At 48.3% G+C, this 72,089-nt stretch overlaps 1 protein-coding gene and 2 pseudogenes across 1 annotated transcript; all 3 read right to left on the bottom strand.

Annotated features, from left to right (window-relative positions):
• Positions 1 to 15,521: 15,521 nt before the first annotated feature.
• Positions 15,522 to 17,133, bottom strand: LOC147958653 (UDP-glycosyltransferase 73C6 pseudogene; annotated as a pseudogene).
• Positions 17,134 to 20,112: 2,979 nt separating this feature from the next.
• Positions 20,113 to 21,822, bottom strand: LOC147958652 (UDP-glycosyltransferase 73D1 pseudogene; annotated as a pseudogene).
• Positions 21,823 to 33,933: 12,111 nt separating this feature from the next.
• Positions 33,934 to 36,948, bottom strand: LOC125525583 (triacylglycerol lipase OBL1). The gene is made up of 3 exons (XM_048690591.2): positions 36,526 to 36,948; positions 35,024 to 35,251; positions 33,934 to 34,924 (listed from the first exon to the last, which is right to left on the bottom strand). The coding sequence occupies exons 1-3, from the start codon at positions 36,839 to 36,841 to the stop codon at positions 34,041 to 34,043; spliced, it is 1,428 nt and encodes a 475-aa protein (XP_048546548.2). The 5' UTR covers positions 36,842 to 36,948; the 3' UTR covers positions 33,934 to 34,040.
• Positions 36,949 to 72,089: the final 35,141 nt, after the last annotated feature.

Here is a 72,089-nt window from a genome sequence, read left to right as displayed (position 1 = left end):
GATCATATGGTGCATGTTCCGGGTTAGATCTGCCATCCTTCCGGGTTTCGGCCTGCTTAGACTCATTGCCTAACGCCTTAGTGGGTCGTCCTTCTGGTCGTGGCTTATTGGGTGCATCTGCATAGATCCAGTCTCCAAACTTGAGCGACTTCTCATCATGGATACCAAGGCCACATTCTTTGTGCTCATGACCAATGAGGCCACAAAACTTACAAAATCTAGCAAGTTTTTCATATTGAACCAGGTATACCTGGCGCCCCTTAGCCCTAATAATACTGACGTACTTTGTGAGGGCTTGTCGGATATCATGTTTCACCCTGACCCTAACATAGTCACCTCGGGTGTTCCCGTTCAAAAGCATCTCCATAATCTCTCCTGCATCTTTCAACAGCTTCTCCACAATTTTTTTGCTTGTAGTATGGGTCTGGTAGCTTGTGAATCTGCAGCCAAATTGGAATATGAAAGAACTCCACCTCCTCAGCCTTACTGAAGTCGTCGTACGGGCACAAAAGCACAGCCATGTTGCGGAACAGCCAAGGTCCCTGCATCATGATGCGTTCGCAATCCCCCAGGCAAGATGCTTGGGCGGCAAACGATTAGGGCCAACCGGCCGAAATCTCATGTTCTACGCGGGGTTCCATGCAGCCCTCATATCCTTGTAGAAGGCAGACGGGCTGAAGTTCCTGCTTGTATGGACCCTGGCTAGGGCAAGCCAGCGAACGCTTTCTAGAATCGCAGGGTCATCCTCATCTATTGTAACATCCCAAATTTTCAATTTGGAAATCATCATTGTATATCATATTTTATTGCATTTTGGTTTGATCCTTGAAATTCTACGCAACTCAAGGACCCACGGAGAGAGTTGGGGATTTCATTATTTTCATATTCGAGTTTTTCTCGAATTTTGAAAAAAGGGATTGTTTGATTTTAATTATTTTCTCTTGAATATTTCTTTTATAAAATAAAATAGAGAGGATAAAATGACTTCCTAAAAAATAAAGAAATATCAGAGATTTAATGTTAAAATCAAATAAGAATTTTATTCGGAGTTTTATCGCTATTTTATTTGAATTAGAAAAAATATGTGTTTTTCAAAATTGCAATTTAGGCCCAAATAAATGTTCACCTTGTCCGGCCTATTTTTAAAGGACCGGGAAAATTTATTTCGGGATTTTTGGAGTCCGTTTAGTACTCTTTTTCTTTCTTTTTCTGCACGTCGAAATTATTTAAAAAAAAGGGGAAACCGACTCCGGGCCGTACCCGAGCGGGACTCCGCCCGGGGGGGCTTTATAAGCCACGCCACCCAAGCCCCAAGGCCCAGCCCACCGCAGCCGAACCCTAGCCTCTGCCCCGCCTGCCCGCCACCTCTGCCGCGCCTACGCCGCGCGCCGCCGACGCCGACGCCGCCCATTGCCGCTGCTGCTGCGCCGCCCCGCGCCGCCGCATCGGAGCCGCACCACCGCCACCGCTGTCTCGCCGGATTCGCCGGAGGTAGCCGCCGCCACCTCGGTTTTCGCAAGAAAACCGAACGGTTTTTTTAAAAACCCTAGATCTGTTTTTTTAGATCCTCTTCGGTTTATTTTTTCGGTTTAGTTATTTAGCGAACGCCCGTCCGTACGTTTGTTTTAACGAACAGTTTTCACCATCTAGCCGCAGACAGCGAACGTTCGTTCGTTAGCCTGTTCGTCCGTTTTTTCTTTTTCTCGGATTTTCCGTGATTATTTTCGATCGCGAGTTCTGGTCCGATTTTCGTTTTAGTTTATCTTTTCGCTCGTTTATTAGAATTAGGCGATTCAAGCGCCTAGAGTTTCGTCTCGAAGCCCTTTTTCTGTTTAACCAACTTAAACAAGTTTTTGCTAATGTAAAATTTGACTTCAGTACAGTTTAGTAAATGAAGCTTGTTTCTTTCGCCGTTTGAGTTTTGTTGCTTTGTTTGATTTGATTCTTTTTGCGGGGAGTTCTTAAGTTGAACTTTCTTGTTAGATCTCTTATTTGAGTTTTACCCGTGCCCTTGCTTGATTGCTTATTGTATGCTTGTTTGTTTGCGATAGAGTACCCAGAGTGCGAACCTTGCTACTACGAGTCTCTAGGTTTCGCGGATCATCAGCAAGGCAAGTAACACTTTGATCATACCTCTTTACTACCCAGTTTTATTGCATTAGATCACTCCTCAAACAATTGCATGGTTAGGATCAGAATTAAATTGTGGGTTGGGAAGTAGTTGAGGTAGTACCTATTCACCTGTTTATTATCAAACCTTTGGGAGTTACTTCTACGTTGCTTATATTGCTATGCTATGCTCATAGACATGGATTGGGTTTGAGCGTTCTCATGACAGATATGAGTATTGTTAATTAATGGTTAACTTAAGGTGGCAACTTTAATACACATCTGGGTGGATTGAGGCACCTGGGGAAATCCAGTGATTGCCTGTATTTTTGGAAATCCCGGGGTACCATGTGCTTTTTCTATGGACTGCCACCTAGGCTCAAAGGGATCATGAGATTATTCATGATGGAAACTTCCGTGTGCAGCCACAAGCCACTATGGGCTCTGGCATAGTTTATTAAGTCGTGTGAACTCTTACAGTGGTAGACTAGCAGATGTAGGGGATGTAGGTGGTACTGTCTACCCATCGTAAGGTGCTAACGCTTCTGAAAGACTGTGTCTCGGTCATCCGTTTCTCAAACACCCTGTAGTGCGAGAAATCCAACGGAGGAGATCGAGTCTTGTGGGGAAAGTGCGCAAACCTCTGCAGAGTGTATAAACTAATCATGGTTAGCCATGTCTCTGGTTATGGACATCTTGAGTATCTAGTTCGTGGATTATCATGTGGATCTCAACACTCTTAATTATAAAATTTGATTGGGTTGTTAATTACTTTTAGTTGGGATTGAGATGGGGTTTACCATTCTCAATGTTTAACAACCACCATGATAGTTAAATAATAGTTATTCCTTTGTTGTAGGAAAAAATTGGCTTTTCGCAAAACTTATTAACAATACAGCCTCCACCAGCCATATATGCATGTAGTGATAGCATTATTCTATTCATTACTCTCTTGTGTTACATTGCTAGCATATTCCATGTGCTGACCCGTTTTCGGGCTGCAACGTATCATGTTGCAGGCTTTTCAGACAACGAGTAAGGAGCCTTAGGTCGTGGTCTTTCACTCAATGATGCCGTTGGAGTTGATGGACTCACTTTATCTTCCAAGCCTTCCGCTGTTATCATATTAGATGGCCTTAAGCCATATTTATTGTAATAAGTTCTCTTTTGAGACATTCAATGTAATAAGTGTGTGATTGCTACTCTGTTATAAATCCTTCAAGTACTGTGCATGTCAGCATTACCGATCCAGGGATGACACTGATGCACTGAGATCAGACTGTTTGAGGTCTAGTCGCTACAAGATGGTATCAGAGCACAAGCTGACTGTAGGACACGACCAATAAGCTAAAGCCCTAAATCACTACTCTCTTCTCATTTCTAACTCCTCTTCATTTTCTACTCTTTAGGATGGCGGATGCAAGGAACAAGTTTTCACAACCGGATGAAGAAGCACCTTTTGGACGACACTTGAAGGAAGTCACTAAGTACCTGAACATCAGAATACCAAGCTTCACCAATACTTACAACGCCACTTTACCAGAAGAGGAGCGTTGGACAATTCGATTTCAAGTTCCAGGAAGGACATTTACGCCAGTCACTAAGCCCATAGAGTTTTCCTTTGATGCACCAACCTGGAGTCTAGGAAAGAGTATGGCAGCCCACATCACCATGGGACGCATTGGAGAAGTTTACCACAAGGATCTCAAGGATACTATATACCAGATTTGTGGGCGTCGAGATGAGCAATGGGAAATGATCAGCACCATGAGGGATAGATCGATTGCAGCTTTCATCCAGGAGTTAAACCAGCATATTCGCCGCCAGGAGAATTAGATGTGCGCAGGCATGATAGACCTGAAGAATGTAATGACAAGGATCATTGGAGCTGGAGGAAGAACTCAAGGCTACTCGCGAAGATTATGAGGAGGAAATCGTCGTGCTAGTGGAGAAGAATGATGACCTGACAAGGAAGATAGGAGTTTTCATGGGAGACCCCGCGCCAGGAGGAGAAGATGATGAAACCAAGGAGATTCGTTCTGAAGACTACATCATCATCGACGACACCGACTCGGACCCCAATGATAGCGATGATGAATATGTTGATGAAGCTGGAGCAGATATCACGGAGTCTTCGACCGGTCAATATTTCTAGTAGACCACCATATCAGTAGTAGTATTCCACCATGTATATAGTATAGTTTGAGCACTTTTGTAACGATGGTTCTAGACCGATTGTATGCCCTTGCTTGATTGATTGATTGATATGATTGTGTTTGTCTCATGTGCATATGGGTAGTGTTTTCTCACTGGACCTCATTCTATTCTATTCTATTCCCTCTAAACCCTCAGATGCCTCCGAGACGTGACGCCGGATTTACTTTTCCACCGGAGCTCAACCAGTTGATCCAGCAGCAGAATACCTTGATGCAGTTATTAGTTCAGAACCAAATCAACAACAACAACAACCCACCACCACCACCCCCAGTTGACAACTTAGCCCGTTTTCTGAGGTTGCAGCCGCCGGTGTTTTCCAATAGCATCGAGCCAATAGTTGCATATGATTGGCTCCGCAGGATTGGAAGGGAGTTAACCACTGTAGGATGCACAGATGCTGAGAAGGTGCGTTTTTCCGCGCACCAATTGGATGGACCAGCAGCCTCATGGTGGGAGAATTACACTGTCACCTACCCTATAGCCACTGTTACATGGGACCAGTTCCAACAGGCCTTTCGCACTGCCCATGTATCAACAAGAGCTATGGTCATGAAGAAGTGTGAGTTTCGCAACTTACGCCAAGGAGGACGCACAGTTGGCCAGTATGTGGATGACTTTAGTAAGCTAGCACGTTATGCCCCAGATGACGTCGCTACAGATGCAGCTAAGCAGGAGAAGTTCCTAGAAGGACTGGATGATGAGCTGAGCCTGCAGTTGATGGTGGCAAATTTCAATAACTACCAGGAGTTGGTGGATAGAGCTCTCATGATTGAAGGGAAGCAGCAGGAGATTGACAGCCGCAAGAGGAAGTCTGGACAAGGGAAGTATAATTCTGGAGCTCAGCAGAGACCTCGTTTACCCCGAACTTGGGAGGACTTGTCCATAACCATGGAGGCCACACTCATGATGGAGGAAGTTCGCACAACCATAGTGGCTCCAAGAACGGGAATGGTAATGGAGGAAGCAGCAGACAGAACCGTTCCAACCCGGCAACACCCGCCAAGAAAGATCTAAGACACGTTACTTGCTACAAGTGCCAGAAGACCGGACATTACGCCAATGAGTGTCCTGAAGCTAAGAATGGAAATGGCAATGGAAGCTCTGGGAAGAAGCCCAACCCTTTCAACAGGGGACAAGTGAACCACGTTAACGTGGAGGAGGTTGAAGCCCAGCCAGATGCAGTAATATGTAAGTTTTTAGTTAAGTCATTTACTGCAGTCGTACTTTTTGATACCGGTGCATCGCATTCATACATATCAAGGGGATTCGTCCATAAGTTTAAACTGCCAACCCAAGCCCATAGGTTACCCATGTTAGTAACCTCGCCATGAGCAGAGTATATGGCTCACCTATGGTGTGATCGGTTACCATTAAGGATTGGTAACTACCTGTTCCCCTCAGACCTAATCGCATTTAAGTCACAAGGATTGGATGTAATATTAGGCATGGATTTGTTATCGAAGTATGGAGGGAACATTGACTGCGCCAGTAAATTGATTTTGCTCACCACCCCAGAAGGAAGAAGGATAAAGTATGTATCCCGGCATGTGCCGAATAGTTCTGAAGTAAATTCCTTATCAGGAGTTGTACACGAGGAAGTACCAGTGGTGAAGGATTTTCCAGATGTATTTCCAGAAGAGTTGCCAGGCATACCACCAGATAGAGACATTGAGTTTTTGATGGAGCTTTTGCCAGGCACAGGGCCCATATCTAAGAGACCGTACAGAATGCCCGCAATGGATTTGGAGGAAATTAAGGAGCAGATTAAGGAGTTACTGGATAAAGGTTATATCCGCCCAAGTTCGTTACCTTGGGGATCCCCAGTACTTCTAGTGGAGAAGAAGGATGGATCATTAAGGATGGTTGTTGATTATCGAGGATTGAATGAAGTGACAATCAAGAACAAGTACTCACTGCCGATGATCAATGATTTCTTTGACCAGCTGCAAGGAGCTAAGGTGTTTTCCAAGATCGACCTCCGATCAGGGTATCACCAGCTGAAGATTCGAGAGCAGGATATACCTAAGACAGCTTTTACCATGAGGTACGGGCTATATGAGTATACCGTTATGTCATTTGGCCTGACTAACGCACCTGCCTATTTTATGAACATGATGAACAAGGTGTTTATGGAGTTTTTGGATAAGTTCGTCATGGTGTTCATTGATGATATTCTGGTCTACTTGAAGAAAGAAGAAGAACATAAAGAGCATTTGCGTGTAGTACTTGGGAAACTCAGAGAACACCAGCTATACACCAAGTTCAGCAAGTGTGAGTTTTGGTTGAAGGAAGTTGGATTTCTTGGACATGTTATATCCGAAAAAGGAATAGCGGTAGACCCCACCAAAGTTGTCACTGTGACAAGTCACCCACGACAGTTGGAGAGATCCGGAGTTTTCTTGGACTCGCAGGATACTACCAGAGGTTCAGTGAGAATTTCTCAAAGATTGCAAAGCCTATGACGGAGTTGTTAAAGAAGGACACAAAGTTCAAATGGACTAAGGAATGTGAGGCCAGTTTTCAGGAGTTGAAGAAACACTTGGTTACATCACCAGTGTTGATTCTGCCAGATCAACGCAAGGATTATGAAGTGTATTGCGACGCTTCTCATCGAGGACTTGGAGACGTACTTATGCAGGAAGGAAGAGTTGTTTCATATGCCTCACGACAGCTTAAACCCCATGAGTTAAATTATGCCACGCATGATTTGTAGTTAGCAGCCGTAGTACATGCGTTGAAAACTTGGAGACATTTTCTCACCAGAAACCATTGTGAAGTATACACGGATCATAAGAGTTTGAAGTATATCTTCACGCAAAAGGAGTTGAATCTCAGGTAGAGGAGATGGTTGGAGCTCATTAAGGATTATGATATGAGGTTGCAATATCATCTCGGAAAGGCTAACGTAGTAGCCGATGCGTTGAGCTGCAAAAGTCATGTCAATACAATCATGAGCAGAGAATTACCCAAGGAGTTGGTAGATGACCTTCGCGAACTACGTTTGGAGATAGTTCCGACAGGTTATGTAGCAACTTTGGAGATTCAGTCTACCTTGATGGACAAGATCAGAGAAGCTCAGAAGACGGACAAGGAGATTGCCGAAATAAAAGAAAGAATGAGCAAAGGAAAGACTAAAGGATTTTGTGAGGATGAGCACGATACCTTATGGTTTGAGGACCGCGTATATTTGCCAAATGATCAGGAGATCGGGAAGTTAATTCTGCAAGAGGCCCATGATTCTCCATATTCGATTCACTCAGGAAATACCAAGATGTATCTGGATTTGAAGGATAGTTTCTGGTGGACTGGAATGAAGAAGGATATTGCAGAGTATGTAGCAGTTTGTGATGTATGTCAGAGAGTGAAGGCAGAGCATCAGAAGCCAGTAGGATTGCTACAACCATTGCCGATACCCGAATGGAAGTGGGATAAACTAGGCATGGACTTTATCACGGGACTACCCAAGACTCATTCAGGCTATGACTCAATATGGGTTGTAGTCGATCGTTTGACGAAAGTAGCTCATTTCATCCCAGTGAAGACCACTTACACCAGTGCTAAGTTGGCAAAGATATACATGACCAGGATCGTTTGTCTACATGGAGTTCCGAGGACCATTGTATCAGATAGAGGAACCCAGTTTACCTCAAGGTTTTGGAATCAGTTACATGAAACTTTGGGAACCAGGCTGGAGTTCAGTACAGCTTTTCACCCGCAAACAGATGGCCAGACTGAGAGAGTCAATCAGATTCTGAAGGATATGTTGATGGCTTGTGCACTAGATTATGGATCTAGTTGGGACGAAAATTTACCTTATGCAGAGTTCTCATACAACAACAGCTATCAAGACAGTTTGAAAATGGCCCCTTTCGAAGCATTGTACTGAAGGAGGTGCAGAACACCATTGTTGTGGGACGAAGTTGGAGAATGACAGTTGTTTGGACTAGGTTTGATTAAAGAGTCTGAGGAGAAGGTTAAGCTGATTCGCGATAGACTCAAGGTAGCCCAGTCCAGGCAGAAGAGTTATGAGGATTCTAAACGCAAGGAGACAGTTTACGAAGTCGGAGACAGAGTGTATCTTCGTGTATTCCCACTTCGAGGAATGAAGCGCTTTGGAGTTAAGGGAAAATTAGCACCACGTTTTGTGGGACCATACAAAGTTTTGGAACGTATGTGAGAAGTTGCTTACAAGTTGGAATTACTCAAAGGATTCTTAGGAGTTCACGATGTGTTCCACGTTTCTCAGTTGAAGAAGTGCCACGCAGAGATGGCTGATATTCCTCTGAGAGATACAGTGCCACTGGAAGTGATACAGTTGGATAGCGATTTGACCTACAAGGAGAAGCCAGTCAGAATTCTCGAGTTTGCCAGCCGAGTTACACGCAACAAGGTTATAAAATTTTGCAAGGTTCAGTGGAGCCACCATACCATGAAGCCACCTGGGAACGAGAGGAAGACCTATGGAAGGATCACTCTCACCTATTTTCTAGCCAACCCGAATCTCGAGGGCGAGATTCATCTTAAGGGGGGTAGGTTTGTAACATCCCGAATTTTTAATTTGGAATGTTATACATTAGATCATCATTGCATATCATATTTTATTGCATTTTTGTTTGATCCTTGAAATTCTACGCAACTCAAGGACCCACAGAGAGAGTTGGGGATTTCATTATTTTCATATTCGAGTTTTTCTCGAATTTTGAAAAAAAGGATCGTTTAATTTAAATTATTTTCTCTTGAATATTTCTTTTATAAAAATAAAAGAGAGAGGATAAAATGACTTCCTCAAAAATAAAGAAATATCGGAGATTTAATGTTAAAATTAAATAAGAATTTTACTCGGAGTTTTATCGCTATTTTATTTGAATTAGGAAAAATATGCATTTTTCAAAATTGCATTTTAGGCCCAAATAAATATTCACCTTGTCTGGCCTATTTTTAGAGGACGGGGAAAATTTATTTAGGGATTTTTGGAGTCTGTGTAGTACTCTTTTTCTTTCTTTTTTGCACGTCGAAATTATTTTAAAAAAAAGGGGAAACCGACTCTGGGCCGTACCCGAGCGGGACTCCGCCCGAGGGGGCTTTATAAGCCGCACCACCCGAGCCCCAAGGCCCAGCCCACCGCCGCCGAACCCTAGCCGCCGTCGCGCCAGCCTGCCGCGATGCCGCCCGTTGCCGCCGCTGCCGTCTCGCCGGATTAGCCGAGGGTAGCCGCCGCCGCGTCGGTTTTTGTGAGAAAACCGAACGTTTTTTTAACCCTAGATCTGTTTTTTTTAGATCCGGTTTTTTTTTGTTTAGTTATTTAGCAAACGCCCGTTCGTACGTTTGTTTTAAGAAACGGTTTTCACCGTTTAGCCCCAGACAGCGAACGTTCGTTCGTTAGCCTGTTCGTCCGTTTTTTCTTTTTCTCGGATTTTTCGCGATTATTTTCGATCACGATTTCTGATTCGATTTTCATTTTAGTTTATCTTTTCGCTCATTTATCGGAATCAGGCGATTCAAGCGCCTAGAGTTTTGTCTCGAAGCCCTTTTTTTATTTAACCAACTTAAACAAGTTTTTGCTAATGTAAACTTTGACTTTAGTCCAGATTAGTGAACGAAGCTTGTTTCTTTCGCCGTTTGAGTTTTGTTGCTTCGTTTGATTTGATTATTTTTGCAAAACGGAGTTCTTAAGTTGAACTTTCTGGTTAGATCTCTTATTTGAGTTTTACCTGTGCCCTTGCTTGATTGCTTATTGTATGCTTGTTTGTTTGCGATAGAGTACCCGGAGTGTGAAGCGTGCTACTACGAGTCTCTAGGTTTCGCGGATCATCAGCAAGGCAAGTAACACTTTGATCATACCTCTTTACTACCCAGTTTTATTGCATTAGATCACTCCTCAAACAATTGCATTGTTAGGATCAGAATTAAATCGTGGGTTGGGAAGTAGTTGAGGTAGTACCTATTCACTTGTTTATTATCAAACCTTTGGGAGTTACTTCTACGTTGCTTATATTGCTATGCTATGCTCGTAGATGTGGATTGGGTTTGAGCGTTTTCATGACAGATATGAGTATTGTTAATTAATGGTTAACTTAAGATGGCAATTTTAATACACATCTGGGTGGATTGAGGCACCTGGGGGAAATCCAGTGATTGCCTGTATTTTTGGAAATCCCGGGGTACCGTGTGATTTTTCTATGGACTGCCACCCAGGCTCAAAGGGATCATGAGATTATTCATGCTGGAAACTTCCGTGTGCAGCCACAAGCCACTATGGGCTCTGGCATAGTTGATTAATTCGTGTGAACTCTTACAGTGGTAGACTAGCAGATGTAGGGGATGTAGGTGGTAGTGTCTACCCATCGTAAGGTGCTAATGCTTCTGAAAGACTGTGTCTCGGTCATCCGTTTCTCAAACACCTTGTAGTGCGAGAAATCCAACAAAGGAGATCGAGTCTTGTGGGGAAAGTGCGCAAACCTCTACAGAGTGTACAAACTGATCATGGTTAGTCGTGTCTCCGGTTATGGACATCTTGAGTATCTAGTTCGTGGATTATCATGTGGATCTCAACACTCTTAATTATAAATTTTGATTGGGTTATTAATTACTTTTAATTGGGATTGAGATGGGGTTTACCATTCTCAATGTTTAACAACCACCATGATAGTTAAATAATAGTTATTCCTTTTTTGTAGGGAAAAATTGGCTTTTCGCAAAACTTATTAACCATACAGCCTCCACCAGCCATATATGCATGTAGTGATAGCATTATTCTATTCATTACTCTCTTGTGTTACATTGCCAGCATATTCCATGTGCTGGCCCGTTTTTGGGCTGCAATGTATCATGTTGCAGACTTTTGAAACGATGAGTAAGGACCCTTAGGTCGTGGCCTTTCACTCAGTGATGCCGTTGGAGTTGATGGACTCACTTTATCTTCCAAGCCTTCCTTTGTTATCGTATTAGATGGCCTTAAGCCATATTTGTAATAAGTTCTCTTTTGAGACATTCGATGTAATAAGTGTGTGATTGCTAGTTTGTTATAAATCCTTCAAGTACTGTGCGTGTCAGCATTACCGATCCAGGGATGACACTGATGCACAGAGATCAGACTGTTTGAGGTTTGGTTGCTACATCGATCTCCACATCAGCAAAGTCATCATCGTTCAGATCCAGTTGTTCGAGCAAGTCACCCAGATCCGATCGTGCAGCTGCAACGGCGGCACCGCCATCCGTAGCGGAGTGGGCGTCGGAGAGAGTCGCCATCACCAGTTCATGTCTCGTCGCGGGCACAACAGGGACAAGGTCGGCGAGGGCGGATGTATCTCTGAGACGATCGGGGGGAAAGTATGCGGGCAAGACTCAGAGGCGATCGTGATCGCCTAAGAGGAGAGAAACCCTAACCGACAGGCATAGGGGAAAACATGCATTGTGCATGCCATTATTGCGTGCCCATACGTACAAGTCGGACTTGCCGCCGCCTCTTGTCCATCCATTCACATTCCGTGAAGCAAGTGTTGACGTGTCGTTTTTGGTGTGTGTTTTTTATCACTTGTTTTGTTGTTCTTTGCAACAACAAGGTCAATAGACATGCTTCTTGTAAAGTCGTCAAGGGGCCGTCAACAAGCACAGGGTCATGGTGGGGAAGATTCTAATAGGCTGGGAGACGCACAACAAATAAAAAAAATAAAGGGGGATAATGGTACTGTTTGTTTTTGGATGAGGCTGGCAGATGTCATACTTACATGTAACATAAGTATGTTACACCTAGATGTGTCCTAGACAAGATCAGGTTTTAAGAGCTAGTTTTTAGAAGTTAAAACTTTGGGGTTTAATTGGAGATGCTCTAAGCTAAAGAAGAAGAAGAGAAAGTCATCTGCACTGTAGGACATATAGTACAAATACAATCTTTGTATGATCAAAATCATATTGTTTTTTTTTTGAAATTTTTCTCTTTCTAGAAACAAAGATAAAAAAGTACCCAAAAAGGTTTGGTTGTCCAAGTATGTTCTGAAAGTAAGCACTCGGCAGATTCGAAAGAGACTAGCCCCCACCTCCCACGTCACTCCACTTAGGGCGACTCGGGTGGCGATGAACCCTAGTCGCCGACCCTACCCTCCCCCACTCCCCCTCGTGTTGGGAAATGTTGCATGGAAAATAATTTTTTTTCTACGCACACGCAATGATCTATCCATGGAGATGCATAGCAACGATGGGGGAGTGTGTATGCGTACTCTCGTAGACCGTAAGCGGAAGCGTTTCTTAACGCGGTTGATGTAGTCGAACTTCTTAACACTTCAACCGATCAAGTACCGAACGCACGACACCTCCGTGTTCTGCACACGTTCAGCTCGGTGGTGTCCCTCGTCTTCTTGATTCAGTAAGACGTCGAGGTAGTAGATGAGTTTCATCAGCACGACGGCGTGGTGACGGTGATGGTGAAGTGATCCTCACAGGGCTTCGCCTAAGCACTACGAAACTATGACTGTGGGAGTAAGCGGTGAAGGGGGGGCACCGCACACGGCTAACAATTGTCTGGGGTGCTCTATGGGCGCCCCCCACATATATATAGGTGGGAGGGAGAGGGGAGGCAGCCAAGGAGGCGCCCAAGTAGGCCGAATCCTACTTGGGGTCTCCCCATGGTCGGCGCCCCCCCCCCTCCGTATCTGCCGGATGGGGAAGGAAAGAGGAGGGAGGAGGGAAGGAAGGGGGAGGCCGAATCCCTCCCCTTTCCTTCTCCCTTCCCCTCTTTCCTCCTCCTCTGGTTCGGACCATATGGGGGGCGCACCAGCCCCTAGTGGCTGGTGCATTTCCCTCCGGATGGGGAAGGAAAGAGGAGGGAGGAGGGAAGGAAGGGGGAGGCCGAATCCCTCCCCTTTCCTTCTCCCTTCCCCTCTTTCCTCCTCCTCTGGTTCGGACCATATGGGGGGCGCACCAGCCCCTAGTGGCTGGTGCATTTCCCTCTTGGCACATTAGTGACCCGATATGTACCTGGTACCCTCCGGAACACTTCCGGTGTCCGAATACTATCGTCCTATATATCAATCTTTACCTATCAACCATTTCGAGACTCCTCAACATGTCCGTAATCTCATTCGGGACTCCGAACAACATTCGGTCACCAAATCACATAACACATATAATACAATATCGTCATCGAACGTTAAGTGTGCAGACCTTACGGGTTCAAAAACTATGTAGACATGACCGAGACACCTCTCCAGTCAATAACCAATAATGGCACCTGGATGCCCATATTGGCTCCTACATATTCTACGAAGATCTTTATCGGTCGAACCATTATGACAACATACGTTATTCCCTTTGTCTGTCGGTTTGTTACTTGCCCGAGATTTGATCATCGGTATCTTCATACCTAGTTCAATCTCGTTACCGACAAGTCTCTTTACTCGTTCCATAATACATCACCTCGTGACTAATTCCTTAGTCGTTTGCTTGCAAGATTATGATGTGTATTACCGAGAGGGCCTAGAGATACCTCTCCGATACTCGGAGTGACAAATCCTAATCTCGATCTATGCCAACTCAACAAACACCTTCAGATATACCTGTAGAGCATCTTTATAATCACCCAGTTACGTTGTGACGTTTGATAGCACACAAGGAAACCTTAACCATCTTTGATCAACGAGCAAGTAAAGTAGATGCTCACTAGGAACACAGTGTTTGTCTATGTATTCACACATGTATTTAGGTTTCCAATCAATACAATTCTAGCATGAATAATAAACATTTATCAGGAGTTAGGAAATATAAAATAACAACTTTATTATTGCCTTTAGGGAATATTTCATTCACCTCGCCCCCGCCCGAGGAGACCTCTGGCGAAGCCCGCGTGGTCGTCAAGGACATCGGCGGCGAGGATCTGGTTGCGCCCAGGTGGAGGGCTCAGGACACAGAGACAGTGACCTCGGGCGGCACGACGACACTGTCTTCTATACCAAGCTAGCGGCGTGACAGGTTGTGCCCCCCCCACCCTGTTTCCTCGGCCGTGAGGGCAGTGAGGGACGGCGGGAGCTATCACCGGTCACAGCGGGTGTTGCACCCTCCTCGCTCGTATCCGGGTCTGAAGGCGGCCTCCCTCCCCCCACGCAGCACTTTGTCCCGCCGGATCTGGTCGCTGGATCCGTTGTTGGGCTGCGTGGAGTTGCGGATCGAATCGGGAAAAATCCTTGGCTCGTGTTCTTATCCACAATGGCAGCAATACTGGCCAGTGTCATTCCCCTCCTCGGAGGTGTCTATGAGGTTCATGCCCTCTCCCTCCTGCTCCATTCCCAGGAGAAATCCCTTCTCTTGTTGAGACTGGACGGCAACGACGCGTCATGCGTCGCCTCCTTCTTGAAAGTGCCGACTTGGGCAAGGTGGGAGAGTGCAGGGGTGCTGACTGGTGGTGGCTGGGTTTGCTGCTTCATTGGCGAGGGCTTTGGAGCATGGTTCTTTGTTTCTGAATTAGTTTAGGTCCGCATTCCTTTTGAATTGTTCATTTGCCAATCTGTGCTTGCTTGCTCGACGTCTTTGCCTTGGGCAGGGAGGGGATAGGGGTCCTTTCTTTTGTTGGCAACAGCAAGATGCGGTAGCAAGGACACGGAGCTGATTCCCGCGGGCTAATCTGATTCAAGTTATGGATGCTCCATATTTTCTCTTTGTTTGTTTGTTTGTTTGTTTGTTTGTTTGTTTGTTTGTTCAGTGACTGCTCCCTTGTGCAGTTTTTCCTCTTCGTGCTTGTAATCGTGAACTGTTGTGTGGACGTTCTTCTGGTATCATTCGTGCAACGGCGTGTCGAGCTGAGTTTCTCCCTTCGCGCCCGGAACCATGTCGAGCATTTCCATCTTTCGGTGGTCCGGCACCTTTCGATTCAAGGCGAGGGGCAGGGCTCCCCTCCGGATTTGGAGAGGACCAACATGATTACGATGTTCACCTTCCAGGGTAGACGAGGGCATGGTTCATCGATGCTAGGCATTGGCTCCGCCCGAAGTTCCTCTCTGTTTGCTCTACTGGTTTAAGTTCACTCGAAAGACTCCGTCGACTAAAAGCTAGTGCTTATTCTGATTATTTCTATAGGGCGTGTAGTCTTTGATGCTTGTAAGCTGCTTCGGCAATGCCGTGTATCTCCTGTTTGTTTTTCTTTTCTATTCCTACTTGGTTGTAATGGCGGCTTTGTGTAATTCTTAGCTGGTTGATGGCTTTGTTAATTTAAAACCTGGTCTTTCTTGAGCCTTGTTCTTTAAAAAAAGAAACTGAACACTCGGCGCTCTATGGCGCAGTGCTATAGGACTGACGAAATTCATCTTATGCGTCCTTCTGCACGGCCGTGCAACCTCCCACGTCCACCTCAAAATGCTTGATCAGATCCAGCAGGTTGCCAAGCGATGACCCACCCTTCTGCACGGCCGTCCTTGCCTTTTCCGAGAGCGCCAGCGCCTTCCTCCTCCTCTCCACTCCCTCACCTCCACCGTCCATGATGCTCCTGACTGTCACCTCCACCACCTCTCTCCCCACCACGATCTCCTTCTTCGACACCCACATCAACGGCTCCTTGATCCCGACGCTCACACCAATTCCGAGCACCTCCACGGCCAGCTTCTCGTTCAAGAACTGGTCCGAGAAGTGCGGCCATGTCACCACTGGCAGCCCGGCCGTGATCGCCTCCAATGTCGAGTTCCACCCGCAGTGCGTCACGAAGCCGCCCACGGCGGCGTGGTTCAGGATAAGCACCTGTGGCGACCACCCTCTGATCAGCATCCCGCGGCCGGCGACGCGCTCCTCGAGGTCCTGCAGGAACTCGCGCACGTCCTCGCTGTATTGGTCGGGGTTCTTCAGAACCCAGACGAACGGGTGCCCCGACGCCTCGAGTCCGAGCCCGAGCTCGACGACCTGCTTCGGGTCGGCGTGCACGATGCTCCCAAAGCTGACGTAGACGACGGTACTGGGCTCCTTGTCGTCGAGCCACCGGAGAGACTCATCGGCGTCAATGGCGGTGGTGGTGTTCCCTCTCTTTGCTAGTGTCGCGGCGTGCTGGTGGTACAGCGACACCGGCCCGATGGTCCACACCTTCATCTTCCTGGCAGCAGCGTAGCCAGCGACGTACTCCGGCTCCATCTCCAGGAAGGAGTTCATGACGATGCCATCAGACTCTGCTAGCGCCAACTCGAGTTCATCGGCTAGCTTCTCGAACCCGGGCGCCCGTAAGAACCCGGGGGCTTGCGCCCTCGTCACCTCGATTCTCCTCTCCACGCCAGGCACGACCACCGGCTCGTTGTCATCGGCCACGCCGTCGTAGGAGTTGTACCTCTCGACGTTGTGCTGGCACAGGACGCAGAAGGCGCACATGCTGAAGAAGCAGAGCCGCGGGACCTTGAGATTGGCCGCGACCTGCACGGTCCACGCGTGGTAGAAGTCGGACACGATGCACGTCGGGTAGGGCGGGTGCGCGCGGAGGTGGCGCTCCAGCGGCTCCGTGAGAAGCATCAGGGCGCGGAAGTAGTTCACCTCGAGGCCAAGTGGGATCTTGTCGACGTCGTCGGCTCCCTCGGGCAAGCCCTCCGCGGCGCAGTCGAGCGGGAGCTCGATGAGCCGGATCGGCAGGCCGGACTTCCGCGCGAAGTCGACCGTCGGGCGGATGCGCGCGGCGTTGTACGGCGTGGCGACGACGCTGGCGAGCGCGCCGTGGGTGGCCAGCAGCAGCGCGGTGTCCACAGCCGGGATCACGTGCCCCTGGAACATGAGCGGGACGAACACGAAGTGCGCCTTAGCGGCGCTCCCGATGGCATTTCCCCGCCCGTTTGATGCTCCTTGGCAAGCCATCCCCTGCTGCCCGTACGGTGGTAAGAGAGATAGTTCGATACTGATTCGTCTGGCGATGTCTGGGCCTGTCGCAAGTTCTGCTAGTCCCATGTCTTAAAAGAAGGCCCGGTTCTGAATGCGACCAACGCCGGCATGGTGGAGATGCGAGGTGACGAGATTGACCATGTCACTACAAGATTCTCTTTCAGTGTTTGTCCGTTATTATGTTGATGATGATGACGGAGGCGTGAGCATGAGGGCGACGAATGTTTGCTTGTCGAGGCTTGGCTAGCTTAGCTAGCACCGATGGCACCGAGGACACACAAGTGAAGGCAAATTTGTCACTTGTCACTACTACTCCGGTACGTTGGAACAAGTCCAGCATGTCTCCTAGAACTCCCTCGTACCTCCAAAAAGAAAGGGACCCAAATGACACATACCAGACGACAGTTTTTTTTACATTCCGCGTGAACCGTGACTGTCTTCCAATGGCAAGCACATATCTTAGCGCATGGGATAACTTGGCATTTGTGTCCAGGGGCGTGGGCTCCCTGTGTGGTCAAGGGCAATAATGCTAGACCTACAAAGAGTTAAAAACGTTTTACTTAACTTTATAAAGTTTAGGCAACCCTAAAGTTTAATTCTCTCACCCCTGAATTCAAGTGGGGTGAACCCCTTCATCCCCCTATAACCAATCATAATCCCCCACATCAGCGTCTTTGTAAAAAAATTAAGTAACCTTTTGTAGTTGTAGCATTACTCGGATCTATTGGGATGCCATGTTGAAATAAAGAACGTGGACCTATTGGGGTCTTGATTAATGATTATTAGGTTAGGAGTGTGTGTTATTTTGTTCTTCCATTGGAACGCACGAGCTCTTTTACTAGTTAATTCTAATTGGCCAACATGAACGGGTTGGCAGTGTGCATCTTTATTCTTTTGGTTGTGCCTACCAGCCTTACACGCAGTGCGTCGTAGTAGGGATTTTATGCATACACCCTTCAACTCTATGTGTAAAACAACAAACAATTTCTACTTGCCCCTACCCTCATTCTGCCCCGTCCCTCCTGAATAGGGAGATTGTGTAAAATATATATCATTCAAGTTCTTGCAATGAAAAACAACATGTTTGGTTAGGAGAGTTAATGAAATTGAGGTTGAGAATTAGGGACACCATTAAATCAACAAGATAGAAGAATGAGGGCAAACATGCACAAAAGCAGCTGAATTCGAGGGATATGTTGTTTAGAATTGTATTTTTTATATATAGGGTTGTTGGCCGTTAGTGGCTGAGGCAGCAATCTGGCTGGCCAGGCCTCCAGCACAGCTTAATTGTTTTTATTTTCATACTTTTTTGCATGCTGGTGTTGAGGAAAACTATACGCTTGGTGCCACTGTATGCATGGCTGCCTACGTTGGGCTTACCTTAATAAAAAAATCTGCCTCCGTCACTGTTTGCTGTAATTGTTGGTAAACAGTAGATGTTTGTCATATACATGGTGGTAAATGTATGTTGTTGAGTTCTCATTTTAGTGAAAGAAGTTTTGGGCTTTGCTTAGAAAACCTAGGTTTTTAAGGGCTAGGTTTTGAGAGCGGGTTTTTAGGAGTTAACTTTTGGGTTAGATTGGAGATGCTCTGAGCAAAAGAAAAAGAAGACGCCTGCGTTTCGGTACACATAATACAAGTACAATATTTTATATGATCAAAATTATACTATTTTTTGACAAAGCGAGGAAAAAAAGGATCGGGAAAGGTTTTATTGCCCAAGAATCTTCTGAAACTAATCCGTCGGCGCTCTCTGGCATGGTGCACTTTGAGACTATGCTGACGCTCATTCTGCTAGTCGTGCGACCTCCTGCGTCCACCTGCGCAAAGGCCCTCTTCACTCTCGAAGACCCCCAGAAGGCGGGTACACCAGCATCATTTATAGGAGTAATATGGTATGACTTTGACGTACTCTCTCAAAAAAAAGAGTAGCATTTGAGAGTGTGTTTTTAGGAGTTAATTTTAGTTTTTTAAGGTGAACTTTTATGTTTATTTGGAGATGCAAGAAAAAGAATAAAGAAGTCATCTGCGGTGTAGTACATATTATATAGTAGAAAAACAAACTTTCGTTCGATCAAAATTATACTCGTTTTTCTTTTTATAAAGATAGAGTAAGAAAAGGGGCATGCTAGGCATCGGCCGGCAGATCTTTTAAAAAGATCCGCCGCCTCGCGAGCCATCAAATCTGGTATACTCCCGCGTTGATGGTCATTCTTCACTTTTTCCACTTTTGCAACATAGATTCTGTTGCGGAAGTTTTTGCAACAGACGGCATGTTGCAGAAAACATTTGTAACAAAGGTTGTATTACAGATTTTTTTTTGTAACAAAGATAATATTGTAGACTTTTCTCGCAACATAGATTATGTTGCAGAAATTTTTTTATCCGCATCGTCGCACCGCCGTGTTGCCACTGCAACATTCCTCATGTTTCAGAAACATGGGTGAAGTTGCAAAAATCATAAAACATACGGTGGATGAGACTAATCCATATATGGTTGGCTCTCAAGGCAGTGTTGCCACTGCAACATTCCCCATGTTTCAGAAACATGAAGGAAGTTACAAAAATCATAAGATATACGGTGGATGGGACTAATCCATATGTGGTTGGCTCTCAAGGCCATGTCGCCACTGCAACATTCCCCATGTTTCAGAAACATGAAGGATGTTGCAAAATCCTGGTAATAGATACGATAGGTGAGACTAATCCACATGTGGTTGGCTTTCAAGGGCAGTGGACGTGAGGCATAGAATCTGTTCGTACACGTGGTCTGTTGGATCAAAAGTGATCCAACGGCTTCACACACGGCGGACGCGAGAGTGCCATCCGCTGGCTGAAAGGTAACGTTTCCCGTAAAAAAAAGATAAGAAAATGTTTGGTTGTCCAAAAATCTTTTGCAACTGAATACTCGGCGCTATATGACGCAGTGCTCTACAAGACCTTGACGACATTCATTTAGTTAGTCGTGCAACCTCCCACGTCCACCTCAAAATGCTTGATCAGATCCAGCAGGTTGCCAAGCGATGACCCACCCTTCTGCACGGCCGTCCTTGCCTTTTCCGAGAGCGCCAGCGCCTTCCTCCTCCTCTCCACTCCCTCACCTCCACCGTCCATGATGCTCCTGACTGTCACCTCCACCACCTCTCTCCCCACCACGATCTCCTTCTTCGACACCCACATCAACGGCTCCTTGATCCCGACGCTCACACCAATTCCGAGCACCTCCACGGCCAGCTTCTCGTTCAAGAACTGGTCCGAGAAGTGCGGCCATGTCACCACCGGCAGCCCGGCCGCGATCGCCTCCATCGTCGAGTTCCACCCGCAGTGCGTCACGAAGCCGCCCACGGCGGCGTGGTTTAGGATAAGCACCTGCGGCGACCACCCTCTGACCAGCATCCCGCGACCGGCGACGCGCTCCTCGAGGTCCTGCAGGAACTCGCGCACATCCTCGCCGTACTGGGCGGGGTTCTTCAGAACCCAGACGAACGGGTGCCCCGATCCCTCGAGCCCGAGCCCAAGCTCGATGACCTGCTTCGGGTCAGCGTGCACGATGCTCCCGAAGCTGACGTACAAGACGGTATCGGGCTCCTTGCCTTCAAGCCACCGGAGACACTCGTCGGCGTCAATGGCTGTGGTGGTGTTCCCTCTCTTTGCGAGCGTCGCGGCGTGCTGATGGTACAGCGACACCGGCCCGATGGTCCACACCTTCATCTTCCTGGCGGCCGCGTACCCAGTGACGTACTCGGGCTCCATCTCAAGGAAAGAGTTCACGACGGCGCCATCGGCCTCGCCTTGCGCCTGCTCGATTTCGTCAGCTAGCTTCTCGAACCCGGGCGCCCGAAAGAAGCCGGGGGCTTGCGCCCTGGTCACCTCGATTCTCTTCTCCACGCCCGGCACGACCACCGGCTCGTTGTCGTCGGCCACGCCGTCGTAGGAGTTGTACCTCTCGACGTTGTGCTGGCAGAGGAGGGAGAAGGCGCACATGCTGAAGAAGTTGAGGCGCGGGACATTGAGATTGGCCGCGACCTGCACGGTCCACGGGTGGCAGAAGTCGGAGACGATGCACGTCGGGTACGGCGGGTGCGCGCGGAGGTGGCGCTCGAGCGGCTCCGCGAGGAGCGCGAGGGCGCGGAAGTAGTTGGGTGCGAGGCCAGGCGGGATCTTGTCGACGTCGTCGGCTCCCTCGGGCAGGCCCTCGGCGGCGCAGTCGAGCGGGAGCTCCACGAGCCGGATGGGCAGGCCGGACCGCCGCGCGAGGTCGACGGTCGGGCGGATGCGCGCGGCGTTGGACGGCGTGACGACGACGCTGGCGAGCGCGCCGTGGGTGGCCAGCAGCAGCGCGGTGTCCACCGCCGGGATCACGTGGCCCTGGTACATGAGCGGGACGAGCACGAAGTGCGCCTTAACAGCGCTCCCGACGTCGTCAGCGCCGGCCCCGGTGGCGTTTCCCCGGCCATTTGGTGCTCCCTGGCAAGCCATCCCCTGCTTCCCGTACTGTAAGAGAGATGGTTCGATACTGATGCGTTTGGGGATGTCTGTTAGCCCCATGTCTTAAAAGAAGGCCGAGTTTTGAATGCGACGAACGCCTGCAGCCATCCTGGCCGGCGCCGGCATGGTCGAGACGGCGAGGTGACGAGATTGACGAGGTCACTACAAGATTCTCTTTCAGTTAAACCACTATAGTGTTTGTCCGTTATTATGTTGATGATGATGACGGAGGCGTGAGCATGAGGGCGACGAATGTTTGCTTGTCGAGGCTTGGCTAGCACTGATGGTACCGAGGACACACGAGCGACGGCAAATTTGTCACCAGTACGTTGGAGCAACTCCAGCACGTCTCCTAGAACTCCCTCATGCCTCCGAAAGAAAACTAACGATATTAGGCACATGACCACTGCAGCAAATCCTCTAACCCATAGCCTATGTCTATTTTTTTATTTTTTGAAACTTCTCTCTCTGTTTTCTAAGTCGATCTGTTAACCAAACCGTCGATCAAAGAAGAAATAACTACGACTCGGTTAGACGGCGGCAAGAAATCACAAAAGAAATGGAAACTGCGCTAGAACAAGAGGAGATCCGGTTCATGCAGAGGAGCACTAGCAATTGGCTCAAGCATGGTGATAGGAATACAAAGTTCTTCCAGAATTTGGCTCGGGCGCGGAAGAAGAAAAATTGCGTTCTCAAGTTGAAGGACAATGCAGGAGTATGGAGGGAAACTAATGAAGACTTGAAGGAGTTGATCTCATCGTACTTCTCCGGCCTGTTCACTTCTGAGGTGTTGGGTACGGGTGTTAATTTGCTTCATCGGGTTAAGCCTAGAGTAACAGCCGTGATGAATGAGTCTTTGTTGAAGCCATACACAATGGAGGAAATTTAAAAAGCCATGTTCAATATTGGTGATTATAAAGCTCCTGGTACACATGGTCTTCACGAGGTGTTCTACAAAAAATGTTGGGATGTGGTGGGTAATCAAATCACCGATGAGGTGTTGACAGCCCTAAATTCAAGGGTGATCCCTGAGGGATGGAATGATACAGCTATAATTCTAATCCCGAAGGTGGACGGACCGGAAAACATTACTCTGTTCTGGCCGATTAGTCTTTATAACATGGTTTACAAGGTAATTGCTAAAGTTCTTTCTAATAGATTAAAAGGATTACTCCCTGATATTATATCCATGACCCAGAGCGCTTTTGTGCCGGGGAGGCTAATCACTGACAATGTGTTGGTGGCTTATGAGCGTTTCCATGCAATCAAGCATCGTCGTCAAGGCAATAATGGGTTATGCGCTGTAAAGTTTGGTATGCACAAGGCTTATGACCGAGTGGATTGTGGTTTCCTTCGTGATATGATGCTCAAGCTTGGTTTTGATGATTCCTGGGTACAGATGATTATGGCATGTGTAACCAGTGTAAATTACTGGGTATGGTTTAATTCTGAGAAAACAGATATTTACTCCAACAAGGGGTCTACGACAGGGCGACCCCTTGTCCCCTTATCTATTTTTGATATGTGCTGAAGGACTCTCCAGTCTGTTAGCGCATGAGGAGGAGATCGGTGGTATCCAAGGGATTAGAGTGTGTCGGGGGGCACCATCAGTTTCACACCTACTTCTTGCTGATGGTTCTCTAATCTTGATGAGAGCGGATGCGTCAAACGCCACGTCCAGAATGAACTTGACATGTATTGTGCGAGTTCTGGCCAGTTGGTTAGTGATGCAAAATCCAGTATTTTTTTCAATCCAAATACTACTGTCGAGGTTAGGGAAGAAGTTTGTACACAACTAAATATTGTGGTTGAGGCAATGACGGATAAGTATCTTGGATTACCCTCTCATGCGGGGATTGAGCGTAGTGATTGTTTCCAACATTGGTTGATAGAGTCTGGGCTCTAATTGATGGGTGGAATGCGAGGATGCTCTCTGCGGGAGGGAAGGAACTTTTGTCAAAATCTGTTGCGCAGTCCATTCCAGTTTATGCTATGTCAGTTTTCAGTTTGCCAAAGAACATCTGCAAGAGTATATGTGATGCAATTGCTAAGTATTGGTGGGGAGGTTCACAGAACCAAAAGAAATTCCATTGGAAAGCATGGTGGAAGATGTGTATTTCTAAGAAAGAAGGAGGAATGGGTTTCCGAGATTTACACTGTTTTAATCAAGCAATGTTGGCTAAGTAGTCTTGGAGACTACTAAGTGAACCAGAGTCTTTGTGTGCTCGGGTACTTCGTGCGAAATATTATCCGGATGGGGACCTTTTCAATGCGGTTCTTAAAATAGATGCCTCGTTCATATTGCGTAGTATCATGTCCGGATTAAAGACCCTAAACAGAGGTGCTATTTGAAGACCAGGCAATGGGGCAAGTATTAATATTTGGTCTGATCTTTGGATCCCTACCACCCATGATAGGCGTGTGATGACACCACGTGGGCATTGCCTTCTTGAAACGGTACAAGATCTTATTGATCCACATACGGGAGAGTGGGATGTACAATTGGTACGTGACAATTTTTGGCCAATTGACGTTACAAGGATTATGCAAATTCCGCTTCCATCCCAAGAGCAACCAGATTTCATAGCATGGCAATTATGCAAGTCTGGGAGATTTACCGTCCGTTCGGCTTATCGTGCGGAATGGAAAGCGAAGTATCGGACTAGAGCGGGTATTGATACTAGTGTGGGAAGAAGTATGTCACATCCGGTATGGAAATCACTTTGGGATTTGAGTATCCCCCCCCCCCCCCCGTCCCCCCCCCCCCCCAAAGTACATATTTTTATTTGAAGAGCTCTACACCGAATTGTGCCTTGTTATTGTAATTTAGCGAACAGACAAATTAAAACTCCAGTGACTTGTCCGGTGTGCAAGGTAGATCCTGAAGACCTTAAGCACATGTTATTTATGTGTTGCAGAGCTGGAGAGGTATCGGAGGAACTAGGCCTAGGCGCAAACGTGGCCGCAATTGCTGAGCAGCATAGGTCCGGTTCATTGATACTTGATGAGATAATATGCTCCAATTTACCTGGTGGTGCCTCGTTCCAGGGAGAAAATGCAGTGGAATTGGCTATGGTTGTGTGTTGGTATATTTGATAGGAACGACGTCAAGTGTCCCATGATAAAGAGATTGGTACGCCAACATGATCGTCTCTACAAATTAGGGGTATCGTTGCTAACTGGGTAGCAGAAAAGAAGCTAGTTCCTTCACGACAGACTAGATGGTCTAGACCAGTATCAGGCTGTATAAAGCTTAATGTTGATGCTTCATATCATGTTGACTCGGGTGCGGGGGCAAGTGGAGCTATTTTCCGAGATTCGAAAGGAGGTTTTGTTGCAGCGGTCATGGAATATAAACCGAATGCAATGGACGCTCCAACTATGGAGGCGTCTGCGTTATTATTGGGACTACGTACGGCTTGCTGATGAGATGGGCATTTTTTTCTTTGTCCATTGAGTGATTCTAAGGAGATTGTTCAAGCTATCCAAAATCCGGATCACTACCGGGCGTCAGGTGCGGTAATTACTGACGATTGTCGAAGGTTGATGTGTTCTTTTGGCAAGACGACAATAAATCATTATGTGCATGGTGTAAACGAGTGTGCTCATATTATTGCTCGTTTTAGTTTCTTGGGTCAGGAGTTAAGGGTGTGGCTTGATAAACCTCCTGATTTCTTGATTCCGCTTATTGTAAAGGATATGATTATGAATTAAATAAAGTCCCCGAAGTTCAAAAAAACTAATTGATAATCTCTCTTCGTTCTCCTACTTTTTTTTGTTGAGGGGCTCTTCGTTCTTCTACGTTCCGGCAATTATTTGTTTGTGGGTTTGTCCTTTTCTCCCTGGCACGTGAACTAGCCGGTGAGTTTTATGTGTGGGCTTCTTTCAACACAGTACAGATGCAAGCGCTCATATACACGCACATACACTCATCCCTATGAATACACACCCATACACCCTATCCCTATAAAGACTGAGCCGCCATATCATTTTGAAATTTACGAAGTCATCGTAGGCATCTCGTTGTTGACGGGAACGTCTCCTCCCACTAAATGCGCATCGCCGAAAATCCTGAAATAAATTTAGAAATAAATGCAAGCATCAGGACTTGAACCCTGGTGGGCTGGAGATACCACAGTTCCTCTAACCATCCAACCACAGGTTGGGTCGCCATGCTGCTTCTATTTAGCACGTAGGAGGCCAGGGGATAGCGATATAACGCGTAATGTGAGCGCTGCTTTCAACTGGGCCGGCCAATTTGATCATGTATTTAAAAATGTTAATCAAGCATTTAAAAATGTTCAAAAAGTACTTTAAAAATGTTAATCAAGCATTTGGATAATGTTAAATATGTATTGAAAAAATGTTGAGCATGTTTATTAAAATGATCGAACAATTTGATCATGTATATAAAAATATTAATCAAGCAGTTGAAAAAAAGTTGAACAACTATTTAAAAAATGTTAATCAAACATTTGGAAAGATGTTAAAGGTGAATAGAAAATATGGTGAACATATATTAAAAAAATGATGAACTTTTTATATCATGTATATAAAAATGTCAATCAAACATTTGAAAAAAATGTTGAACAAGTAACTGAAAAATGTTAATCAAGCATTTGAAAAATGTTACATGTGTATTGGAAAAATGTTGACCATGTATTCAAAAATGATAAATTTGTATTTGAAAAAAATTTAAATGTGTATAGAAAAAATGTTGACCGTGTGTTTAAAAGAATTTTTAATTTGTATATAAATGGCTATAGAAAAATTGTTAACCATTTATCAAAAAATCTTAAACTTTTATTTAGAAAATATTAATAAAGAATTTTGAAAATTATATGTGTATAGAAAAATGTTGACCATGTGTTCAAAAAATGTTACTAAGATATTTGAAAAATGTTAATCAAGAACTAAAAAATTAAATGTGTGTTAAAATAATGTATTAGATATATACCATACATGTGTATTGAAAACCAGTTAAACCCAAGAGAAAAGAAGAAAAACAAGAAAGAGTCAAACTAAACCGAAGTAAAACAAAGAAAGACGAAAAAAACTACTATTAAAACCGGGAAAGTAATAAAGGAAAACTGAAGAAAAAGAAAGAAAATATAAAACTAAAAAAATGGACAAAGAAATAAACAAGAACCAGTGAAAAACAAATGAAAACAAAAAACAAAAAACCTAAAAAAACAATGGAAAACCGGCTCTCTTCCATATAAGTAGGCCGCACCCTAGTATTCAACACTAGCCCGGCGCTTACCCAATTGCTAGCTTCGCTAAACGTAATCCAGGAGACATGGGATCTCCCTTTTTCTTCTCGAGCTCAACTTTCAACTGGGTCGGCCCATTTCCAGTTTTACTCCCACCGTTTTTTCCTTCTTCTTTTTCTTGGTTTTTTCTGTTTTCCATTTTAGAATCTGTGAATTTTTATACTGATTACATGGATGTGGTTAAGATGATCATGTGCACGGATGAGGCCAGATCGACGCATACGGTGATGGTGAAAGAAAGAAAATTCACTCCTTCGGGAGGGTAGAGAATTATTAGTCAAGCAATTCAGTTAGTCATTATTTACTTTGACAGAATTGAAAAGTGCACTGCGGTGTGGCTCCGTTCAAGACCCGATGAGATTTCTGATCTATGTATGGCAGACTTGGCGGCCACTTGATTAATAAATTGTGTTTCTCCTAGAAAAAAACGCCCTTAATTATGATACACCTGGCCAGGCGCGATTGAACCATGATTGAGTTCCTTTTCTTGGTTGAAAAATAAATAAATAAATCCACTGGCCTATAAAATCAGCTAACACTTATGGTGGCAGTGGCACGAAGAATGCAAGAATCATGGAAACGCTCGAACACAATCAAACATCAACAATGGTTGACATGTGACCCATTTCCATGGATCTCACGCTCGCACTGCGGCTAGACAAACAAAGTTGGATTGGCCGGACCCCCGCATCAGTCCCCGTCTTCACGGTAGGATTTGAATCCTGGTTACAGCAAGTATGACCGGTCGAACCCCCGGATATAGTCCGGCACACCTTTTTCCTGATACAGGGTAAACGGAAAGGTTCCAGTTGGATGTGACTGCTAAGGAGCATACTTGCAAATTCATACCTCTTTGATGAAGGCTCGGCCGTATCTTCGTTTGCCTTCCTCTTAGAAGGCTTGCCTGGTAGGGGGGACGCTCTCTTCGGAGACGCTCCCGGGGTAGCATGGCGCGTCGAACGCTTCCCCTTCGAAGCACAGGACAGTGCGGTGGGTAAGGAGGAATGAGAAAACTCTTTTGGATAAGGTGTCTTTGGATTACTTACACATGAAGCAGGGAGGAGGTCGGGGTAATCGGCGATAATGGGTACATATGTATCGTCGTAGCTCATCTGATAGAATATTCCATCCTCAAGCTCCACGAATATGTCCGGATCTTCCTCATATCCGGGGTCAAGATCCCGGTTGCGATTCTCCGGCTGAGGGGCAAAGTCATGGATCCCCTCGACAACCTTTCACCATTCATGTTATGAGCAGATAAGATGCTGCCTGTCAAGAATGATTCAAGTACAAGAATGGAGGATTATACATGGAAAATCTGTCTCGATATTGGAGACGGGTGAACTCCTTCTCCCCTTTATACAGCTCGGCTAGAATTTTGGCCAGGGCGGCGGGGGTCTTCGGGCCTTTCCGACCATAGCGTGAGGCGTCGTCTTCCCCGTTGTAATGCCACATGGGCAGCCCTCTGTATTGGAGTGGCTGGAACCCCCGCGTTATAGAGATCGCCATTACCTCGGTTATTGACAATCCGGACTGAGCAAGCGCCTTAATCTTGCCCAGTAGCAGGATGACCTCTGCACTATCCTCTTCCTCGAGGCTCCGAGGACACCAGCTATGGCGTTTCTTCAGCGGAGCATTTGAAAACTCGGGGAGGCCCATGCGGACGGGGTTGGGTAGAGCGACATCGTCGATGTAGAACCATTCAGAAGGCCACTCTTCGGGAGCTTTCTTCGGCGTGTCGGACAGGTATCCGGTCCCGGCGATGCGCCACACTTCGGCTCCTCCCACTTCAAAAATTGACTCACCTTGATTGCGAGGGACGAGGCAGAACAATCTTCTCCACAAATCGAAATGGGCCTCGCAACCAAGGAATAGTTCGCATAAGGCGACATAACCCGCAATGTGCAGGACGGGGGCCGGGGTAAAATTATGCAGCTGGAGGCCATAGTACACCAGAAGCCCTTGGAGGAATGGGTGAATTGGAAATCCCACGCCCCTTAGCAGATAGGGGATGAAGCACACTCGTTCTCCCATAGACGGATTGGGGAAATCCTCCGCCTGGGTTTTGCCATTGAAGGAGGCCAATCTTGCTCAAACAGGGACCAGATCTGCAGGAGGGACAAATCCCTGCGTTTGCAGCTTCACCAATTGGCTGTGAGGCATGGAGCACCTCTCCCACTCGCCTCTCTCTAGGTTGGAACGGGAAGAGGAGTGGGAATATTGGCCATGTTGGAATGGTTTCGCCTGGCAGTATCTGAGGATTTTCTCCGCGTGATGCCGAAGGGATCTGAGATCCAATCTCTTTAAATAGACACTCTTTCTTGCAGGGCTAGGGTGTTATTTGCGAAAAATACCCTGACCGTCCACATTCGCCCGACACGGGGAGGACGAAGTCATAAATGCACAGAAGCTGAGGGGTACGACATTGAATTGAAAGCCGAACACATTACCTGGAAGACGTCGGAGGAGGAACCCGCCTTGCAATGCCGAAGACAGTCTGCATGCCGAACACCTCGTCATTGAAGCCTGGTTCGGGGGCTACTGAGGGAGTCCTGGACTAAGGGGTCCTCGAGCGTCCGGCCTGTTAGCCATGGGCCGGACTGATGGGCTGTGAAGATACGAAGATCGAAGACTGCACCCGTGTCCGGATGGGACTCTCCTTGGCGTGGATGGCAAGCTTGGTGACCGGATATGTAGATTCCTTTCTTTGTAACCGACCTTGTGTAACCCTAGATCCTCCCGGTGTCTATATAAACCGGAGGACTTGGTCTGGATAGGAGAGATTCATTATCATAGCCATACAAGCTAGACCTCTAGGGTTTAGCCATTACGATCTCGAGGTAGATCAACTCTTGTAATACTCATATTCATCAATATCAATCAAGTAGGACGTAGGGTATTACCTCCATAGAGAGGGCCCGAACCTTGGTAAACACCGTGTCCCTTGTCTCCTGTTACCATCAACCTTAGACGCACAGTTCGGGACCCCCTACCCGAGATCCGCCGGTTTTTTCACCGACACTAGTGCCCACAAAAATCTTCTATCTGTTCATAGAATTGCCATTGACAACCATGTTTTCCTCGAGTTTCATCCTTATTTCTTTTTTACCAAGGATCAGACAACGAAGAAATTCTCTATCGACGTAGATGTGTTCGAGGGCTCTACCCGTTGATTTCGGAGTTTAGAAGATTCAAGAAACAAGCTTGTGGTGCTATCAAGCTTTCGTCCATGCGATGGCACGATCGTTTAGGACATGCCTCTTTTTCTTTGGTTGAAAAGTTACATAGGAAAAATAAGCTCCCGTTTGTTGGTGAGCGCAATATTGAAACTATTTGTGATCCATGTCAGTGTGCTAAAAGTCATCAATTACCATATGCCATATCTACTAGTATCTCCACTAAGCCTTTGCAATTGATCTTTTCTGATGTGTGGGGCCCTGCTCCATCCTCTGTTGGCAGACACACATACTATGTGAGTTTCATCGATGACTATAACAAATTTTCATGGATCTATCTTCTTAAGAAAAGGTCCGATGTGTTTCAAGTTTTTAAAAACTTTCAAGCACTCGTTGAAAGGAAGTTTGACAGCAAGATTATAGTTGTCCAATCTGATTGGGGGGGGATACGAGAAACTCAATTCCTTCTTCCAAAACATAGGCATATCTCACCATGTATCATGCCCACACGCTCACCAACAAAATGGGTCGGCTGAACGCAAGCATAAGCACATTGTTGAGGTCGGTCTGGCCCTTCTAGCAGGGGCTTCTATGCCTCTCAAGTTTTGGGACGAGGCGTTTTTCATGGCTTTGCACATCATCAACATGTTACCTAGTCGTTGTCATCAATAACGTAACACCTATGGAACGTCTCCTCCATGTCAAACCATACTACACATCTCTCCGTGTCTTTGGCTGTGTTTGTTGGCCAAATCTCCGTCCTTACAATAATCGTAAACTCATGTTTAGATCAAAGCAATGTTCTTTTCTTGGCTATAGTTCTCAACACAAAGGTGTCAAGTGCATTGACATCTCCACCGGCCGGGTCTACATCTCATGCGATGTCGTTTTTGATGAGACCAAGTTTCCTTTCGCAGATCTACATCCTAATGTCGGTGCTCTCCTACGCAAGGAAATCTTACTTTTACCTTCTCATCTCTCTGGCTATGATCAAGGGGGCATTACTAATTGTGATGATCATATGTTGACTAACCCTACTAATAGCCTTCATGACCCTTGTGATGATGCAGAAAACAACAGTGAAAAAATTGCAAAAAATGGTGAAGAAAATAGTGCGGCAGACTCATATTTTATGTGCCCCGGCCTGGGGAGCAAATCCCCCTCGGGATCGGGCCTGGAGCTGCTGCGTAGCGAATTGGCTTCAGGATCAGCGCCCTGCAGCGAATCTGCCCCGACAGGCGCAGGCGGGCGTGCGGCTGTGACAGCGGCAGGTGGGCGCGCAGAGTCACCCACGCCAGCCACGCGGCAGACCCTGGCGGGCTGCGGCGCCTCTCTTCGTGCGCGCCAATCGCCGCCTAGCATTTGGCAGGTCGGCGCTAGCCCGGGCCGCACGCAGCTTGAGGCCCAACCGCTCGTGTACAAGCGGCGGATGGTGACTCGTCCGACAGGAGAGGGGAAAGATCCTGTCGATGCAGGGCCCAGGCAATCACGAGGCAATGATGACGCCTCTCGGCCCAGATCCTCTATGGCTGATTGGTCACGAGCACCGCAGCCGGCAACCGCAGAAGATCCGGACCCGACATCCACTGGTGACAACGCCGGTTCTAGAGCTGCTCATGGATTCTCCTCAGGATCCGGGGAGGATCAGTTTGATCCAGGCGTGGGATCCTCTGCGCCGAATCTCTCTGTGGCGCCTCCTGCTGTTACTCCACGTCGCACACGACTACATCAAGGGGTAACTAAACCTATTGATTATAAACATATTATAAAATATGGGATGATATGCTCGACAGGTGAACCAGGAAAACCCAACACTCTCGAAGAGGCTCTTGGTGATGAAAATTGGAGAAAGGCAATGCATGATGAAATTGTGGCACTCAAGAAAAACAGAACATGGCACCTGGTTCCTCCACCACAAGGTAAAAATCTTATTGACTGTAAGTGGATCTTCAGGATAAAAAGGAAAGCTGATGGAACTATTGATCGTTACAAAGCTAGATTAGTTGCCAAGGGTTTTAAACAAAGGTATGGTATTGACTATGAGGACACGTTTAGTCCAGTCGTGAAAGCTGCTACCATACGTCTTGTTTTGTCCATTGCTGTGTCTAGGGGATGGAGTCTACGACAGTTAGACGTTCAGAACACGTTTCTCCATGGTGTTCTGGAAGAAGAGGTTTACATGAAACAACCTCCTGGGTTTGTGAATGCACATGCACCACTTCATGTGTGCAAACTTGACAAGGCCCTGTATGGACTGAAACAGGCCCCAAGAGCATGGTATTCTCGCCTCAGTAAAAAAATGCAAGCACTTGGTTTTGTTCCTTCGAAGTCTGACACTTCATTGTTCATCTATAACAAGTCAAGTATATCCATATTTGTGCTCATTTATGTTGATGATATAATTGTGACAAGTTCATCTGATGAAGCAATAACAGTACTGTTAAAGGATTTAAGTGCAGAATTTGCTCTCAAGGATCTAGGAGATCTACACTATTTCCTTGGTATTGAGGTCAAGCAACACAAAGAAGGTCTTCACCTCTCTCAAGAAAAGTATGGAACAGACTTGGTAAAGAAGGCTGGTTTGCAAAGTTGTAAGGCTGCACCCACTCCTTTATCTAGCACAGAAAAATTATTTCTTGCCAAAGGAGAGCTTTTGGATCCAGAAAACAGTACAAAATACAGAAGTCTGGTAGGTGCTCTTCAGTACTTAACACTGACCAGACCAGATATTTCTTTTGCTGTTAATAAAGTATGTCAGTTTCTACATGCACCTACTACAGTTCACTTGACTACTGCAAAACACATAGTAAGATATGTGAAGAACACATTGAGTATTGGCCTAAATTTCAGCAAGTCATCCTCTACACTTATTAGTGTGCCTTCTCTGACTCAGACTGGGCAGGATGTCTAGATGACAGACGCTCAACTGGTGGTTTTGCAGTATTTTTTTGACCTAATTTAATATCTTGGAGTGCAAGGAAAACAAGCCAGTGTCTCCAAGTCCAGCACAAAAGCAGAGTACAAAGCATTGGCAAATGCAACAACAGAGATCATATGGGTGCAGTCAATTTTGAAGGAACTAGGTATGAAAAGCACTAGAGCTCCATGTCTATGCATGGTGTGATAATCTAGGTGCTACCTACCTATCAGCAAATCTAGTCTTTCATGCTAGAACTAAACACATTGAAATAGATTTTCACTTTGTCCGAGAAAGGGTTGCAAATAAACTCTTAGATATTCGGTTTTATTCATTCTCAAGACCAAGTTGCGGATGGTTTCACTAAAGCTCTACCCACAAGAAGTTTTGAAGACTTCAAACATAATCTCAACTTGATGAAGTTGTGATTAAGGGAGGGTGTTAAACATGATATTGTTGTGGCGTGTACTACAAGAGGATGCGTGTATGAGAAGGAGAATCATCAACCGGAGTAGTTAATTAAGCTAGGATACTTTGTAATCTTTATCTTTCTTATCCTAGTATTCTTTCTCTCCAAGATGTATCTCAACCGACTTATACGCGTATCCAGGGCTCGCTACCCAGCTATTTAACACGCAACACGTCCGGCCAGGAAGGCAAGATGTTTACCGCAAGTCGCACAGGGTGTGGACTCGTTTAAAGCCTGCTGCGCAGTCCTGTTTTACAAATGATTTGCGGGACAGAAAGAGCTGGGGACACGGGACAGGGGACACTTGTGTTCCTTTAGTTGGCTGAAAATTTTGGATAAAAGCGAATTGGATTTTATCCGGATGTAGAATAGACAGTCCCTAAATAAATCCACTGGCCTATAAAATCAGCTAACACTTACGGTGGCAGTGGCAGGAAGAATGCAAGAATCATGGAAACGCTCGAACGCAGATCAAACATCAAGCAAAGTTGGATCTCATGCTAGACAAGCAAAGTTGGATTGGATGCCAGCTCAAAAAGAAAAGTTGGAGTAGTAACCAATTAATGGTCACGGAGAAGCAGGTCGAGCGACGCGGCCCCGAGCCTGGTGGCGTTCACGTAGTCCTGCGGCGCGTGAGCCGGCAGGCCGGGGATGACCAGGCCGACCGCCCGGGCGATCCTCATTGTCCACCCCTCCGTGTACTCCGCCCCGTCTACGACGTGCCCGATGATAAGCCCCCGGACGAGCTCCCACGCCGCGTTCACGTACTTGGACACCACGAACGCGAGCGAGAAGTAGTTCTTGTTGGGCTCCTCCTCCATGGCCTGCGCCCTGTAGTAGCTGTCGAAGTAGATGCACCGGCCGAAGTGCTTGAACATGCCGTCGTATGGCACCCTCGGCACAATGTCGTTGGAGTAGACGAACCGGAAGTACCTCCCCCTGGCCGCCGTCGTGTCGAGGTGCCGCTCCACGAACTCCCCGAGCTGCGCGTCCCCCACGCGCGGCTGCCCGTACGTGTACACGCCGTGGAGCCTGGCCAGCAGGTCGCGCTCCCTGTGCAGGGCAAGGATGGCCGGGAACAGTACGGCGAGCGCGCCGCCCAGGCTGTGGCCGGTCACCGCGAACCGGGCGCGCGGGTTGGCCGCCAGGGACTTCTTCAGCGCGTCGCGGACGGCGTAGTAGGCAAACGGCCTCTCCTTGATTGCTTCGATCTTCTCTGGCCAGCCGATGGCATTCCTTTGCAGCCCGAGCGCCTTCATGAAGCCGCCGTGAACCTTGCCCGCCTCAGGGATGTCGTACCACGAGATGTCCACGTCTGTGCACCAATCCTCTGCGTCGAACGGCTGCGTGCCGCGGAACGCCACCACGACGAGGTCGGCGTCAGCCGGCTTGTCGGCGAACATGAAGGCCTGCGTCGTGTAATCGTCTTGATCCCCTCGGAATTCTACCAGGAGTTTGTTGCACGTTAGCCACACGTGTGTTGCCATACTACTGTTACTACATGCATGCATGCTTCATGTTTTCGCGTGCCCTGAAATCTTACCGTTGCAGCAGTTGAAGAACTCAAGGAATTTCATGTGCCAATGGTTTTCGACGACGTTCTTGATGACCAGCTCGTTCTCGTAGGCCAGTTTGGAGGCCATGATGCCCAGAGCAGCGAGGTAACTGCCATCCTCTGGCTTGATCTTCTTGTCCAGTTCGACTCTCGTGTCGATGAGTCCAATGAGCGATCGATAGTTGGGGGATTTTCTGTGCGGAATTCGTAATTCGCCTGCAACGTATGTACAGCACAGTTAGCTAGGAATTATCGGAACGCCATTGTTGTACTACTCCGAAGCAAAACAGCGACATACGTTTCGTGAGAACTCTTCAAACTTTCTATGATGTCGTTTGACTTTCAAAACCTAGGGGTGTTTCCCACGTCACTCCAAATAAAAGGGAGGGGAACATTGCAGATTTTGCCGAATCATTTCACAGAGGAGAAGAAAAAGGGACGAGAATGCAAAACGTGCATGACCATATTTCGACAACGAGTAACGCTACATCGACGGAAGGTTACGGGCGTTTTACGGGGTGATACTGATTTGTCAAGTTGTGATTGGATTAAGGGGGGAGGGACGGCCCTACCCGTGTGAAAATCAGGGGGGCCGGAGAGATTATTAGGAAAGGGCCTGTAAAACTCCTATAAGAGGCACGTACGTTTAGCATTTTTGTTCGGCAACCTTGCTCGTTCTCATTAGAATAACTGGCGCCTCCGACAGGAAAGCGGTCAAGCCAATGACAGTATGCAACTTATTTAATTGCTTAGCGCATCACGACAACCACCTTAACAAGTTAACATGTTATTTAGCATATGAAACTGACATTGCCCTTATCTTGAGAGTTGTTATCGATTATAAGTTCTGACCAGAGTACAAGTGGATATATACATTGGATAAACTCATGTCTCTAATAATCCTGCCATGTAGACTATGATTAAACCGCAAAGGCTGCTATCCAAAGCATATTTTACGACCTCTGCAATAATGTGGTACGAATAATTAATCATCTACGCATTTACTTAATTAGCAAACCACTGTTTCCTAGCAAGAACAACCAAACGCGCGTGCTCATTTCCCATTTCTATTTGATATTGCGAGTGCTTAGTGCTTACTGATTGGACACCCACCCCGTGTACGTTAATAAAGATAAAGCGATTGTAGTTTCCGTTCATATGTTTTTGAAGGTATAGTTACATATAATCTGCACGAGTTTTTCCAAATTTTCTATTTTATTTCAACCTTCTCCCCCCTTTTCATATGTTTTCTGCCATTTTCGTGCAGCTACGGGAGCACTCTTTGTTTCGCCATGGAAGACTAATGTCCAACTTTGATATGCAAGGCAGTTTTAAATAAAACTACTCCAAAAAGATAAGATGGAAACCTCATGTGAAACTGCACGAACGTACTTAATTCTTTTAGTGACACATTTTAAAAGATTAGTTTCCGCAAAAACACAGAAATAGTAGATGATAGCACAACCTAATGTTAAAACTCGTTGGTTTACCTTGCATGGCGTTTCTGATAAGCTTGAGCACGCCGCCACCGTTGTCCGTGATGAGGTTCATCCAGTACTCGACAGCGCTCCCGAGCTTGCCCAAGGGCCACTTCACCCACAGCAGCAGCATCTGCGCCACGACGGAGAGGAAGATGATCCACCGGCACCACCGGTCTGGGACCTCCTTGCAGCCAGCGGCGCAGTTGACGGCGTCGCTCGTGCCGACGTCGCTGGAGCGCAGCAGCTGGAGGAGGCTGCGGACGCCGCCCTTGGCCGGCCGCAGCACCATGAAGTCGCCGGAGAATTCTTCCCGGCAGCCATCCATTTCCAGTCTGTCGGTCGATCGATGCAAACAGGAGCTAGCACGCCAATCAGCTTGACGATGAACAGCAGAACAAGAGCTATAGCTCGCCGGAGTATTGTATCAGCACGGCTGCACGAGATGCATATATATATAGGCCGGGGGCTGAGTAGAGGATAGAACCGCGTGCAAATGGCAGTGCTGAGGGTTCTAATTAATGAAATAAAGAACGGATTAGGTAGGGGGTGGGTGGAAGACTAGGTCACTAGGCGGTCAAGGTACCAACTGCGTGCATACTGGACTACTCTGTTAATTTAGGACCAGATCAAAGGCGGAGCCTTTCATCACGCGCGGTCGAACCCGTCTTCTTCGCACGTAAAGAAGGAACGGTTACATTGGTCGGTAAGAAAAAGCTTCGGTTACTCGCTAGTTCTGCGTACGGTTTTCGTGATTCTGCACAAAATTTCCCGTATGCATGACATACGGCATAGATTTAGAGGGAGAGGGATAGCAAGAAAGAGGGAGAGAGATGACGATGCAAGTCACCAATCTGAATCGTCCCCCGAGTTTTAGTGTTTTATATACAGAAATTTTATACCTCCCACGGTTTGTTTTTCAGAAAAAATATTCAATCTATTCATCAATAGTCATGGCAGTACAAAGAACATCAAAGGTAAAAAAATTTATATCTAACCACCTAAAGAACAACTACAAACCCGGAGCCAGCCAAAGGCATGCAGCCGTCATCGCTCATCCCTTATCGGAGCCGGGCAAACCATGTTGTACTAGATAGTCGGGAAGTCGGCGTGCTAAGGCAGCCCCATAGGACCAGCGCAATAGAATAACAAGGGTCACTGATGAAGAAGCGTAGAGGTAAAAAAAATTACATCTAACCACCTAACGACAACTACAAACCCCGGAGCCAGCCAAAGGCGCGCAGCCGTCATCGCCCATCCCTTATCGAAGCCGGGCAAACCATGTTGTACTAGATAGTCGGGAAGTCGGCGTGCTAAGACAGCCCCATAGGACCAGCGCAACAGAATAACAAGCGTCACTGATGAAGAAGCGTAGAGGTAAAAAAATTACATCTAACCACCTAACGACAACTACAAACCCCGGAGCCAGCCAAAGGCGCGCATCCGTCATCGCCCATCCCTTATCGGAGACGGGCAAACCATGTTGTACTAGATAGTCGGGAAGTCAGCGTGCTAAGACAGCCCCATTGGACCAGCGCAACAGAATAACACACGTCGCTGATGAAGAAGCGTAGAGGTAAAAAAATACATCTAACCACCTAACGACAACTACAATCCCCGGAGCCAGCCAATGGCGCGCCGCCGTCATCGCCCATCCCTTATCGGAGCCGGGCAAACCATGTTGTACTAGATAGTCTGGAAGTCGGCGTGCTAAGACAGCCCCATAGGACCAGCGCACCAGAATAACAAGCGACACTGGTGAAGAAGCGTAGATCAAAAGTAACCCACCTGTAGACAGGCGAAAGAAGACCGGTTCCAAGTAGATCCGCTGAAAACATACTCTAACTGAATCCTGTAAGATCTGCCGGAGACAAACCTCCACACGCCCTTCGACGACGCTGATAGGGGATAGACGGAGAGAACCTTACTTCCATCTTTAATGAGCCGCCACCGCCTCGCTTGTTGAGTAGGATACAAACCCTAAAGGAACAGGCACCAAAATAGGAGCAGGAGCTCTCCCGCTAGCGACGGCTAGAGTCCACCACACCTCTATCGCCTAAGGCCACGTGTGAGGAGGTAGACCTGCGAATGTGCTAGCAGAGGGCGAGGAATCCCTAACCGCCTTTGTCGCAAGAGGCATATGCGAAGGGGTACGTTCTGAGAGTATTTTTTCTAAAGAAAGCTCACTGGCCCGTCCGATTCCACATATGAATCTTAAAATGGTGAAACATGGCAATCCCCGTGGGCCAAGTATGTTATTTGCTCTCATGCACCCACTCCCGGAAGGACACAAACGTTCTCTCCCATACACAGTCCACAGGGAACGACCCGTGTGTAGTCTGACTCTTATATGCTCAAAACAAAGCGGTTTTTGACTGAGATCTCCACATGGGAAAAGATAACTATTTGAAATATAATAAGTCAATGCAAAAGGATTGACATCAGAAGCAGATTCAGGGCTATTGGAGTGAGTGTTGCCATGAGTAAAAGTTGGCATATTCTAAAAACTCCTAGGTTACTGCCTTCAATCTTACCTACCACTAGCTAGTTGTGAACACGAAACCGGTGCCGCTCCCACAAGCAGCCCGGGCGCAACCCTAGGTGGCACCGCCACTAGCTCCCAGCCCCCCGCTCGCTCCTCCCCTCCCTCTCCATCGCTGGAGGGCGACGCCTGGCGGAGCGCGCATGTGTGTCGGCATCGATGGGATCTTCTTCTCTTCCCCATGAGGCGCTAGGGTATCATGGGCCGGCTTGGACATGTGGAGGCATGGCTGCTCGGCGAGGCTTCGTCAGGCTTACAATGGCATCTAGGGGCGGCGCGGGAGCGTGGTAGTGGTGGGGGCGGCATGGGTTCTCTTGTTGAGGAACGTAGCATGCAATTTCAAAAAATTTCCTACGATCACGCAAGATCTATCTAAGAGATGCATAGCAACGATAGGGAAGAGTGTGATCACGTACCCTCGTAGACCGAAAGCGGAAGCGTTAGGTTAACGAGGTTGATGTAGTCGAACGTCTTCACGATCCAGTTGACCCAAGTACCGAACGTACGGCGCCTCCGTGTTCAGCACACGTTTAGCTCGATGACGTCCCTCGAACTCTTGATCCAGCAAAGGGTCGAGGGAGAGTACCGTCAGCACGACGGCGTGGTGACGGTGATGGTGATGTGATCCACGCAGGGCTTCGCCTAAACACTACGACGCTATGACCAGAGTAGTAAACTGTGGAGGAGGCACCGCACACGGCTAAAATAACAATTGATGATCCTTTGGGGTGCCCCCCGCCCCCGTATATAAAGGAGGGGAGGAGGAGGAGGAGGCCAGCAAGGGGGCGAGCGCCATGTGGGGAGTCCTACTAGGAGGAGGATTCGCCCCCCTTCCTTTCTTGCATCGGTGGGAAAAGGAAGGAGAGGGAGAGGAAAAGGGAAAGGGGGGCCGCGCCCCCTCCTCCTTGTCCTATTCGGACTCCCTAGGAGGGGGGGCGTGCGCCACCCCCTCACCCCCTCCCCCCCGCGGGCTTCCCGCTCTCCCCCTTAGGCCCATGTAGGCCCAACACTTCCCCGGGGGGTTCCGGTAACCCATCGGTACTCCGGAAAAAAAACTCGAATCACTCGGAACCATTCCGATGCCCGAATACTACCTTCCAATATATGAATTTTTTATCTCTCAACTATTTCGAGACTCCTCATCATGTCCGTGATCTCATCCGGGACTCCGAAAAAACTTAGGTCACCAAAACACATAACTCATAATACAAATCGTCATCGAAGATTATGCGTGCGGACCCTACGGGTTCGAGAATTATGTAGACATGACCGAGACACATCTCCGGTCAATAACCAACAGCGGAACCTGGATGCTCATATTGGTTCCTACATATTCTTCGAAGATCTTTATCGGTCAAACCGCATAACAACATACATCATTCCCTTTGTCATCGGTATGTTACTTGCCCGAGATTCGATCGTTGGTATCATAATACCTAGTTCAATCTCGTTACCGACAAGTCTCTTTACTCGTTCTGTAATGCATCATCCCGCAACTAACTCATTAGTCACATTGCTTGCAAGGCTTATAGTGATGTGCATTACCGAGAGGGCCCAGAGATACCTCTCCGATACACGGAGTGACAAATCCTAATCTTGATCTATGTCGACCCAATAAACACCTTCGGAGACACCTGTAGAGCATCTTTATAATCATCCAGTTCCGTTGTGATGTTTGATAGCACACAAGGTGTTCCTCCGGTATTCGGGAGTTGCATAATCTCATAGTCAGAGGAACATGTATAAGTCATGAAGAAAGCAATAGCAATAAAACTAAACGATCATAATGCTAAGCTAATGATGGGTCTTGTCCATCACATCATTCTCTAATGATGTGATCACGTTCATCAAATGACAACACATGTCTATGGTCAGGAAACTTAACCATATTTGATTAACGAGCTAGTCAAGTAGAGGCATACTAGGGACACTCTGTTTTGTCTGTATTCACACATGTACTAAGTTTCCGGTTAATACAATTCTAGCATGAATAATAAACATTTATCATGATATAAGGAAATATAAATAACAACTTTATTATTGCCTCTAGGACATATTTCCTTCTGTCTCCCACTTGCACTAGAGTCAATAATCTAGATTACATAGTAATGATTCTAACACCCATGGAGTCTTGGTGCTGACCATGTTTTGCTCGTGAGAGAGGCTTAGTCAACAGGTCTGCAACATTCAGATCCGTATGTATCCTGCAAATCTCTATGCCTCCCTCCTTGACTTGATCGCGGATGGAATTGAAGCGTCTCTTGGTGTGTTTGTTTCTCTTGTGAAATCTGGATTCCTTCACCAAGGCAATTGCTCTAGTATTGTCACAAAAGATTTTCATTGGACCCGACGCACTAGGTATTACACCTAGATTGGATATGAACTCCTTCATCCAGACTCCTTCATTTGCTGCTTCCAAAGCAGCTATGTACTCCGCTTCACACGTAGATCCCGCCACGACGCTCTGCTTGGAACTCCACCAACTTATAGCTCCACCATTCAATATAAATATGTATACGGTTTGCGACTTTGAGTCATCCAGATCAGTGTCAAAGCGTGCATCGACGTAACCATTTACGACAAGCTCTTTGTCACCTCCATAAACGAGAAACATATCCTTAGTCCTTTTCAGGTATTTCAGGATGTTCTTGACCGCTGTCCAGTGATCCACTCCTAGATTACTTTGGTACCTCCCTGCTAAACTTATAGCAAGGCACACATCAGGTCTGGTACACAACATTGCATACATGATAAAACCTATGGTTGAGGCATAGGGAATGACTTTCATTTTCTCTCTATCTTCTGCAGTGGTCGGACATTGAGTTAGAATCAACGTCACACCTTGTAACTGCTACCTCTTGAGCATGCGTTGGTTTCCCCTTGAAGAGGAAAGGGTGATGCAGCAAAGTAGCATAATTATTTCCCTTAGTTTTTGAGAACCAAGGTATCAATCCAGTAGGTGACAACGCACAAGTCACCTAGTACCTGCACAAACAATCAAGAACCTCACAACCAACGCGGTAAAGGGGTTGTCAATCCCTTCACAGTCACTTGTGAAAGTGAGATCTGATAGAGATAATAAGATAAATATTTTTGGTATTTTGTTATATAGATTGGAAAGTAAAGATTGCAAAATAGTAAACGAGATGCGATAATAAAAGAGAAGAAATATAATAAGAAAGAGACCCGGGGGCCATAGGTTTCACTAGTGGCTTCTCTCATGATAGCATGTATTACGGTGGGTGAACAAATTACTACCGAGCAATTGATAGAAAAGTGCATAGTTATGAAGATATCTAAGGCAATGATCATGAACATAGGCATCATGTAACACCCCGGATGTAACTTTCCCTATTTGTACTCCAACTCTTGCCGTTTCTGGCGTTAAGTTATATTTATTTCTCGGGTTCGGGTTTTTGTCTCCGTGTGTTGTTGTCGTTGTCATGCATCTCATAGCATGTCATCATGTGCATTGCATTTGCATACGTGTTCGTCTCATGCATTCGAGCTTTTTCCCCGTTGTCCGTTTTGCATTCCGGCGCTTCGTTCTCCTCCGGTGGTCATTTCTAGCTTTCTTTCGTGTGTGGGGATTAAACATTTTCGGACTGGACCGAGACTTGCCAAGCGGCCTTGGTTTACTACCGGTAGACCGCCTGTCAAGTTTCGTATCATTTGGACTTCGTTTGATACTCCAACGATTAACCGAGGGACCGAAAAGGCCTCGTGTGTGTTTCAGCCCAACACCCCTCCAATTTGGCCCAAAACCCACCAAACTCTGCTCCATGTCCTAGAGCGTTCGATCACGATCGCGTGGCCGAAAACCGCACCTCATTTGGACTCTCCTAACTCCACTTATGCCTATAAATAGCCCCCCGTTTTCGGATCTCGGATCTCTCCCGTCCAACCCTAAAAAAAACATCTCGCGCCGACGGACATGTCCGGAGCCTAGCCGGACACGTCCGCCGCCGCCCCGCGCCCAACCGGACGCTGCCACGTGTCACCGGCCACACCCGCCGCCGCCGGGCCCGAAGGCCCGTAGCCGGCCCCCGACGCCGCCTCCGTTGGCCAGAGGAGACGTCCGCACCGCCGCCCTTCTCCTCCGATGCCGGCCGCCGCCCCGCCACTGCTCGCCGCCTCGCCGGGCCGGCGCCGCCCCACCGCCACCGCCCGGAGCACGCTGCGCCGCCGCGGGCCACCCCCTCCGCCGGGCCGGAGCAAGCTCCACCGCCGCCCGGTCCTCTCCACCGACCCCGGCCTTCTTCCCCGTCGGATCCGGCGAGCAGCTACAGTAAATCCGGCGACCTCGGTTCCCGTGCCCGATCTGGATCTAGATCTGGAAATTGGACGGTTGACTTTCTCCTCCCGAAACCCTAATTTTTATGCATACTTTGACCAGCCGTATCTCCGCATCCGTAGCTCCGTTTTGGGCATATAATATATGAAAATGTTCGCCTCGACGAGTACATAATTTCATTCCATTGCATCATTTTCATTTGAGCTCATCTTGATTCCCAAAATGCTGTTATAAGGAGGCTTCATGAGTTAATTGTCAGATCTGCTAGTTCATCTTAGACTTTTGTCATTTTTGCCATGATTATTTTGTGCATGCTATGCCTGTGAGTCCTTCATATGTTTTGCTAAGGATTTTTCCTTCTTTACAGAGGTGCAACCCATGCATTTTTAGGATGTGTGTGGTGACTTGTGCAAGCTTTCAAAGTGAGGCACCCGGGAAATCTGTTTTCAGAGACTTAGTTGTTTTCACCAAGTCTGGGGTTATTTAGTTCATGATGCCATATGTTCAGCTTGTTTCCTAGTGATCCGTGCCTCTTTTGAGGATGATCAGTAAAGGAGTTTTGTTAATCATGTTATGCTCTATCCATCCATGTCTTTTTTTGCAATTATGGAGCACCCTAGCTTGAGTCAATCGAGCTCTACTTTTGCTTCGTGGTGAATCTGGGCAGATCGTCAACTCGTTTGCGATTTTGCCGGCGTTATTGTATTTGATCCGTGCATGCTATGCCATTGTTCTTGCCATGTCTAGCTTGTATTTTATGCCTTATTAATGGATGTATTCTTTCCTTGCCATGACTTGCACCGTGGTGAGTGCATCGAGCTCGTTTACATGCCTTCGTGAGCTATATTTCAGCATGTCTCAGTTTTCACTAAGTCTGAAAACTGATTACGTTTTTGCTATGTTCGTGTGCCCGTTAGTATATTTTGTGAACCCTTTTGGCCCCAGGTCACTTTGGGTCTTTTGTTAATCTTGTTGAGTAGCTCCATGCCATGTTCTTACTTTTCTTAATAAGGTCATGTATGATGTTGTTTTGCTGCTCCGAAGAGGGCTTCGTGATCTGAAATTTCAGACAAGTGTTAATTTCACTAAATCTGGAATCTGTTTTGCATTTGCGTTTTTTCCATGCTTGTTTGAACCTCATAATGGATGAATTGGCCGTAGCTCACTGCTAGTCTTTTGTTAAGCATCTTGTGTGCATCCCTGTAATGTATTTTATTGTCATGTTTGGTGGCTGTAGCGTGTTCATCTCATTGCATTTAGATGCCTACTTGCTGTAAATCGCAGACCGGTGTCATTCTTAAAACGCTTGCCATTTCCAAACCGTAACTCCGATTCCGGTGATCTTTATATCATTTTCAAGCGATTTCATCTCATATTTCCAGTGGCACCCTTGAAATTCCATGTTGAGGCCAGGTTCATGCATTTCCTGTCATATTTGCATTTTGCATCCCGCATCGCATCCCGCATAGCATATCATCATTTCATCATATTGCTTGGTCTTGCACGTGGTTGATTGTATCCTCGTTGCTTGTTTGTATTGTTTGGGTAGAGCCGGGAGATGAGTTCGCTACCGAGGAACCCATTGAGTTTGCTTGTGAGGATCCAGTCAACTCTGACAACTGTGCAGGCAAGATGATCATAACCTCGAAATCACTACTATCTTTGCTATGCTAGTTTGCTCGCTCTTGCTATGCCAATGCTACGATGCCTACCTTTTGCTTGTCATCCTCCCAATTGCCATGTTAAACCTCTAACCCACCATTGTCCTAGCAAACCGTTGATTGGCTATGTTACCGCTTTGCTCAGCCCCTCTTATAGCGTTGCTAGTTGCAGGTGAAGATTGGAGGCCGTTCCTTGTTGGAACATCTTTTATTTACTTGTTGGGATATCATTATATTGCTATGTTATCTTAATGCATCTATATACTTGGTAAAGGGTGGAAGGCTCGGCCTCTCGCCTAGTGTTTTGTTCCACTCTTGCCGCCCTAGTTTCCATCATATCGGTGTTATGTTCCCGGATTTTGCGTTCCTTACGCGGTTGGGTTATAATGGGAACCCCTTGATATTTCGCCTTGATTAAAGCTTGTCCAGCAATGCCCAGCCTTGGTTTTACCATTTGCCACCTAGCCTTTTCTTTCCCTTGGGTTCTGCAGACTCAAGGGTCATCTTATTTTAACCCCCCCCGGGCCAGTGCTCCTCTGAGTGTTGGTCCAAATCGTCAACCGCCGGTGGCTACCAGGGGCAACTCTGGGCTGGCCTACCGGAAGTTTAGACAATCTGAGTGTGCCCTGAGAAAGAGATATGTGCAGCTCCTATCGGGATTTGTCGGCACACTCGGGCGGTGTTGCTGGTCTTGTTTTAACCTGTCGAAGTGTCTTGAGTTACCGAGATACTGAGTCTGATCGGAACGTCTTGGGAGGAGGTCTATTCCTTCATTGATCGTGAGAGCTTGTCATGGGCTAAGTTGGGACTCCCCTGCAGGGATTGAACTTTCGAAAGCCGTGCCCGCGGTTATGGGCAGATGGGAATTTGTTAATGTCCGGTTGTAGATAACTTGAACCTTAATTAATTAAAATGAATCAAATGAGTGTGTTACCGTGATGGCCTCTTCTCGGCGGAGTCCGGGAAGTGGACACAGTGTTGGAGTAACGTTTGCGCAGGCTGCCTTCTAGCTTCTCGTTCGCGCTTTGCCTCCTCTTCTCGCTCTCTTTTGCGTATATTTTAGCCACCATATATGCTAGTCACTTGCTGCAGCTCCACTTATATTTGCCTTGACATTCCTATAAGCTTAAATAGTCTTGATCGCGAGGGTGCGAGATTGCTGAGTCCCTGTGGCTCACAGATACTATAACTCCAGATGCAGGTCCAGGTGATTCCGCTCCAGGTGACGATTACGAGCTCAAGTGGGAGTTCGACGAGGACTCTCAGCGTTACTACGTGTCTTTTCCTGATGATCAGTAGTGGTGCCTAGTTGGGGTTTGATTCAGGGCCTTGTCGCATGTTGGGTTATTTTCCATTTTGGCGCCGTAGTCGGGCCATGAGTGTTTGTATGATGCATGTTATTTATGTACTTTGATATGACGTGGCGAGTGTAAGCCAATTATGTATCTTCCCCTTTTTATTATATATATATTACATGGGATGTTGTAATGATTGCCTGACTTGCGACATTGCTTTCAATGCGGTTATGTCTCTAAGTCGTGCCTCGACACGTGGGAGCTATAGCCGCATCGAGGGCGTTACACATCACGTCCGTGCCAAGTAGATCGAAACGATTCGGCATCTACTACTATTACTCCATACATCAACCGCTATCCAGCATGCATCTAGAGTATTAAGTTCATAAGAACAGAGTAATGCATTAAGCAAGCTGACATGATGTAGAGGGATAAACTCAAGCAATATGATATAAACCCCATGTTTTTATCCTCGATGGCAACCATACAATACATGCCTTGCTGCCCCTACTGTCACTGGGAAAGGACACCGCAAGATTGAACCCAAAGCTAAGCACTTCTCCCATTGCAAGAAAGATCAATCTAGTAGGCCAAACTAAACCGATAATTCGAAGAGACTTGCAAAGATACAAAATAATGCATATAAGAATTCGGAGAAGAACCAAATAATATTCATAGATAATCAAGTTCATAAACCCACAATTCATCGGATCTCAGGAAACACACCGCAAAAGAGTATTACATCGAATAGATCTCCAAGAACATCGAGGAGAACTTTGTATTGAAGATCAAAGAGAGAGAAGAAGTGTCGGTGTACTAGAGTAGGGGTACCCTAGTATCCCGAACTTGTGCACGGGCAGTCGCAGCATCCCGCGGCAAGGCTTGCCGGGTGACCGCCAAGGTCCTCCGTGGTTCCCTTGGAGCCATTCAAGAACAAAGTGTCCAAGCCAAGAAGACAAGACCCCGGCAAGAGGAGCTTGCCGGGAAGGCTAACAAAAGCATCCCAAGACCCCGGCAAGAGGAGCTTGCCGGGAAGGCCACCCAAGGCATTTCAAAGAACTTGCCACAGCGCACCACGCGTCCCGGCAAGGCCCGGTGAGCGACAAGCTCCCGGACGCGACAAGATAACGACAGCGGCAAGACGCTTGCCGCGGCAAGACACCACTGTGCCCGCGCTCCAGCACATCCACCAACGTGTCACTCTGGGACCCCTCCAGGCGTACGTGGCGGAAGGCTGTGCAGCTTGCGGTGCGCGGTGGCAAGCGGCGCTGACAAGATCGCCATCGTGGCGAACGGTGGCGTCCCTGGCGGTCCCTTTTCGCACTGTTTAGGCGACACAGACGGGCATTTAAGGCCCTTGTCCCCTGCCGTCAGGGTTAGGTATGATACACTGTAGCAGGTAGCTGTGCCTACCACAGCACCTTTCCATTTTTGCCCTTTACCTCTGTTGCCACCTGTCAGTGACCCCTTGAGCATATAAAAGGAGGCCCGTGTGCAACGTAGAGGGGGGTTCGAACACTCACGCTCGGTCTTGCTAGCTGCTGGTGTGTACTGTAGCACTCCACGCTCCCGAGCTAGAAATCAATACAAACCACAAAGCAGGAGTAGGGTTTTACGCATCCGTGCGGCCCGAACCTGGGTAAATCGCTCGCGTGCATCGCCTCGATTTGCTCTTTGCACGATCTCCACCCCCGTCGAACCGAAAGGGACCCGGTCCGCCGGTCCCATAGGTGCCCGTGGGTCAGTACCCCGGCATCTTTGGCGCGCCAGGTAGGGGCTGTCGAAGTTGTGTGAACCAGATCCGGCGTTCTCGCGAGCTAGATCTCCATCATCTTCGTCAACATGCCGCCGAAGAAGAAGGTTTCGGAGGCAGCTGCTCCGTCCGCGCCGAACCCACCATCGCCGGAGCAAACGGCTGATGGGGCAGGCGCCGGCGGAAGAACGCGCGTCGACGAGGGAGCTCACGGTGCTGCCAGGTCCAAGGACAAGGCTGCGCTGCCCACCGGCGGCATAGCCGGCTCCCACAACGACCGGGCGCACTCCAAGACCTCCGCGTCCGTACATGCACCGCGCCCGTCTCAGGAGGCGCGGGACCGGCAGCATCATGGTACTCACGGTACCATGCGTTCGCTAGACCAAGATCGAGCTGGTGGATCTTGAAGGGCTCAAGACCACCATGCACGTCAACCTGCTGGCGCGAGCGAGACACGGTCGCCTGGACGGGACACTGCTCCTTCTAACGTGGTTAGAAGTCCGAGCATATCCCGCTCCTCGCACCGTTCACCACCGCCACCCGCCACTGCAGCAGAAGCTTTGGCGCGAGCTCAGCTGCTCCTAGACTACCCTCCAACGGCGGACAAGATCGACGATTGGAGGGCCACCATCCAGAGTCTCATCGGCTTCGCCAACGGCGACACTCCACGGCAGCCAAGCACGTCGCAGCCGCGGCAAGCCAGCCAGGCACGAGCCGGAGACGACAAGACTGGTGGGGGTGCAACTACTGTGCACTCTCCGCCCCGAAGGCCAAGATCGCCGACTCGCCGGATCCACCTCGACAGCGACTCCACCGCGTCGTCAGATCCGCGAGCTCGTCGCGATCAGCGCCAAGTTCTTCAAGAACGACAACAAGAAGACGCTCGTACTCGCACTGAGCGCCGGAGAGAAGCGCGACGTCAGTCAGACCAGCGCGCTGGGCCCTCTATTGACATGCATGCGCCAGGGGAACCAGGCGACTTGCCGTACGCGGTAGGTTGCCCTGCGTTCACTCGTGAGCTGCGGCAAGTCCAGTGGCCCAGCACAAAGAATTTCAAACCAGATGTACCAGAGAAGTACGACGGCAAGACGCATCCGTCGGAGTTCCTCAGCATCTACACCATCGCGGTGCAAGCTGCTGGGGGGCGAGACGACAAGATCCTTGCCAACTACTTCCCATTAGTGCTCAAGCCCAACGTCAGGTCCTGGCTCATGCACTTGCCGGACAACTCCATATCCTCCTGGGCAGACCTATGCCATCAGTTTGTTGGCGCCTTTACAGGTGGCCACAAACCTCATGGCCAAGAGAGTGACCTTCATCTGCTCACCCAGAAGGAAGGAGAGCCCCTGCGCAAGTACATTCAGAGGTTCAGCCGTGTACAGTATAACATCCCAGACGTCCACCCCGCCGCGGTCATCAGCGCGTTCCATCAGAACGTGCGTAACCGCAGGATGCGGGAGGAGATGGCGATGTGCAGGATCAGAGACGTCAGTGAGCTGTATGCCCTGGCCGACAAGTGTGCACGTGCTGAGGAAGGGAGGAAACTCCCCGGAGAGAAAACCGGAGCAGAAGGGTCTGACAGTGAGGATGCTGCCCCGGCAAAGAAGAACCGGCGGCGGAACAGGAAGAAGAAAGGCAAAGAGGTGCTAGTCGTCGAGCAGTCCGGCAACGAAGGTGGCGCCAAGCAGGCCAAAGTTGGTAGCTTCGGCAAGGAGGTTGCCGCGTGCGCCAACTGCCAGGCTGTGGCGGTCGCCGACAAGCAAGACGGCTCCGACAAGCAGTATTGCAAGATTCACCGCACCAAGGGCCATGACCTCCAAAGCTGCAAGAAGGTCGAGCAGCTTGTCCAGCAGCAAAAAGCTGAGTATGAGCGACGCGACAAGGAGAGGGCCCAAGGAGGTGCTGCAGAATCCAGTAAGAAGCGTGCCGGCCGGGGAGGATGCCGCGGCAAGGCCAAGCAGCGGCAAGGAGATAGACCTCCCCGCGGCCGCGACAACGATGAAGACGACGACGACGAAGACATGGATGATGTTGAGACCAGTGAGCAGGAGTTTTAGAAAGCCACAGAGGTCTTGTGCGTTGACGGCGGTGCCTCTCTGCATACTTCACATCGCCAACTCAAGCAGTGGGTGCGGGAAGTCAATGCAGCGGAGCCACCTGTCGAATCGCGCAAACTTCTGAAATGGTCTAGCACGCCTATCATCTTCGACATTGAGGACCACCCTGATCGCACAACTGCGGTCGGGTGTTTGCCGATGTTGGTTTCACCAACTATCCGCAACCTCAAGGTCACCAAGATGCTAGTTGACGGCGGGGCCGGCTTGAACCTGATCTCCTCCGCTGTACTCCAAAAACTCCAGATCCCTGACAGCGAGCTTGAAGAGACCGGCACATTCCAAGGAATCAACCCGGGAAGGAGCAAGCCGAAGGGGAAAGTCACGCTGCCGGTGACATTTGGCAGCGAGCTCAACTTCAGGACTGAGAGGGTCACATTTGACGTTGCTGATATTCCATTGCCTTACAATGGGATACTTGGCCGTCCAGCACTCGCCAAGTTCATGGTAGCCTCTCATTACGCGTATAACATGCTGAAGATGCCAGGCCCGATAAGCGTCATTTCTGTCCCCGGTGACAAGAAGGATGCTCTTATCTGCGCCGACAAGATCTACCGGGAAGCAGCAGCCGCAGCAGATCGCGAGACACTTGCCGCTGAAGCTCCCGGGGGGAAGAAGACCAAGTCCGGCAAGAGTTCTGATGCCCACTCCGGCAAGCGCACCTCTTCGGAGTGCTGCGCTACCGTCGAGGACGCACCATCGAGCTCCACCGGCAAGTGTAAGAAGACGATGGCAGCTCCGCCAGAGACGAAAAAGGTGTCCGCCAAGGAGGACGGCACTGGTGGTACCTTCACCATCAGTGCCACTCTCGACCCTTAATAGGAAAGCGCGCTCGTTGCTTTCCTGCGGGCGAATGTCGACGTGTTTGCGTGGCAACCGTCTGACATCCCCGGTGTTCCCAGGAAAGTAATTGAGCACCACCTTGCCGTTTGTCCTCATGCGCGGCCCGTCAAGCAGAAGGTCAGGAAGCAGGCAGTGGAGCGCCAAGAGTTCATTGCAGAAGAGATCAAGAAGCTGGAAGCAGCAGGCCTTGTCAGAGGAGTGCTCCATCCTACGTGGTTGGCCAATCCTGTAGTCGTGCGCAAGGCAAATGGGAAATGGAGACTTTGTATCGATTTTACTGATGTTAACAAAGCTTGTCCCAAAGACCCATTTCCTTTGCCGCGCATTAACCAGATTGTTGACTCCACAGCCGGATGTGATTTGCTTTCATTTCTTGACGCATATTCAGGATACCATCAGATCTTCATGGCAGAAGAGGATGAGGAGAAGACCGCATTTATTACTCCATGTGGCACGTACTGTTTCGTACGGATGCCTTTCGGATTAAAAAATGCTGGTTCAACATTTGCAAGAGTAGTCCATGTCGCTCTTGAGCTGCAAATACACAGAAATGTGGAAGCCTACATGGATGATATAGTAGTCAAGAGCAAGGACAGAGCAACCCTGATACAAGATTTAGACGAGACCTTTGCAAATCTACGCAAGATCAGCCTCAAGCTCAACCCAGAGAAGTGTGTGTTTGGAGTTCCCTCCGGCAAGCTTCTCGGGTTCTTTGTGTCTCAACGGGGAATTGAAGCCAATCCCGACAAGATCAAGGCCATTGAGCAGATTGAAGCACCAAAGCGCGTCAAGGATGTGCAAAGACTTGCCGGTTGCGTGGCTGCTCTCAGCAGGTTTATCTCTAGGTCTGCTGAGCGCGCCCTGCCATTTTTCAAATTATTGAAAAAGGCAGGTCCAATGAGATGGACTCCGGAAGCGGAGGCTGCGCTGCAAGACTTGAAGAGATACCTGTCCTCCCCTCCAATACTTGTCGCACCTAAGCCACAAGAGAAGTTGCTGCTGTACATAGCGGCAACCAATCAAGTGGTTAGTGCTGTGTTAGTAGCGGAGAGGGAGGCAGATGACGAGCCAGCAACCACGGCAAGCACATCCAGCGACAAGCAGGGCGCTCCCCCGACAAGCTCTGGTCCCGACAAAGATGAACCTGCGCAGATGCACGAGGAGATACAGAAGAAGATGGTGCAGCGCCCAGTTTACTTTGTCAGTTCCCTTCTTCAGGGGGCTAGGTCAAGGTACTCTGGCGTGCAGAAGTTGCTTTTCGGCCTTCTCATGGCCTCGAGAAAGCTGCACCGTTACTTCCAAGCACACAAGATCACAGTTGTCACTCGCTTTCCGCTGAAGAGGATACTGCAGAATCCAGAAGCGACAGGCAGGATTGTTGAGTGGGCACTGGAACTGTCAAGCTTTGGCCTCAAGTTTGAGAGCACTTCAACTATCCAGAGCAGAGCATTGGCAGAATTTATAGCAGAATGGACGCCAACACCAGATGAAGAAATTCCAGAAACAAGCATCCCCGACAAGGAAGTAACCAAAGAGTGGCTGATGTACTTTGATGGTGCCTTTTCGCTGCAAGGCGCCAGCGCTGGTGTGCTGCTTGTCGCACCCACCGGAGAGCACCTCAAGTACGTAGTCCAGATGCACTTTCCCAATGAGCAAGCAACAAACAATACTGCAGAGTATGAGGGCTTGCTTGCCGGTCTCAGGATCGCGGCAGACCTTGGGATCAAGAAGCTCATTGTCAAGGGTGACTCGCAGCTTGTTGTCCGCCAAGTAAACAAGAATTATCAGAGTCCGTTGATGGAAGCTTACGTCGACGAAGTGAGAAAGCTAGAAGAGCACTTTGACGGCCTGCAGATGGAGCATGTTCCAAGAGCTCAGAACGCCATTGCAGATGGCCTGTCAAAGTGCGCCGCACTTAAGTTACCTGTGGAACCAGGGATCTTTGTGCTCAAGCTGACTCAACCATCCGTAACACCATTAACTGGACAGAGCAAGAAGAGGAAGTTGGTTTCTGGTGATTATTTGCCGGCAGAGCTTCCCGAAGCCGTCGCCAAGAAGGTCCCCAAGATCAACGCCAAGAGCGCTGCGGAGCAATCTGCTCCGGCAAGCCCTAGGGTTTGTTCTGTCGAAGCAGAAGCTCCCGACAAATTTTGCTCCGGCATGCTTACCGGGGAACATCACGCTCCGGCAGAGCCGCAGGTTCTTGCCGTAGAAGCGGATGTTCCCGCAGCAGTCCCCAAGATCAACGCCAAGAGCGCTGCGGAGCAATCTGCTCCGGCAAGCCCTAGGGTTTGTTCCGTCGAAGCAGAAGCTCCCGACAAGTTTTGCTCCGGCATGCTTGCCGGGGAACGTCACGCTCCGGCAGAGCCGCAGGTTCTTGCCGTAGAAGCGGATGTTCCCGCAGCAGTCCCCAAGATCAACGCCAAGAGCACTGAGGAGCAGTCTGCTCCGGCAAACCCCAGGGTTTGTTCCGTTGAAGTAGAAGCTCCCGGCAAGTTTTGCTCCGGCAAGCTTGCCGGGGAGCGTCACGCTCCGACAGAGCCACAGGTTCTTGCCGTTGAAGCGGATGCTCCCGCAGCAGCAGATTTTCCTTTACTCCTTGTTGTCGAGCCACAAGCTCCAGCATGGGCGCAGCAGATTGTCTGTTTCCTTCAGACAGGAGAACTTCCCGAGGAGCAAGAAGAAGCGGAAAGAGTAGCCCGGCAGTCAAGTATGTACCAGTTTGTCGACAAGACACTGTACAGAAGAAGACTCAACGGTGTGAAATTGAAGTGTATTCACCGGGAGGACGGACATAAGCTGTTGGCAGAGATACATGGAGGCATATGTGGTCACCACATTGGCGCAAGAGCACTTGTCGGCAAAGCATTCCGGCAAGGTTTCTTCTGGCCAACAGCCCTCCAGGATGCAACTGCACAAGTAACCAAGTGTGAAGCGTGCCAGTTCCATTCCAAGAAGATACACCAGCCAGCTCAAGCTCTCCAGACGATCCCTTTATCCTGGCCATTTTCGGTCTGGGGGCTCGACATCCTCGGCCCCTTTCCCCGAGCTGTCGGGGGCTTTGAGTACTTGTACATTGCAATCGACAAGTTCACAAAGTGGTCGGAAGTGGAACCAGTGAGGAAGGTGACAGCACAGTCAGCAGTCAAGTTCTTCAGGTCGATTGTTTGCCGCTTCGGGATCCCTAACAGGATAATCACCGACAACGGTACACAATTTACGAGCCGCACCTTCATGCAGTACGTCCAAGATCTTGGCGCCAAGGTCTGCTTCGCTTCTGTTGCTCACCCGAGAAGCAACGGTCAAGCGGAGAGGGCAAATGCTGAAGTGCTGCGCGGGCTCAAGACCAGAACTTTCGATAGGCTGCACAAGTGCGGAAGAAACTGGATCGAGGAGCTGCCGGTGGTTCTTTGGTCGATCAGGACGACGCCAAATCGAGCCACTGGACAGACACCTTTCGCTCTAGTCTATGGAGCAGAGGCAGTTATCCCCACGGAACTCGTATACGGGTCACCTCGAGTGCTCGCCTATGATGAGCTTGAGCAAGAGCAGCTGCGACAAGATGACGCGCTGCTCCTTGAGGAAGACCGTCTTCAGGCTGCTGTGCGAGTTGCTCGCTACCAGCAAGCTTTGCGCCACTACCATAGCCACAAAGTTAATGCCAGAAGTCTCGAGGAAGGCGACCTTGTCCTTCGGCGCGTTCAGTCCGCCAAGAATTCCAACAAGTTGACGCCGAAGTGGGAAGGCCCTTACCGGGTGAAACGAGTCACTAGGCCTGGCGCTGTCCGCCTTGAGACCGAAGATGGCATTCCGGTGAGCAACTCCTGGAACATTGAGCATTTTTGTAAGTTTTACCCGTAAGGCGCGGTTGTCGGAACCTATTCCGGCAACCACCTTTTGTACAAGTCTTGCCGCTGTTGCATGTAATCCTTTGTACAAAGCCGGGCGCAGACCCCGTGCATAAGTAAAGCTCATGTGCTCCGCACATTTTGTCGATTTTATGCTTTCTATTTTTTGGCATATATGATCTGACACTTTGTGCAGCACCTATTCCACGGTAAGCAATAACGAGCCATAAGGCTCCATATCTTTATTTTCTCTTCTTTCTTTTCTCTCAAGGAAAGAAAGGTTCCCTCGCCCACAAGTTTGCCGGGGAAGAAAGGAGAAGACGATGGTATGGACCAAGCGTCGTTCAAGAAAGTTTCGCCTTGCCGGGAAGCAAACAACAGAAAAAGCTAAGTAGCCAAAATTTGAGCAATCAAATTTTTTAAATTTTAAGTTATCTCCCTTGAACGACCACACTTTGTATGGAAAACCTGTGCGTGGAGGAACCAACTCGTAGCTAGTTGCGCCTTTACTTTGTTTCGAGTCCGCTCAACAACTTAAGCGAGCTGCTAGCGCCCTTACTTTGCTTCGAGTCTGCTCAGCAACTTAAGTGAGCCGCTAGCGCCCTTACTTTGTTTCGAGTTCGCTCAGCAACTTAAGTGAGCTGCAACTAGTTGCGACAAGGTTTCTTGCCGGTAGCGGCACCGCCAGCAGGCTGCTGACGTCCCGCACTCAGCGCTCGCGGCCCAGGTGCCTACACCGGCAAGTTCCCTAAAAGCGTAGGGTAAAAAGACATACAAAGGGAGGGATCAAGTAAAGGGAATAACATTGCAATCATTCCATAGAACAAAGCTATATTACAAAGATAGCTTGTCGCAGCTCTAATAGATTGTTTTCATGACATAATAAACAGCGGCAAGGAAAGAAGAAATGGGCGGCCTAATCTACGCGATCGCCTTCGACCCTCTTGATCCCGCTCACCTTGTCCACAATGGGTGCGACAAGGGCCTTGAGCTCCTCTAGATCAGCTTCCGGCGGCAAGGTCCTGAGGATGTTGGTGAGGCGGAGGCCCGGATTGAGGAAGGCCACCTTCATCAACACTTTCTGGAGGGCTCCTGCGCAGATCTTGCGCGACTCATCAGCCGGTTGCTTGGGGATCCTCTCCCGGAGTTGCTGGAGGGCCGTCGCCACGCCCTTCAAGAACAGGACGAGCTTGGCGCTGGGTTGCAGGTTGTCGTCGGAGGGATACCCGAGATCCTCCATCCCTAGTTGCGCCAGCTCCTTGTCGATGTCCGTGGCGGCGTTCACAAGACTCTCCGTCCAGTGCGTCACGGTCTCCCTGAAGGCGTTCTAGGCGGTGGCAGCACTCTCCAGCAGCGCCTTGTCGGCCTTGATTTCCTCCTTCAAGGCCGCCTCCCGCTTCTTGGCGCTGTCCAGAGTCTTGGTCAAAGTGGTTAGCTTCAACTCAAGATCCATGTTGGAGACCTTGGCGGCGCTGAGCTCCTTTCCCTTCTCGGAGAGATCGGCCTCCAGCCGCGCCACCTTCGTCTTCAACTCCTCCTTGGCGGCCTTGGCGGCGGCGGCGGCGTCCTCCGCTTGCTTGAGAGCTCCGCCAAGTTTCTCCTCGCGCGAGGCAAGCTCCTCCTCGTGGGCGTCGAGGTTGACCTTCCGCTACGCCAGCTCGCCAACTTCCGCGGCTAGCTTCACAGTGGCAAGTCGCTGCCTCTCTTCGGCTTCGGCCTTCTCGAGGAGAAAGGCCTTCCGTGCTTCAACGAGCTGCTCCCGCTCCTCCGCCAGGGATCGGAGGGCTTCCCGATGGAAACCCCCGAGCTCTTCTGCGCGCTTTTCGATGTCATCTCCCGCCTTCGCAACAAGTGCCTCGCGGGATTCCAGCTTGGCTTGCCGCGCGCGGTAGAGCAACATCAACTTCCGCAGCAGCCGCTCTTCTTCGGGCTCGTTGCTGTTGCTGCTTGGCGCGTCAACCACCGTCAACCCCGCGGAGGCAAGCACTTCTCCGTCGAAGATCTCCCCCTCGACCGGCGCCCTGGAGCTTGACGCCCAGGGGAGGCTGATGAAGACGCCTTCGCCGGCCTTCAAGTAAACGCCTGGCTGGGGCTCCTCGGTGCTTGGCGCTGCGGCTTCGGAGGACGGGTCGGTGGTCGGTGTAGCGCCTGGCGCTCCTGCGGCCTCTGGGCCGTCAGTACGATCGCCAGATCCCTCGCCAGTCACCGCGGCGCCAGCCTTGGCGGCCTTGGCGCCGGCGGGATCACCTGCGCCGGCTATGTCCTCGGCGGCGACCTCGGTCTCCATCCGCTCCGCAGCAGATGGGTCTGACAGCCGGCAAGGGGAGAAGAGTCAAGCAAAATCCAGCAAAAACTCAAGAAGATCAAAAAGAAGAAGAACCCAAGGGAAGTTTTGAAGCAAGAGGAGTACCTGCACCAGGCTCTGCAGTAGTGGTCTCCGCCGTCGGGGGGCCGCTGGTGCTGTCCCTTGCCGGAGAACCCTCCCTTGCCGGAGACTTCTCCCTTACCGGGAAGCCCTCCCTTGCCGGAGAGTTCTCCCTTGTCGGGGAATTCTCCCTTGGCTCCTGGTGGGACTGCTCGGCTCCTACACAAGTCAACAAGCAGATATCAGCAAAGACAAGTACCCATGCGCGCCTCGCAGCGGAAAGCAAATCAAACACTTACGCTGGGGGCTGCTCTGGAGAAAAGTTGTCGGGTCCGGCAAGGTTGTCTCGGGCGCGCCACCTGCTGTCGCAGTAGGCTCGTCCTCGATGACGATCACCGGGACCTTGGCTCTCTTTGCCGCTCTCTGGGCCAGAGTCCTAAAGAGGAACAAGTTCAGAGAAAAACAAGTGAGAAACAAGACAAACAACAAGAACTGAAGAAATGCAAGTACAGCAAGAGAAGCTTACTCTTCTTCTTCTTCCTCGTCGGAGCTTAACGTGGAGAAGTCGAAGCCCGGCGCGCGCCCGGCGCGAGGAGGCGGAGGAGAAGAAGCTTCCCTTGGCCGCTTGGCGGGAGCAGTGGCGGCGGTCTGAGACGACCCCGCTCCGGCTGTCGGCGCGGCGTGAGCAGTGGCAGGAACTGAAGCGGTGGTCCGGCTAGACTCCGCTCCAATTGCCGTCGCAGCATGAGGCGCTCCCGCGGCAACGGTGTTTGCCGCGGTGGAGCATGTCACGCGGCGTGGCGACTGTTGACCCGCTTGCCGCTCCACCACGTCACCGACCTTGCGGAGACGCCTTCTTGGTGGGGATGGAGGCTCTGCTTGCGGTGGGCTGTCTGAAGACGAGGTGGAAGAGGAGTTGATTTCCAACGAGCCGCTCGTGTCCTTGGCGGGCTCGCTCGGCTCGGCGCCACGCCCGGCAAGCTCCTTCTTGCCGGCGGGCTCCCCTCGCTCGGTACGGCTTGCCGCCTCTGCTGCGTCTGCCTCCTCCACCGTGAACCCAAACTCGCCCGCGGCTGCGGCTGCCGCTGCCTCCTCCAGCCTAGTGGCGATGAGCGCCATCTCTGCGTCGGTGGTGTCGCGGGTGAGGCCATCCTTCTCGCCGGAGCGGATTGGCACTTCTACCAAGTCGTCGAAGAACTGCTGCACGACCTCGTCTGCAGGCTCCTGCCAAGTTGGCACAATCCCGTGCGAGTCGCACTCCGGCATCATTGCACGGATGCGGTCGAGCACGGAATTGTTGCACAACGGGACGACGCCCCCCGGCAACCTGAACACCTCGGGATGTTGGGGGTCATACTTGAACAGTTCCTGCAGCATCGCGTTGAGCTCCAGGACTGTGAAGTTGTAGTTGAGGCCTGGCCGCAGCCTCATGATGTCTGCCGCGTTCTTGAACTCCCAAGTGGGCCTCCCCCGTTCCTGCAGGGGGGCGATGCGGCGGCGAAGGAAGTCTGCGCCAACAGTGCCAACAGTAAGCCCGGCAAGCCTGAGGCGCAAGATCCTGGTGACGGCAATCTTCAGCCTGTCGTCTTCCGGGGCCACGTCGCTCCAATCGCTGCCGCGTGCTACTAGGGTTCGGCGCCGGGTGGTGAATGGCTGCGGGCTCTCCTCGTCAATCCAGCACCAATCAGCCCTCCACTCCTCCCACTTGCCGCGGAATTCCCCCTCCAGATACGTTTCCTTCTTGCCGGCCCTTGAGATCCAGGCGATTCCGCCGGATAGAGCCTCTCCTCTCTCTACTCGGGGTATGAAGAAGTGGCGGAAGAGGGCAACGTTGGGAAGGACTCCGACAAAGTTTTTGCAGAGATGTGCGAAAACTGCCATCATCAGAATGGCATTGGGGGTGAAGTCAAGGAGGTGGAATCCATAGGTATTCATGATGTCGCAGAAGAACTCAGAGAAAGGCGGGAAGAGCCCGCAGTAGAAGAACAGAGCAAAGAAGGGATATCCGTTTGGGGCTTTCTTCCAAGCGGCGGCGGGGAGTACCTTCGTGCGCGGATGCGCGCGCGTCTCCGCCGACCAGAACAAGTAGTAGTTTTCCCTCAGCTCCTTCGCGCCAAGCTTGGGGGGGAAGACGACCCGCTCCTTCCGCAGCGCCGCGAGCCGCTGCGCCTCGGTCGACTTCACGGCCTTCCCCTTGTCGGCTTTTGGAGCCATGGCGGAAGCAGTGGAGGAGGTCGACGGCGTCGGTGGTGCTGGTGGCGATGTGGGGGCGGAGCGCTGCTCTCTCTCTCTCAGCTTTGGGAAGGCGAGGGAGCGGCGGAGATTTCTGAGATTGGAACGGCAACGGGCAAGTGGGCGAACTGCCCCTGTTTCCCCTGCTTATAAAGGGGGAGGGGGCGGACGTTCCGCATTTCCGAATAAAGAAACCCCCACGATCTCTCCCACAACGCCGCATTCGACGCGTGCCGTTCGAGGAGGGCGCGGTGGATACGGAGTGAGATACAGCGTAACCTAGGCCGCGCGTGCCCGTGCCCTGTTTTGGGCCTGGCCCAACAGCGCTCGGCACCGTGTATGGCCCAGGCCCGGGGGCTCCTGTCGGTGTACTAGAGTAGGGGTACCCTAGTATCCCGAACTTGTGCACGGGCAGTCGCAGCATCCCGCGGCAAGGCTTGCCGGGTGACCGCCAAGGTCCTCCGTGGTTCCCTTGGAGCCATTCAAGAACAAAGTGTCCAAGCCAAGAAGACAAGACCCCGGCAAGAGGAGCTTGCCGGGAAGGCTAACAAAAGCATCCCAAGTCCCCGGCAAGAGGAGCTTACCGGGAAGGCCACCCAAGGCATTTCAAAGAACTTGCCGCAGCACACCACGCGTCCCGGCAAGGCCCGGTGAGCGACAAGCTCCCGGACGCGACAAGATAACGACAGCGGCAAGACGCTTGCCGCGACAAGACACCACTGTGCCCGCGCTCCAGCACATCCACCAACGTGTCACTCTGGGACCCCTCCAGGCGTACGTGGCGGAAGGCTGTGCAGCTTGCGGTGCGCGGTGGCAAGCGGTGCTGACAAGATCGCCATCGTGGCGAACGGTGGCGTCCCTGGCGGTCCCTTTTCGCACTGTTTAGGCAACACAGACGGGCATTTAAGGCCCTTGTCCCCTGCCGTCAGGGTTAGGTATGATACACTGTAGCAGGTAGCTGTGCCTACCACAGCACCTTTCCATTTTTGCCCTTTACCTCCGTTGCCACCTGTCGGTGACACCTTGAGCATATAAAAGGAGGCCCGTGTGCAACGTAGAGGGGGGTTCGAACACTCACGCTCGGTCTTGCTAGCTGCTGGTGTGTACTGTAGCACTCCGCGCTCCCGAGCTAGAAATCAATACAAACCACAAAGCAGGAGTAGGGTTTTACGCATCCGTGCGGCCCGAACCTGGGTAAATCGCTCGCGTGCATCGCCTCGATTTGCTCTTTGCACGATCTCCGCCCCCGCCGAACCGAAAGGGACCCGGTCCGCCGGTCCCATAGGTGCCCGTGGGTCAGTACCCCGGCAAGAAGCCATCTAGATAATAACTATGGACCCGAAGGTCTGTAGTAAAGTACTCACGCTTCATCGAAGAGGCTATGGTGTTTATGTAGAAGCCCTCTGTGATCGATTCCCCCTCCGGTAGATCGCCGAAAAAGGCCCCAAGATGGGATCTCACGGGTATAGAAGGTTGCAGCGGTGGAAAAGTGGTTTTGTAGCTCCCCCTGATGTTTTTAGGGTATAAGAGTATATATAGAAGCACGTCGGTGGAGCTCCGTGGGGCCCACGAGGGTGGGGCACGCCTACCCCCCTGGCACACCCTCCTATCTCGTGGCTGCCTCACGGAGTTCCAGACTTCCACTCCAAGTCTCCTGGTTTGCTTTTGGTCCAAGAAAGATCATCGCGAAGGTTTCATTCCGTTTGGTATTCCTTTTCTGCGAAACACATAGGCAAAAAAACAAAAACTGGCACCGGGCCTTCGGTTAATAGGTTAGTCCCAAAAATAATATAAAAGAGCATATTAAAGCCCATTAAACATCCAAAATAGATAATATAATAGCACAGAACAATCAAAAATTATAGATATGTTGGAGACGTATCAAGCATCCCCAAGCTTAATTCCTGCTCGTCCTCGAGTAGGTAAATGATAAAAACAGAATTTTTGATGTGGAATGCTACCTAACATATTTATCAATGTAATTTTTTTATTGTGGCATGAATGTTCAGATCCGAAAGATTCAAGACAAAAGTTTATTGTCATAAAAATAATAATTCTTCAAGCATACTAACAAAGTAATTATGTCCTCTCAAAATAACATGGCCAAAGAAAGCTCATCCCTAAAAATCATATAGTGTGGTCATGCTCCATCTTCGTCACACAAAATACTCAAATCATGCACAACCCCGATGACAAGCCAAGCAATTGTTTCATACTTTAGTAATCTCAAACCTTTTCAACATTCACGCAATACATGAGCGCGAGCCATGGACATAGCACTATAGGTGGAATAGAGTGGTGATTGTGGAGAGGACAAAAAGGAGGAAGATGGTCTCACATCAACTAGACGTATCAATGGGCTATGGAGATGTCCATCAATAGATGTCAATGTGAGTGAGTAGGGATTGCCATGCAACGGATGCACTAGAGCTATAAATGTATGAAAGCTCAACAAAAAAAACTAAGTGGGTGTGCATCCAACTTGCTTGCTCACGAAGACCTAGGGCATTTGAGGAAGCCCATCGTTGGAATATACAAGCCAAGTTCTATAATGAAAATTTCCCACTAGTATATGAAAGTGACAAAATAAGAGACTCTCTATCATGAAGACCATGGTGCTACTTTGAAGAACAAGTGTGGAAACGGGATAGTAGCATTGTCCCTTCTCTCTTTTTCTCTCATTTTTTCCTTTTTTTCTTTCTTTTTTGGGCCCTCTCTTTTTTATTTGGCCTTTCTCTCTTTTTTATTTTATTTCCTCACATGGGACAATGCTCTAATAATTATGATCATCACACTTCTATTTATTTACAACTCAAAGATTACAACTCGATACTTAGAACAAAAATATGACTCTAGATGCGTGCCTCTGGCGGTGTACCGGGATGTGCAATGAATCAAGAGTGACATGTATGAAAAATCATGAACGGTGGCTTTGCCACAAATGCGATGTCAACTACATGATCATGCAAGGCAATATGCCAATGATGGATCGTATCATAATAAACGGAACGGTGGAAAGTTGCATGTCAATATATCTCGGAATGGCTATGGAAATGCCATAATTGGTAGGTATGGTGGCTGTTTTGAGGAAGGTAAATGGTGGGTTTATGGTACCGGAGAAAGTTGCGCGGTACTAGAGAGCTAGCAATGGTGGAAGGGTGAGAGTGCATATAATCCATGGACTCAATATTAGTCATAAAGAACTCCAATACTTATTGCAAAAATCTACAAGTCATCAAATACCAAGCACTACGTGCATGCTCCTAGGGGGGTAGATTGGTAGAAAAAGACTATCGCTCGTCCTCGACTGCCACTCATAAGGAAGACAATCAAAAAATACATCATGCTTCAAATTTGTTACACAACGGTTACCATACGTGCATGCTACGGGACTAGCAAACCCCAACACAAGTATTTCTCAAATTCACAACTACTCCACTAGCATGACTCTAATATCACCATCCTCATGTCTCAAAACAATCACCAAGTATCAAACTTCTCCTACTAGTCAATGCACTTTATATGCAAGTTTTTATTATACCCAACTTCGATGCCCATCATATTAGGACTAGTTATATAACCAAAGCAAATTACCATGCTGTTCTAAAAGACTCTAAAAATAATATAAGTGAATCATGAGTGATCAATAATTCCTATAAAATAAAACCAACACCGTGCTCTAAAAAGATATAAGTGAAGCACTAGAGCAAAATTGTATAGCTCAAAAGATATAAGTGAAGCACATAGAGTATTCTAATAAATTCTGATTCATGCGTGTCTCTCCCAAAAGGTGTGTACAGCAAGGATGATTGTGGTAAACTAAAAAGCAAAGACTCAAATCATACAAGACGCTCCAAGCAAAACACATATCATGTGGTGAATAAAAATATAGCCTCAAGTAAAGTTACCGATAGACGAAGACGAAAGAGGGGATGCCTTCCGGGGCATCCCCAAGCTTAGGTTTTTATTTTCCTTGAATTTTACCTTGGGATGCCTTGGGCATCCCCAAGCTTAGGCTCCTGCCACTCCTTGTTCCAAAGTCCATCAAATCTTTACCCAAAAACTTGAAAACTTCACATAACAAAACTCAACAGAAAATCTCGTGAGCTCCATTAGTATAAGAAAATAAACCACCACTTTAAGGTACTGTAATTAACTCATTCTTTTTTATATTGGTGTTAAACCTAATGTATTCCAACTTCTCTATGGTTCATACCCCCCGATACTAGCCATAGATGCATCAAAATAAGCAAACAACATGCAAAAAACAAAATATGTCAAAAACAGAACAGTCAAAATTTGTAGGTCTCGAATACTTATGTAACTCCAAATATTATGAAAAATTAGGAAGACCAGGAAAATTTGTATACTGATCTACCGCAGTTGGGATTGGTATTTTATTGCTCTTTGGTGAAAACTGAAAATTATTTTCGTGAGCGCATACTTTCTGTTTTTATCAGCAAGATAAAACAACAATCACCCAAGAAGATCTTAAAGGCTTTACTTGACACAAACACTAACTAAAACAAAAAAACACAATCATAAGAGAGGCTAGATAAATTATTTATTACTAAAAAGGAACAAAAAAGTAAAGAAATAAAATAAAATTGGGTTGCCGCCCAACAAGCGTTATCGTTTAACGCCCCTAGCTAGGCATAAAAGCAAGAATAGATCTAGGTATTGTAATCTTTGGTATGCAATCCATAAGTGGCTCTCATAATAGATTCATAAGGTAATTTAATTTTCTTCCTAGGAAAGTGTTCCATGCATTTCCTTAACGGAAATTGGAATCTAATATTTCCTTCTTTCATGTCAATAATTGCACCAATCGTTGGTCTACCAAGAATAATAGGACATGTAGGATTGCAATCTATATCAAGAACAATGAAATCTACGGGCACATAATTCCTATTTGCAACAATAATAACATCATTAATTCTCCCCATAGGTTTCTTAATGGTGGAATCCGCAAGATGCAAATTTAAAGAACAATCATCAAATTCACGGAAACCTAGCACATCACACAAAGTTTTTGGAATTGTGGAAACACTAGCACCCAAATCACATAAAGCATATGATTCATAATCTTTAATCTTAATTTTAATAGTAGGTTCCCACTCACCATAAAGTTTTCTAGGGATAGAAACTTCTAGTTCAAGCTTTTCTTCATAGGATTGCATTAAAGCATCAACGATATGTTTAGTAAAAGCTTTATTTTGATCATAAGCAAGAGGAGAATTTAACACGAATTGCAACAAGGAAATACAACATATCAAAGAGCAATTACCATAATTAAATTTCTTGAAATCCAAAATAGTGGGTTCATTGCCATGTAAAGTTTTGACCTCTTCAATCCCACTTATGTTAATTTTTGCATCAAGATCTAGAAACTCTGAATCATTGGGACGCCTTTTAACTAAAGTTGACTCATCTCCGGTCCCATCTTTATCAAGATTCATATTGGAAAACAAAGATTTAAAAGGAGACACATCAATCACTTTTAGATCTTCATTATTATTATCATGAAAACTAGAAGAACACGCTTTCACAAAGCAATCTTTTTTAGTACGCATCCTAGCGGTTCTTTCTTTGCACTCATCAATGCAAATTCTCATGGATTTGAGAGACTCGTTGATATCATGTTTAGGTGGAATAGATCTAAGTTTCAAAGAATCAACATCAAGAGAAATTCTATCCACGTTCCTAGCCAACTCATCAATCTTAAGCATTTTTTGTTCAACCAAAGCATTAAAATTCTTTTGTGAATTCATAAATTCTTTAACACTAGTCTCAAAATCAGAGGGTATCTTATTAAAATTACCATAAGAGTTGTTGTAGGAATTACCATAATTATTAGAGGAATTACTAGGAAACGAACTAGAATTAAAGTTTCCTCTATACGCGTTGTTACCAAAATTGTTCCTACCAACAAAATTCACATCCATAGATTCATTATTATTCTCAATCAAAGTGGACAAAGGCATATCATTAGGACCGGAAGAAGCACTTTTATTAGCAAACAATTTCATAAGTTCATCCATCTTTCCACTCAAAACATTAATCTCTTCAATTGCATGAACTTTTTTACTAGTGGATCTTTCAGTGTGCCATTGAGAATAATTAACCATAATATTGTCTAGGAGTATAGTAGCTTCTCCTAAAGTGATTTCCATAAAAGTGCCTCCCGCGGTCGAATCTAAAACATTTCTAGAAGCAAAATTCAATCCGGCATAAAAAAAATTGTATAATCATCCACAAATTCAAACCATGAGTAGGGCAATTACGTATCATTAATTTCATCCTCTCCCAAGCTTGTGCAACATGCTCATGATCAAGTTGCTTAAAATTCATAATATAGTTCCTAAGGGAGATAATCTTAGCGGGAGGAAAATACTTAGAGATAAAAGCATCTTTACACTTATTCCATGAATCAATACTATTTTTAGGCAAAGAAGAGAACCAAGTTTTAGCACGATCTCTAAGTGAAAACGGAAATAGCTTTAGATTAACAATATCATTATCCACATCTTTCTTCTTTTGCATATCACACAAATCAACAAAGTTATTCGGATGGGTAGCGACATCTTCACTGGGAAGGCCAGAAAATTGATCTTTCATAACAAGATTCAACAAAGCGGTATTAATTTCACAAGATTCAGCATCGGTAGTAGGAGCAATCGGAGTGCTAATAAAATCATTGTTGTTGGTATTGGAAAAGTCACATAATTTAGTATTATCTTGAGCCATTGTGACAAACAATCAATCCAACACACAAGCACACAAGAAGCAAGCGAAAAGAGACGAATGGAAGAGGGCGAATAAACGGCAAAGGTGAAGTGGGGGAGAGGAAAACGAGAGGCAAATGGCAAATAATATAATGCGAGGGAGAAGATTTTATGATGGTACTTGGTATGTCTTGACTTGGCGTAGATCTCCCTGGCAACAGCGCCAGAAATTCTTCTTGCAACCTCTTGAGCATGCGTTGGTTTTCCCTTCAAGAGGAAAGGGTGATGCAGCAAAGTAGCGTAAGTATTTCCCTCAGTTTTTGAGAACCAAGGTATCAATCTAGTAGGAGACAACGCACAAGTCACCTAGTACCTGCACAAACAATCAAGAACCTCGCAACCAAGCGATAAAGGGGTTGCCAATCCCTTCATGGTCACTTGCGAAAGTGAGCTCTGATAGAGATAATAAGATAAATATTTTTGGTATTTTCCTGTATAGATTGGAAAGTAAAGATTGCAAAATAGTAAATGAGATGCGATAATAAAAGAGATGCAAAATAATAAGAAGAGACCCGGGGGCCATAGGTTTCACTAGTGGCTTCTCTCATGATATCATGTATTACGGTGGGTGAACAAATTACTGCCGAGCAACTGATAGAAAAGTGCATAGTTATGAAGATATCTAAGGCAATGATCATGAACATAGGCATCACGTCCGTGTCAAGTAGATCGAAATGACTCTGCATCTACTACTATTACTCCACACATCGACCGATATCCGGCATGCATCTAGAGTATTAAGTTCATAAGAACAGAGTAACGCATTAAGCAAGAAGACATGATGTAGAGAGATAAACTCAAGCAATATGATATAAACCCCATCTTTTTATCCTCGATGACAACAATACAATACGTGCCTTACTGTCCCTACTGTCACTGGGAAAGGACACCGCAAGATTGAACCCAAAGCTAAGCACTTCTCCCATTGCAAGAAAGATCAATCTAGTAGGCCAAACTAAACCGATAATTCGAAGAGACTTGCAAAGATATCAAATCATGCATATAAGAATTCATAGAAGAAGCAAATATTATTCATAGATAATCAAGTTCATAAACCCAAAATTCATCGGATCTCGGGAAACACACCGCAAAAGAGTATTACATCGAATAGATCTCCAAGAACATCAAGGAGAACTTTGTATTGAAGATCAAAGAGAGAGAAGAAGCCATCTAGCTAAGAACTATGGACCCGAAGGTCTGTGGTAAACTAATCATGCTTCATCGGAGAGGCTATGGTGTTGAGGTAGAAGCCCTCTGTGATCGATTCCACCTCCGGCAGATCACCGGAGAAGGCCCCAAGATGGGATCTCACGGGTACATAAGGTTGCGGCGGTGGAAAAGTTGTTTCGTGGCTCCCCCTGATGTTTTTAGGGTATAAGAGCATATATAGGCGAAAGAAGTACGTCGTTGGAGCTCCGTGAGGCCCACGATGGTGGGGGGCACGCCTACCCCCCTGGGCACGCCCTCCTATCTCGTGGCCGCCTCATGGAGTTCCAGACTTCCACTCCAAGTCTCCTGGTTTGCATTCGGTCCAAGAAAGATCATCGCGAAGGTTTCATTCCGTTCGGATTCTGTTTGGTATTCCTTTTCTGTGAAACACTGAAATAGGCAAAAAAAAATAGAAACTGGCACTGGGCATCCGGTTAATAAGTTAGTCCCAAAAATAATACAAAAGAGCATATTAAAGCCCATTAAAAATCCAAAATAGATAATATAATAGCATGGAAATATAAAAAATTATAGATACGTTCGAGACGTATCAGTAACACAAGCAAGAACCCTTTCTTTGACTGATCCATTTTGAACTTCTTCAAAACTTTATCAAGGTATGTGCTTTGTGAATGTCCAATCAAGCGTCTTGATCTGTGAAGCCCCCGATTCAACCGTACACTAATCATGCACGCAAATGTGTATGATCAAGATCAAGGACTCACGGGAAGATATCACAACACAACTCTACAAATAAAATAAGTCATACAAGCATCATATTACAAGCCAGGGGCCTCGAGGGCTCGAATACAAGAGCTCGATCATAGACGAGTCAGCGGAAGCAACAATATCTGAGTACAGACATAAGTTAAACAAGTTTGCCTTAAGAAGGCTAGCTCAAACTGGGATACAGATCGGAAGAGGCGCAGGCCTCCTGCCTGGGATCCTCCTAACTACTCCTGGTCGTCGTCAGCGGGCAACACGTAGTAGTAGGCACCTCCGGTGTAGCAGGAGTCGTCGTCGACGGTGGCTTCTGGCTCCTGGGCTCCAGCATCTAGTTGCGACAACCAGGTAGAAAGGATAGAGGGAAGAGAAGGAGAAAGCAACCGTGAGTACTCATCCAAAGTACTCGCAAGCAAGGAGCTACACTACATATGTATGCATTGGTATCAACTGGTATAAGGCTATTATATGTGGACTGAACTGCAGAAAGCCGGGATAAGGGGGGATAGCTAGTCCTTTCGAAGACTACGCTTCTGGCAGCCTCGTCTTGCAGCATGTATAAGAGAGTAGACTGAAGACCTCCAAGTATCATCACGTAGCATAATACTAACCGATGATCCTCCCCTCGTCGCCCTATGAGTGAGCGACCACCGGTTGTATCTGGCACTTTGAAGGGTGTATTTTATTAAGTATCCGGTTCTAGTTGTCATAAGGTCAAGGTACAACTCCAAGTCGTCCTGTTACCGAAGATCACGGCTATTCAAATAGATTAACTTCCCTGCAGGGGTGCACCACATAACCCAACACGCTAGATCCCATTTGGCCGGACACACTTTTCTGGGTCATGCCCGGCCTCGGAAGATCAACACATCGCAGCCCCACCTAGACCAACAGAGAGGTCAGCACGCCGGTATAAACCTAAGCGCCCAGGGGTCTGGGCCCATCGCCCTTAGCACACCTGCATGTTGCGTGGGCGGCCGGAAGCAGACCTAGCCTAGTAGGCGTTCCAGTCCAATCCAGCGCGCGCCGCTCCGTTGCTGACGTCACGAAGGCTTCGGCTGATACCACGACGTCGAGTGCCCATAACTGTCCTCGCGTAGATGGTTAGTGCGTATAGGCCAGTAGCCAGACTCAGATCAAATACCAAGATCTCGTTAAACGTGTTAAATATCTACGAACGCCGACCAAGGCTAGGCCCACCTCTCTCCTAGGTGGTCTCAACCTGCCCTGTCGCTCCACCTCAAAGTAACAATCGGGGGCCGTCGGGAACCCAGGCCCACCTCTACCGGGATGGAGCCACCTGCCCCTTCAGCCCCCAACTCCGAACAGTATCACAGGTAATGTAACTATGTAAAGTATATAGTATATGCCCGTGATCACCTCCCGAAGTGATCACGGCCCAGTAGTATAGCATGGCAGACGGACAAGAGTGTACGGCCACTGATGGAACACTAGCATCCTATACTAAGCAGTAGGATAGCAGGTAATGGTAACAACAGTAGTAGCAAGGATAGGCTATGCATCAGGATAGGAATAACGGAAAGCAGTAACATGCTACACTACTCTAATGCAAGCAGTATAGAGAAGAGTAGGCGATATCTGGTGATCAAAGGGGGGGCTTGCTTAGTTGCTCTTGCAAGAGAGAGGGGTCGTCAACACCATAGTCGTACTGGGTAGCAGCGGCGTCGGCCTCGGTGTCTAGCGAGAGAAGAGGGGGAAGAAACAATAAATATAATGCAAACAAATGCATGACGATGCATGACATGACAAAGCGTGTTGCTAGGTGTGCCCTAACGCGGTACGAGGTGGTACCGGTGAAGGGGGGAAACATCCAGGAAAGTATTCCCGGTGTTTTGCGTTTTCGGACAGATGAACCGGAGGGGGAAAGTTGCGTGTTTGCTATGCTAGGGATGCGTGGCGGACGAACGGGCTGCGTATCCGGATTCGTCTCGTCGTTCTGAGCAACTTTCATGTACAAAGTTTTTCCATCCGAGCTACGGTTTATTTTATATTAATTTTAGAAGATTTAAATCAATTTTAGGATTTATTTAATTATTTAAATCAACATTATCCAGAACAGTGTTCGCTGACGTCAGCATGACATCAGCAGTTGACCTGGTCAACCTGACAGGTGGATCCCACCTGTCAGTGACACACTTAGTTATCCAGTTTAATTAACCTAATCAGAATTAATTAGGGGTGGGCCCCACTGTCATTGACTGATTAATTAACTACCTAATAGTTTAATTAGTTTAGTTATTTGATTAGGTTAATAAATCAAAATTAATTAAGTTAATTAATTCTTAATTAATTAATTAATTAATTAATTAATTAATTTTTATTTTTTTATATATTTTTTTATTAAAAAAACGTTCTGGGCAGGGCCCATGTGTCATAGGCTTATGGCCAATTGGGCACTGGGTGCGGGCACCGGGCGGCTCGAGCGGGCGCAGCGGGCGCCCGATAGGGCGCCGCAAGGAGCAGCGCGGGGCGACGGGCAGGGGGGTTTGGGGTGGCCGGCGGGCGGCAGCCGGAGGCGAGGCCAGCAGCGGAGGTGGGGATCAGCAGCAGCGAGCAGCAGCCATGGCAGCAGGCGGTGGTGCGCGCCAGCGAGCGCGGGGGCGAGGCAAGGCAGAGGGCCACGGGCGCAGGGCAAGGCGCGCGCGGGGCGTGGCCATGGGTGCGACGCGGCAGCAGAGCTAGCGGGCAGCGGCACGGCCGCGGGCGCGCGGCTGTGCGCGCGGGCGAGCGTGGGGAGGGGACGCGGTGAGGCGCGCGGCCCAGGCGCGGTGCGGGGAAGGAGGCCGCGGCCCCGGGTTGGCAGCGGGGCGCTGGGCGCGCGAGCGCGCGCGCATCGATGGGGGGGCGGCCAGGAGCTGGGGCGCGGCGCGCGGGTGCCATGTGCGTGCACGGGACGAGGGACCCGCGGGGGAAGGGGGCACGGCCACGGCGGTGACCGGACAAGGAGAGGGGGGAGCTCACATGGGAGGAGTAGGGCACGGGCAGCGTGCGCGGGGTGATCCGGCGAGGAGGAGACGAGGAGGAGGACGGTGTGCGACGGGGCAGCGTCCGGGTCGAGGTGGCGACGGCGTAGGGCGACGGGGCACCGGCGGGGACGGCACTCCGGGCGGCGGCAGTTGGCGAAGGGGGCGCGGAGGAGAGTGGGAGGGGCGGCGTCGGCGTCGGGCCTGATCCCGATTGGATCGGGGGAGAGGGAGTGGGGGCGCGAGTGGGGGGGGAGTGGGTAGTGGGGGTGGGTAGCGGTTTAGGGTTTTGGGGGATAGGGCCATATAGGCCAGGGAGGTGCGGGATGGGCCGGCCCAGTTGGGCCAAGGGGTCCAGTGGGGGGTCTCTTTTTACCTTTTTCTTTGGTTAGTTTCCTTTTCTGTTTTTGTGTTTTCTTTTCCTTTTATTTATTCTTTCCTGCTTTATTGTGGTTGCATTCTATTTTAGTAAAACATACACTTAGTATCTAAATTAGTATTACAACCTAGTCCATAGTCACAAAAAGTCTAGACCCCAAATAACTTAGTTTGACATTTTATTAATTATAAAAGTTATTCAAATAATCATTTTTACTATTGTTTTATTCATCTCATAATATTTAAACATTTTATACATGTGTGGTTTTCCCCCATAATTATCTATGCAATATTTGGTTCACTCCGAACATTTTAGTTTTAATATTTGAAAACTTTTATTGTTTGCCTATTTTTGAATTTGAATTTGAATCGGTTTCGAACTAACTCGAGATTGGCAACTATAAACAAGGTGACGTGGCATCATTAGTAGAGGATCTCTGTAGCTTAATTATCCGGGCGTCACAATTCTCCTCCACTACAAGAAATCTCGTCCCGAGATTTAAGCGGTGGAGTAAGGGGCGAAGGTGTTGGTAGCGAAAAACCTAACGAG

The sequence above is a fragment of the Triticum urartu genome, chromosome 7A (assembly GCF_056163025.1).
Source record: "Triticum urartu cultivar PI428250 chromosome 7A, HENAU_Tu73, whole genome shotgun sequence".
In the NCBI taxonomy this organism is placed as follows: domain Eukaryota; kingdom Viridiplantae; phylum Streptophyta; class Magnoliopsida; order Poales; family Poaceae; genus Triticum; species Triticum urartu.
The sequence above is the reverse complement of the archived record's forward strand: the minus strand, read 5'-3'. Positions and strand labels throughout refer to the sequence as shown.

Bases quoted from the DNA above. Each gene is read 5' to 3' on its own strand.
- LOC125525583 (XM_048690591.2), bottom strand. From the start codon at position 36,841: ATGGATGGCTGCCGGGAAGAATTCTCCGGCGACTTCATGGTGCTGCGG. The intron at 35,252-36,525 runs GTAAACCAACGA...CATACGTTGCAG, and splicing joins TATCAGAAACGCCATGCAAG to GCGAATTACGAATTCCGCAC. The intron at 34,925-35,023 runs GTAAGATTTCAG...AACTCCTGGTAG, and splicing joins GTTCTTCAACTGCTGCAACG to AATTCCGAGGGGATCAAGAC.